Source organism: Amblyomma americanum, chromosome 1 (assembly GCF_052857255.1).
Source record: "Amblyomma americanum isolate KBUSLIRL-KWMA chromosome 1, ASM5285725v1, whole genome shotgun sequence".
NCBI lineage: Eukaryota > Metazoa > Arthropoda > Arachnida > Ixodida > Ixodidae > Amblyomma > Amblyomma americanum.
The window spans coordinates 537,484,629-537,556,717 of NC_135497.1; the positions used below are offsets into that span (position 1 = coordinate 537,484,629).

The 72,089-nt window shown below is 47.5% G+C and overlaps 1 pseudogene; it reads left to right on the top strand.

Annotated features, from left to right (window-relative positions):
- Window positions 1–6,787: 6,787 nt before the first annotated feature.
- Window positions 6,788–50,834, top strand: LOC144129263 (uncharacterized; annotated as a pseudogene).
- Window positions 50,835–72,089: the final 21,255 nt, after the last annotated feature.

A 72,089-nucleotide genomic window follows, 5' to 3' on the forward strand; every position in this document is an offset into this window, starting at 1 on the left:
TTGTAGTGCCGCCCACAGTCATAAGCGATTTAAATACAATACTATTAGATTGATGCGTCGCGCACTGTCATAAAACAAGGAACTCCAGTCGCGATGTGCAGCACAAACAGCCACGTTCTTAGTGTGGCCTTAACGCGCCGGTTCTGTGTAATTTCACAAGTTTCAACGCGCCGTAATGTTCGCTCGACTGTGAATTGCGGTATGCCGCATTTATCTCATTTTCGATGCACTCCGCGGAGAACGGTGGGAGAAGGCGCTTTCTACCTCCCTCCCCCCTCCCGCGCGAGCAGCGGGGAGGCTCAAGGAGCGCCGGTGGTACTGCTCCTCTCCCGAAAATTGCCACCGACGCGAACCGCAACGCGGCCGCGAAGCTTTGGCGCCAAAGAGCAAACGCTAACGAGCGCAAGACGCTGAGACAGGCGAAACCGGATGGCAAACGAGACGACTCACTGCAACGGCAGCGAGAGCAACTCTCCTTTCTTCTTGTCATCTCTCGCGGTCGACCACACGACCCGAGTAAAATGGCAGCTAAGAACTTGACCTGACCATAAGTTGAAGTTCGGAGGGAACTAAGAACATCTTTTACACTTTACTCTGAAAACGCCGTTGCTCGAAAAATCTTTCGAAAACATATATTTAGTGAAGACATTAAAAATAATTTGCTTACCTAGATATTCCAAAAATGGCCGATGAGCCCCTAAAGTTCGCGGAAAGCAGCGCCATTGTTGCACGTGAACTCTGGGCAGTCGTTCTCGGTTTTCTTGCACCTGCTGCGCGGCACACCAAGCAGGTCAACCGATGTCAACGTACTGACAACATTGTTGGTTTTCCGCCACTCTTCACCATCAGAAACAAGCCCGCCTCACAGCACACTCTTCAAACGCAGGCAGGCAAGACGCACAAAAGAGACTGCTATGGCCGGTGGCTCCAACGGCTCTGGCGGTCACACCACGTTTTCCCGCCAAAATCACTGAAGCCAGCGCCACCTTAAAGTGCCTCCGCATGAAAAAAAGAATAAATGGAAGGAAGCCACAACAGCACATCAGAAGCGAGCAACGGCCGCATCGCCTGCCTCCGTTGAGGATATGCATCAGGATGCGTGATGCGTGATCAGTAGAAGAGAAATCGGCCGCACCGGTTTTTTTTTTTTTTGGCGTGAGTTTTTCGGTCCTGACCCATAGAATCTTGCATCACGCGTCAAAAAAGCGAGTGGGGGTTTCCTGAACTCGCGTCACGCTTGTACGGACGGAAACAATGCTTATTTTCAGTCACGTGGTGCTCAAAACGAAGTTCATGCCGCCGAGGAGCGCGTTTCACGCTTAAAACCGGTCCGTGACAGGACTGTATGCGTGAAAATATTTAGAGTGTGGTACGAGTGTAGTCGGGAAAACTCTTGGCACATTGAGGTCAGCCATTAGGTGATATTTAAGACGAACGGAATGGATGGGATATTTTGAGATTGGGGCGTTCAGCTAGCTGTGTGCGTCTACGGATGCTCAATGGCGTCTCCCATTTTTCTTTCTAGCACTGCGATTTTCTCTACAATCTGCAAGTACAGACACAACATACACACGCCGACGGCTTTTGTCGTAATGGGGCTAGTAAGGCATTTGCCTAAACAAATCGGACACTGTGGAGATGTCTTGCGCATGATGGCCGACAAACGAAGTCGAATAACTGAATGAGTTTGAGCCATGTTACAGGAGCGGGCGTAACCACTGACTTGTAATCTCTGCCCTTTTTATCCCACCCGTTGCGGTATGATGCACGCGTCCCTCACACTACAATATTCATCCAGGGCTCATCCCCTGGCGCCCCGAATGTCACCGCTTTTCGCGCATTAACCAACTAGAAGAAACTAGGACTCAAAGTCCAAAAGCAGATACCCCATGCCAGCTTAATGAAAAGCCTTCGGCATAGCGCTCATGTAGCTGCAAAAAACGTAACAAGCGAACGGGACACCAAATCTGCAGCGTTCTGCAGAGTGTGTAAACACAGTGAGTTATCGTTTCATAGAAAGAACAACTTTAATTTCCGCCCCCGGTACGCAGGCCTAGGAGAGGGAGGTTGGGCGTCCGCGGGTAGTGGGTGGCTGGCAGTCTTTGACTATTAGCGGCCTCTTCCGCCAGATGGATGGTGTTGCGCTGCAGCTCATAAATCTCCTTTGTGATGGAATGGTCGCCACAGGACGATTGGGTGCATTGCGAATGTCCGCGAGTCGCGATCAAGTCGCGCCGACAGTACTATTTTCGCCGGTTCTGGTGGTACTATTTGATTTTCCTTGTATCGAATATCTCCTCCTAGGATTCCTAATGTGCAGATCTCCTGCCCAGCTTTTGTGCTTGTACTCGTCTTTGCTGTCGCAGCGTTGGCACGCATAAACAGCTGCGACCGCTCTTAACACAGTGCATTTCAAGTTCTAGCAATGCAAGCCATAACTAAATGCGTTTAGGGAACAATGTATACGACTGTCAGCTTTTTTCGCCGCATCTGTTCTTAACGAACAAGCGGCACCAGGCTCAATCTTAGACCTCGAGCATTACTGCAAGAAGGGGAAGTTGCGTGATCGTTCGCCCATACGGGCATTTCCCGGAATGCAAATTTATGCCCTTGAAGCATGAAACACGCGTGTTTCCCTAGCGTGGGCTGCGAGGGAGCGACGACAGGCCGACACTGCAATTGTAACAAAGGTGACTATTCCAAATAAGGTCCACCAAGGCCGCATGCCTCGAAGCCATGTCCACGCACAACAGTGGCGGGTTAGCAGAGGCGCGCACTGGAAAGTATGCGGTGTTCGCTTGCAAGCAGGTGCCATGTTGGCATTGAGGACCTCGTTCTAGAATTCATTTGCGTCCACATGAATCATCTGGAGCATTGATAGTTTTGTCTGCGATCAGATCGGTGACGACAATTGGCGAGGTGAGCTCCCGCCACTTCAATGTTTCTTATTATTATTATTATTCGTAGAAAAGTATACTTATTCGTAGTGAACAATGGTCTCTTGAATGAGACCAGATTTTGAAGATATTAAATGCCATTTATGCACCTTTAATCAGTCTTACACCCAGTTTACTCCTAGGTTATTTCACATATGTGGTACATCCTGAAATAAAAATCAAGTGACCTTTTGTTATGAGTGATTTTGCGGATAATCCGTACATTTCCATCTAATAGACCTTTGAGAATTGATACTGTATGCAGATATGTGATAGAAAATGAGATATGTCAAAGAAAACCATCCACACGTAGCATACGTGAGAAATCAAATGTGCATGTTTTCCTTGATACCTGCCAATCTACGCCATGCAGTGATTTTCAGCTGCACTACCAGCTCTGAACCACAAAACTGCTGTTAACTGGAGTTCGACTATACAAAGCTTCTCCGCAAGAAAGCCACCACATCCATATAACACATACGCGCGCACACAGACGCACGCACGCACGCATACAGACACACACCTACACACACACACACACACACACACACACACACACACACACACACACACACATATATATATATATATTTATATATATATATATATATATATATATATATATATATATATATATATATATATATATATATATATATATATATATATATATGACACAGATATAGCGCCATTTCCTTTCCCCAAATACCAATTATTATTATCATCAGTTTTTAGTGTTTTCCATGGCAAATGATTGAATGAGATCTTTTTGTGAAGAAGCTACTTTTAATGAAACCCTTGCCTCCTTAAAGCCTTAAAGTTCGCTTGTGTCCAGTGTGTGACAACATTACATGTCTGCATTAAGCACTCACTGAATAACCAGCGCTATCATCTGTCACTCTTCTAATGTCCCATTTTCGAGCAGTTGAATAAAATTTGAGAGGCATGTACTAATCAGCTGGCGGAAGCACTATTCTGTATGTGCCTCCTGTACCTTATCTCCTGTTTTGTGCTCTTTTCTGCAGAGAAGTTTTAACATTCATGCCCAGCCGCACTTGCTGTTGCAAACTGCTAAGCATTTAATAAGCCTCAAGTGCTCGGAAGTGAGTTCGCGGAGACGGCTGGTATGAATTCCTTTCAGTACATTTGCACGCAGTCTTAACAAGGCACTGATGTTTCAGAGTCCCCATAAGAAGATACTGCACATAATGATGCACCTACTACCGACATACTTCTCTCGGTATTAGTTCTTGCACTTTTCTCGCTCTTATAGCTTAGACCTCCTTGAGCCTTCGTGGGCAACAGCAGCAAGAGAGGCAACGTTCGAGTTGGGCAGAATAATAAAATGTTATGAGGAGGAAAAAACAGGACGTTGGAGCCGTGCGGCATAAGAGAGAGAGAGAGAGCAGCTTTATTTGCCACTTGAGGGTTGGAAGTTAGGGCAGGTGGGCTGAGTGTGGCCACCAGGTGGGGGCGAAGTCTTGGGCCCACGAGACGAGTACGAGTTGTGTCTTCTTGTCTCGTCTTGCAAGAAGTTGGGTCCAACTCTCCAAGGAGCGAACTGGCAGTAAAGTTTGTGGGGGCGGGTTACCCTCGCATCCCCAGAGGATGTGTGCCTGAGTGGCAAACACTCCGTGGTCGCAATTAGGACATACGGGGCCATATTCCCCGTCAGTCATGAGATATAGTCGAGAAGGACTGAGAATCGAATTGGTCTGCAGTCTGTGAAGCATGGTGGCTTGCGTTCGGTCGGGGTGGGGAGGCGGGTACACGCGTCTTGTGTCCTTGTAGAAGTTGGTGATTTCCGCATAAGATAGGGGGGGGGGGGTCTCGGCTAGAGTATCCGGGTTGGAGGGGTCGACTGCCCGGTTGAATAGGCCTCGGGCTAAACAGTCGATCCCCTCGTTACCAGAGTTCCCCGTGTGCGCAGGTACCTACACTAAGCTTACAGTGCGGTCGAGAGTGCAGCCGCGGATGATGTGTGCGGCAGGCAGACAAATTGAGTTTGTCGAGAAATTTTGAATTGCTTGTTTAGAGTCACTGAGAATCATGCGTGTGCGAGGATCTGCGATGGCCAGCGCGATCGCGAACTATTCGGCAGCGGTGGGGGACTGTGTGCGCACTGTGGCAGCGTTGATGAGGATGGTGATTGGCGTGGCCACGCAGGCCACGTATGTGTTGGAGTCGCATTTCGACGCGGCCACGTACATGGCGTGTTAGTCGGTGGAGTACGTGTCGTCCAGAGCCTGGGCCTTCAGTTGCCGGTGCGTATCGTGGCGACTGGGCAACATGTTCTTGGCCATGGGTTTGACGATCATCCGACTATAGACTCCAGTTGGAAGAGGAGAAGTGAGGTGGATATCACCTATAGGGTTGATGTTAAGACGGTCGAGAATGTAACGGCCGTGTTTGGTGCGAGAAAGGCGATGTATCTGGGCAGTCTTGTGTGCATCTATAAGCTCTGTGAAGCTGTTGTATACCCCGAGCTGGAGCAGACGCTGCGTGCTGCGAACTGTGGCAGTCCCTTTGCCGCCTTGTCCGCCGAGCGGATGACGCTGTTTACGGCCTCTTCATCTTTGCGGCGCAGGTGGTAATAGCGGAAAGAGTAGACAATCCTACTAAGACGGAAGGCTTGTGTGAAGCTGCAAAGGTCGGTCTCCCGCATGCCACTGCGGCGAGTGGCAATGCGGCGGATAAGGCCGTTGATCTGGTGGGCGGTGGTTCGGAGGCGTTGGATGGCTTCATGCGTGTTGTTCTGCACCAGCATACCTAACACGGGAGGTATGAGGTGGGTGTCGATGTGGAGTCTGATCGGCTCTTGAAGGTCGGGGATGGATCGGCGAACCCGCCTATCCTGGATTACTAACAGCTCGGATTTGGAGGGAGAGCAAACGAGACCGTTCGCCTGCACGAAAGCGTGGACGGTGTCGATTGCCTTTTGGAGTGAGACTTGTATCTCACCGTCCGAGCTGGAGTGTGTCGAAAGGGTGATATCGTCGGCGTATAGTAAGTGTTTGATATGGGTATGGTGTCCAGAAGGGAGGGGAGTCCTCCCATAGTGATGTTAAAGAGGAACGGGGACAAGACTGCTCCTTGTGGTGTCCCCCTGGTGCCCATGGTGATTTTGTCGCTGCAGAGATCTCCAATTTGGAGTTCTGCAGTGCGGTTGTGGAGAAAGTTGGCAATATAGTTGCAGGTGCGGCTGCCTACATTCAGCTGGGAGAGGTTGGTCAGTAAAGATGCGTGCGACATGTTGTCAAACGCCTTACTGACGTCGAGGCCAATAACGGTGCGCGTGGCCCGGATGGGACCCGAGTCGAGTATGTCGTGTTGTGTCTGCCACATGATGTCCTGGGTGGACAGTCCAGCCTGGAAGCCAGTCATGGTTGGGGGGAGGAGGTCCTCCTTTTCTACGTGGGTGTGATGCCTGTGTAGAAGTATGTGCTTCATAACCTTAAGAAGTACTTTGATTTGGGCTAGTTGGTTCATATCTTGAAAGAAGTTAGGACGGCGCTAAACGACAAAGACAAAAAGGCACGAACACAACAGGACGGGCGCCAACCATAACCTTCCCCGGGCAAGACGTTAGGGAGATGGGCCGGAGGTTGCCGACCTCGAGTCGTCTGCCTGGTTTGGGTATGAAGATTACCATGACATGCTTCCAGGAGTCTGGAAGGCGACCTTCATACCAGTAGTGTTTCAAAAGGTTTGCAAGTGCTTCGATTGAGTGGTCGTCAAGGTTGCGTAGCATTTTGTTGGTCATGCTGTCTTCGCCGGCGGCCGCGGTAGTCTTGATGTGGTTCAGGGCGGCGTTCATGTTTGGGTTCTTAGATCCCGTGTATTCCGAGGAGATGGGTATGTCTGTTGAGGTGTTGTATTTGTTTTTCAAGGTAACAAGGAGCTCCTCGTTAGTGCCTTGAAACGCGTGTGTGACTCGGTTGGGATTCTTTTGGGATGCAGACTTGGTGTGTGTCAGATCAAGCAAGTGTTTCAGCAGAAACCAAATGTTCTTACATCCCAACTGCCCGTTGAGGCGGTCGCAAGTCTGGTGCCATTGCTCCTGACTCGGCCTCGATCTCTCGTTCGAGGCGAGCGAGGCGAAGCTTGAGAGAACGGTTGTGTTTGCGTCTGAGCCAGCGAGCGTGGAGGCGGCGCTAGGCCTCCCACATGTGCATGAGCTTGGCGTCGGGGGTGGGGCCATCCTTCTCCTGGGTGGCCATGGAGGTGGCGTTAGCGGCGTCACGGATCAGTGTCTCTCTCCAGGTGTCGAAGGCGGTTATAGGGCTCTGCGGACGCTGAGCTCGCATGTATCTGAAAGCGTCCCAGTTGGTGGGCGCGACAGTGCGACGGGGGGGCCTTGCAGTGTGTGGCAGTAAAGGTAGTGCTGAGATTATAGTGATCGCTACCTATGTTCATACCGGGATTTTCCCAGAGCGCGTCTGGGATATTGCGGGCGAAAGAAAGTGAGGTCCGGACAGCTGTCTTGTGTCACGCTGTTGCCGAAACGGGTGGGACATTCGGGGGTCGAGGACTAGCGTTAGACCCAGTGTCCGGGCTGTCTCCCAAACCTTGACTCCTCTGCGACCACAGGCTTTGCGGGGGTAGCCCCACTCGGCGTGCGGTGCGTTAAAGTTGCCCACTATAAGTAGCATCTCGTTCCGCGCGGCTGCACAGGCTTTGCGGAGGAGAGTGGCTATCTTAGTGCTCTTGTCACTTGGGGGCTTTACACGATTAAGATGTAGAGCGGGGATTGGGCTCGGCTGTTGGGAAGGACCTGCACGAAAGTGTGCTGGACTTCGGCGTAGTCGAGATCGAGCTGATTGGCTGTGAGGTTGCGGTGCACGAGGATTGCGGTACTCGGGCGGAGATCCAGCGCCGCCGGTTGGTTGTAGGCGGCATAGCTGGTGAGTTTGGTGTCAGTGTACGTTTCTTGGAGCGCAATAATGTGAAGTGTGTATGGATGGGCGTGCAGGGTATGCTCCAAGGCTCTCCGCTTTTCCTTGAAGCTCATGTAGTTCCACTGCCACACCATTATGGGCGCGCTAGCCATCGAGTTTCGTGTAGGGTTCGGGGCGCTGCGGAAGTGCTATGGTGGTTTTGAGAATACCGCCAGCACACCCGCGCGCGGCTGCACTCTCGGGCGCGGGAGTCGGACAAGGCGACTGAGTACGCGGGGGGGGGGGGGGGGGGGTGCTGAGGTCGACCATTTGCTGGGGGCCCGTAGGCGGTCGAGATGGACAGTGAGTGTGTGGATATTGGTGGCTGCCATGGGGGAACAAGCCTTCAATGAGACGGTCAATAGTGGAGGTCAGCCATTGGAGGGCGTCGTCTATTTTAGAGATACGAGCGTCAAAGGCATCGAGTTTGGCAGCACTGTCGGAGGTGGAGGGTGGGGGAGCCTTGCGCTTAGTGCATTTGGGCTGGTCGGTGTCCATGTTGGAGTCATTGGCATGATCACCCCGCAGGGGGACGCCTGCAGCTTGCAGGCGTCGCGACGGTGAGTGGCGACACCGCTGGTTCCCGAGCATCCGCAGGGACATCCCCGTGAGGGGATGATGGTGAACAGTGCATCACCACGGACCCGAGCACCCGCGCCTCGACGTGCGTGGCATCGCCGTGTCCGGGGAAAAGGGGATCCTGGTGGTTGAGCCGATGCCGAGCGTTTGGACCTTTAAGGCCCCTTGGCGGAAGCAACACGCCACTTTGGCCCCAGCTTCCTGTAGACGGCACCTCCGGCCTGACCCAACCGGGGGAAGTCGGCAGTCGCCTTTTCCTGTCCTCCTCTACATCTTTTACTTTCCTGTCTTCTTTCTGACTACTGTCCTGTCTCCTCGTCGTTTCTTGGTTTTTCATTTCTTCATGGGCGGCTAGGGTTAACCTTGTGTGGCGAACTACCCTGGGTTTCATCATATTTGGTTATAGTTGAGGTGTACAGCTGGCGTGGGCAGGACTTGCATGCAAGTTTCTGTCCCGTCCCCTCGATGGGCTCCGTGGTGGGTGGCTGGCACCGTGGCTGAAAAACTAAATTTTTTCATGGCTCCCCTCCATTCCAAACCTGATCGCTCTCTAAAAAGAGGGCAGAGCAATGAAGGTTTTTTTCAAAAGAGAAAAGTGTCATTCCCAAAATTTCACGTCATTCACAGCAAAGCTGAAGAACAACCAGCAAGACTGATTTCCCCATTCTTGGTAGCCAAGTGCCTGACAAATACCTTGGGGTTTGGGTATAAGGTATCCAAAATGGCTAGTGGCGACTTACTGCTCGAAATACTTGACACGGTCCAGCACTCGAAACTTGCAAACATTGTATCGATAGGGGAGATTCCTGTCTCCATCACGACACACCGATCTTTGCACACAGTTCGAGGCGTCATATCAGAAATTGATTTTGTTCACCTCTCTGAAAAAGAAATGCTTGAAGGCCTTGCCGACCAAGATGTCATAAATGTTCAGCGGATAAAGATCCGGAAGGATAACAAGGAAATAGATTCGAAACACATGATCCTCACTTTCAACACCACCACACTACCTGAAAGCATTGAAGTCGGGTACCTGAAAATAAATGTAAGGCCATATATACCCAACCCACGCAGATGTTTCAATTGCCAGAGGTTCGGCCACGGCTCACAGAGTTGTCGCGGCCGCAAAACTTGCGCGAAATGCTCCTCGAAGGACCGCCAGTCAGATGAATGTGTTTCTGCCCCGCGGTGCACAAACTGTAAGGGAGACCATGCTGCATACTCCAGGGCTTGTCCGTCCTGGAAAAAAGAAAAAGAAATAATTACTCTGGAAACCACTGAAAACAAGGAAGCGAGAAGGCGATACGCCGAAACAAACCGATTCTCCTTCACTGCGAAAACAATCTTCGCCGATGTGGTGCGTGGGCGCGGCGCACCACACCAGGCTTCGGCACCTGTCCAGGCAGGGCCATCCGCGCCCCCTGGTGGAGTAGCTGATACTACTCCGCCAACCCCAAAGCAGGCTGCGCAGACCCCCGGGTCAGCGGGCTTCAAGACCTCTTCCCACAGGTCGAGGTCTAACTCAAAAGTCAGCGTGCTTCCTGCACGGTCGTCCAGCGCCTCTGCTGAGGCGATGGACACGACCCAGGGCAGCCCCGTGCCGTCCACATCGGACGGGCGGCGGAGGTCTTTGGATCGATCAAAAAAATGTGAGGCTCCGAGTCAAGGGGCCAAATCAAAGTTAATCTAATTTTATCTGCACACACGCACACAACATTAAGATGGCTTTCATAATACACTGGAACTGCATAGGTCTCGTAAATAACTATAACGACATAAAAGACATTTTAAACACAATTTCTCCTATTGGTTTGTGCAGGAAACCAATCTAGGCCCTCAGCACACAAAGGTGCTAAAGAAGTATACTGTCTTCCGCCGTGACCGAGAGGGGGCGAGCAGACTCTCGGGAGGCGTAGGAATCATTGTGCAACCTGGCGTAGCAGCTAGCGAGATCACACTCAAAACTAGGTTCGAAGCCGTAGCAGCCACCGTGGTTGGTTACAAAACCATTACAATTTGTAGCGTCTATCTTCAACCACATCTCGAAGTAAGACAGCATGAATTAAAGAGCCTTTTACAACAGTTACCGGAGCCATACTTGATAGTTGGCGATTTTAATGCCCACTCTTGTTTCTGGGGCAGTGAGAAAACCGATAGCAGAGGTCAGGTTATTGAGGATTTTATACTATCCAACAATATTTGTTCATTGAACACCGGTAAACCTACTTGTGGCTCCCCTAGTTCATGAAAAATGAGTGTTTTAGATTTATCTTTTAGCTCTCCTTCAGTTTTTAACGATTTTAAATGGGATGTCTTAGACAACCCGTACGGAAGCGATCATCTCCCTGTTAAAATCTGCCTGTCATCCCCACCATCAGTCACCCAGACAAAACCACGGTGTTGGAAGCTCAATTTAGCAGACTGGCAACTGTTTAGAACAGCAGCCACGTTAGAAAATATTACGTTAGAAAATCTTAATGTAAATGAAATAAATGAAAAGTTCACAAATTGCATTCTCTCTGCCGCACGCTTGGCTATTCCCCAATCTTCAGGAATAGTACAACGCAACCATAAAATGTGGACACGAGATTGCAAAGAAGGAAAAAAACAACAAAATAAACCTTGGGGTATATTTCGCCGATACCTCACTCAGGAGTACCTTATAAACTTTAAAAAAGCAATAGCAAAAGCGCGGTACATACGTCGAAATGCCGAAAAATCATCCTGGCAGAGTTTCATTTCCTCGATAAACAGCCAAGTCTGTTCGAAAAAAATGTGGGAGGCAGTACACAAAATGGATGGTCGCTACTCTCCATTGACAGTTCCTCTTCTGGCCGCCCCTGGTGTACAGACAAATATAAAAGAACAAGCACACATATTAGGCGAACATTTTTCCGCTGTATCTAGTTCCTCTAACTATACAGAATCATTTTTAAAATATAAAGACACAGCCGAAAAAGAAAGACTGCCGATAAAGGGCAGTGCTCACGAAGCATATAATAGCCCATTTACACTACAAGAAATTAACAGTGTACTTTCTTCGGGTAAACAAACTGCACCAGGACCAGATGAAGTCCATTACGAAATGCTTGCCCACTTGTCCGAACATGCTGTAGACTCGCTTCTGAAATTTTTTAACAAAATATGGTTATCAGGAGAGATTACAGAGGCATGAAAAAAAACCATAAGTGTACCGTTGTTGAAGCCGGGAAAAGTACCTACCTCCCCTGGCAATTACAGACCTATAGCCCTAACAAGCGTACTTGCCAAATCTTTCGAAAGCGTCCTTAACATTAGATTAATGTTTATATTACAATCTCGTGATCTTCTTGACATCCATCAGTGTGGCTTTAAAAAGGCGTGCTCTACAACCGACCATCTAGTCCGCCTAGAGAACACAGTCCGAGAAGCATTTATACACAAGCAACACTGCCTTGCGGTCTTTTTCGATTTAGAGAAAGCCTATGACACAACATGGAGGTTTGGCATACTGCGTGACCTTGGAGACCTCGGAATCCATGGTAGAATGCTAAAATGCTTGAGTGACTTTTTGACCAACCGTTCATTTCAAGTACGCCTGGGTGCCACTCTTTCTAAAACTTTCATTCAAGAGAACGGCGTGCATCAAGGGTGCATTTTAAGCACCACGCTTTTTATAGTAAAAATGAATTCCCTAGCAAAAATAATCCCAAAGTCTATCATGTATTCTGTCTACGTCGACGATCTCCAGATTGCTTGCACATCCTCTAGCATTTCATCATGTGAGAGGCAAATACAGATGACAGTAAATAAACTAACAACATGGGCAGACAGAAACGGTTTCAAGTTTTCCACGCAAAAGTCAGTAGCTGTTCTTTTTTCGCTTAGAAGAGGACTGCACACTGATCCCTCCTTGTATTTAAATGAAGTCCCACTGCCAATTAAAGATGAGCACAAATTTCTAGGAATGACTTATGATAAAAAGCTCACATTCCTACCACACATAAACATACTCAAAAAGAAAGCTTCTAAATCTCTGTATATACTAAAAGTACTTTCACGAAAACATTGGGGCTCTGATAGGACTTGTCTTTTACGGATTCATCGCTCTGTCGTACGTTCTACATTAGATTACGGATGCATAGTTTATGGGTCAGCGAGGCAATCGTACCTTAAACGGCTAGACCCAGTACACAATTTAGACTTGCGTCTTTCCACCAGTGCATACAGGAACACCAGAAAAAAAGACCCCCTGTCACACGTGGCGGTCCACTGCAAAAGGTGCAAATGCAAACACGAAAAAGAGTACGAAAAAAGAAAAACAGAAGGAGACCCTCTCACAAAAGGTGCATTCCGTTGCAAGAAATGCAAATGTACCCCCGACTATAAGAACACCAATATCGTGTTTCGCCATTGTGATAAGATGACGCGAGAAGTTTTTGAAGCTTTTCTTATACATGAGAAAGGCGCAACGTGCATTAGTTGCCCATCGGTCGCCCTTTCCGAAGGGGAGATTGGATATCTGGCGTCACATGTGGCATGAGTTGACTATGGTGGCGATTAATCTTTCCTAACTCTGTATATATTTTGTGTGTTTTTTTCAATAAACCCAGTTGTTAGTCAGCGCATGTTTGTCTTTACACCTCAGTTTCCACGTCCCGTCTTTGTTGCGCTGTTTCAAAATGGATACGTACCAACTTGCCCAAATTTCTGCTTTACGCATACAGGACGTCACCGATAAACAGTCTATATGTGGAAGCCAACAGGCCGTCGCTTACAGAGAGAAGAACCATGCTCACTTGCTCGTACGTTTTAAAAATCTGTTCACTACCTAAACATATCTGTCACACAATAGTCACAAAGTGCCCATCTAGAACACTATTTAACAACAAACCCACGCTTCGCCGTGCGTGGCATTGCCGTGTCCGGGGAAAAGGGGATCCTGGTGGTTGTGCCGATGCCGAGCGTTTGGACCTTTAAGGCCCCTCGGCGGAAACAACACACCACTTTGGCCCCAGCTTCACGTAGACGGCACCTCCAGCCTGACCCGACCGGGGGAAATCGGCAGTCGCCTTTTCTTATCCTCCCCTCTGTCTTTCACTTTCCTATCTCTTTCTCACAACTCTCCTATCTCCTACTCACTTCTTAGTTTTTTTCACTTTTCATAGGCGGCGAGGGTTAACCTTGTGTGGCCAACCACCCTGAGTTGTGTCGTATTTAGTTATAGTTGAGGTGTACAGCTGGCGTGGGCAGGACTTGCGTTCAAGTTCCTGTCCCGTCCCTTTGTTGTACTCCATGGTGGGTGGCTGGCACCATGACTGAAAAACTTCATTTTTTTATGGCTCCCCCCCTTTCAAAACCCGATCGCTCTCTCAAGAGAGGGCGGAACGAAGCAGCAGACTTTTTTTCAAAAAAGAAACCGACATTGACATTCACCAAGTTCTATGTTATCCACAGCGAAAGTAATGAAAAACAAGCAAGAATAATTTTTCCGTTCCTTGTGTCTAAATGCCTAACAGATACCCTGGGCCCTGGCTACAAGGTTTCTAAAATGGCCAGCGGAGACTTATTGTTAGAACTCCTTGACAACACCCAGAACTCTAAAATCGCAAACATTGCATCCATCGGAGAAACCCCAGTTTCCATAACAGCGCACCGATCCCTAAACTCAGTCCGTGGAGTCATCTCTGAAAACGGCTTCATACACCTAACCGAGAAAGAATTGCTGGAAGGTCTGTCTGACCAAAATGTCACAGATGTGTACAGAATCAAAATCCGGAAAGACAATAAAGAAATAGAGACAAAACACTTGGTCCTAACATTCAATACAAGTACATTACCAGAAACCATCGATGTAGGATACTTAAAAGTAAATGTCAGGCACTACATTCCAAACCCACGAAGATGCTTCAACTGTCAAAGGTTTGGCCACGGCTCACAGAGCTGCCGCGGCCGCAAAACGTGCGCAAAATGTGCTTCCAAGGGTCACGTTTCTGAGGAATGTGACGCAGCCCTGCGCTGCGCTAACTGCGAAGGAGAACATGCTGCATACTCCAGGGCCTGTCCGTCCTGGAAGAAGGAAAAAGAGATTATCATGATAAAAACCAAGGAAAACATTTCATTTAGAGAAGCAAGAAGGCGATTTGCCGTTACCAACCAGTTCTCCTTCACAGCAAAATGCAGCTTTGCTGATGTGGTGCGCAGGGGCGGTGCACCACACAGCACCCCGGTCGCTGCCGAGGCCACTTCCATCGAGCCAATGGCAGGACCATTCACGCCCCAGGCAGGGTCAGCGAAAGCTGCCCTGCCAGTGTCAAAGCAGGGAGCGCCGGTCCATGCGTCGGCATCCCGCAGGACTTCCCCCTACCGGGGGAGGACTGAACCCCACAAACCCGCGGATTCCCCGCGGTCCTCCAGCGCCTCTCGTGAGGCGATGGATATAACTGCCACTCCGCCTCCACTACAGAGGCGGAACAGCCCCCTTGAGCGGAAAAAAGACAGGCCCCTAATAACGGGCCCACTACTTAAGTAAATCCCCTTTCATTTCCTCTCAAAAACATAAACATGGATTTTTTAATCCATTAGAATTGTAGAGGACTTATGCGGAATTACAGTGACATAACACATATTTTAGGGTCAATGTTACCCACAGCTTTATGTCTTCTTCAGGAGACCAATCTTGGTCCACAACATGTACATGCCCTGAAACATTATAAAACTTATAGACGCGATCGAGAGCAGGCAAATCGGCTATCGGGAGGCGTCGCGATAGTCGTTCAAAGCGGTGTCCCTGCTCAAGAAATTAAACTCAACACAAAACTTGAGGCGGTTGCAGTCAGTATCGTAAGCTACAAAACACTAACAATCTGTTCCGTATACATTCCTCCACATTTTACGTTAACACTCCATGATCTACAGCAACTGATCAGAGAACTTCCGGAGCCATATCTGTTACTTGGGGATTTTAATGCTCACTCCTCTCTGTGGGGAAGCGAACGCTGTGACGCTAGAGGTCAAATAATCGAAGATTTTATCCTGACGAATAATGTATGCCTTTTAAATACGAAAAAGGCCACATACTGTTCCCCAACATCTGGGAAAATGAGCAGTTTAGACCCGTCTTTTTGTTCACCTTCTGTTTTTAGCGATTTTAAGTGGGACGTTTTAGACAACCCGTTTGGGAGTGAACACCTACCAGTTTTTATAAGCCTATCATCCTCACCTGCAGTCATCCCTACCAAACCACGGCGATGGAAGCTACATCTAGCTGATTGGACGTTGTTTAGAGAAAAGGCCAGATTAGAGAACATTTACTCAGAAACACTTAACATAGATGAAATCAATGAAATTCTCACAAAGTGTATCATCGATGCTGCACGGCTAGCTATTCCCCTGTCCACAGGCGTGGTGCGCCAGAACCACAAGGTATGGTGGACGCGAGAATGTTGGGAAGCCAAGAAACAACAAAATAAGGCCTGGGGTGTATTTCGTAGGTATCCTACTCACGAAAATCTAATAGCTTTCAAAAAGGCAAAAGCTAAAGCCCGATATATACGGCTGAACGCGGAAAAAATGTCTTGGCAAAATTATGTGTCTTCCATAAACAGCTCGGTAACATCAAAAAAACTGTGGGAGCAGGTCAGATAAGTAAATGGCAGCTATTCTCCATTCACCCTTCCTCTGCTGACGGATCCTGATATTCAGACAAGTATTAAAGAACAAGCAGACATTTTGGGGCAACATTTTTTTATAGTTTCTAGTTCTTCCCACTATACACAGTCATTCTTAAAATACAAAAACACAGTCGAAAAACAAAGACTCCCTACGGCAGGCAACACAAACGAGCCTTACAATAATTTGATTACACTTCAAGAAATATAGAGAGTACTGTCTATAGGTAAACAAACTGCACCAGGCCCCGACGAAATTCATTATGAAATGCTGTCCCATCTATCTGAGCAATCTGTAGAAGTTCTGTTAAAATTTTTTAACAAAATATGGGTCGTAGGGAAAATACCAGCTGCTAAGAAAAAAGCCATTATTGTTCCATTTCTAAAACCAGGAAAGCCACCAACCTCCCCTAACAGTTACAGGCCTATAACCCTTACAAGCTGTCTTGCCAAATCTTTTGAGAGTGTTATAAATATTAATGTTTATTCTAGAATCCCGAGAGCCTCTTGATGTCCACCAATGCGGTTTTAAAAAAACATTTTCCACAGTCGACCATTTAGTCCGCCTGGAAAACACAATCCGAGAGGCCTTTATACACAGACAACACTGCCTTTCAGTTTTTTTCGATATGGAGAAGGCATATGACACGACCTGGAGGTTCGGGATTCTTCGCGACCTGGCAGAGCTTGGTATCCGCGGGAGGATGCTGAAATATTTGAGCGACTTTTTATCCAACCGTTCTTTCCAAGTTCGTCTCGGCGCAACCCTCTCAAATAATTTTACTCAGGAAAACGGCGTTCCTCAGGGATGCATTTTAAGTACTACATTGTTCATAGTAAAAATGAATTATTTAACCAGTATAATTCCACAGTCCATTATGTACTCGGTCTACGTTGATGACCTTCAAATTGCGTGCACATCTTCTAGCCTGGCAACTTGTGAGAGACAACTACAACTCACAATAAACAAATTAGCACTTTGGGCAGACAGAAATGGATTTAGGTTTTCTCCACAGAAAACTGTTGCGGTTCTTTTCTCGCTGCAGAGAGGACTGCAGATTGATCCCACCCTCCACTTGAACGACACCACACTTCCAGTAAAACAAGAACACAAATTTTTAGGCTTAACTTTTGACAAAAAGCTAACGTTTCTACCACATATAAACACCCTAAAAAAGAAAGCCACCCAATCCCTGAATATACTCAAAGTACTCTCTCGGAAGCGTTGGGGATCCGATAGGAGGTGCCTATTGCACATCTATCGCTCTCTAGTACGCTCTTCGTTAGACTATGGATCCATAGTGTATGGGTCTGCAAGGCCATCATACCTTAAAAAGCTAGATCCAGTACAAAACCTCGGGTTGCGCCTTTCAACTGGTGCTTACAGAACATCACCCATAAATAGCCTTCACGTAGAAGCAAATGAACCGACCCTCACCAACAGGAGAACAATGCTTACCTGTGCATACGTACTGAAAATAAGGTCGCTACCAAAACATCTTTGTTACACCATAGTTACAAAATGCCCATCCAGAACACTGTTCACCAACAAACCTCAAGCTGTAAGACCATTGCTCCTCCGCTTTGAAGAAATATGCCAAGAAATAAACATACTAGATGCACTTCCTGATGTTGCCCAGAGACCCGATAGGTTGCCACATTGGTACTTGTTTCCTGGTGTATTCGATTTCGCACTGACACACATTCAAAAAAGACATACCCCACTGGAATATATACAGCAAGAGTTTCTTGGAGTAAGTGAAAAATACAAGAATTGCACAGATTTCTACACAGATGGCTCTAAGACAGCACTCTATGTAGGGAGCGCGATAGTGCAAGGGAAATGGGAAAAAGTAGTCAGGCTGCCTCAGTGCGCTTCAATCTTTACAGCAGAATGCTACGCCATTGCTCTAGCTGTAGAACAAGTATTGAAGAAAAACATACAGAACAGTGTTATCTACAGTGACTCTCTCTGCGTAATTACAGCAATAAACCCCACAAATGCAACTGAACCCTTAATAGGAAACATAATACATAATGTAATACGAGCTTATTCACAAGGACATACAATAAAGTTTTGCTGGATTCCCAGTCACGTGGGCATCAGCGGAAATGAGAGGGCTGTTGTAAGCGCCGCACTTGCCCTTAACGCAAAAATAAAACCAGTAAACATGCCGCATAAGGACTGCATCAAGTCAGTCCAGAATAAATTGAGAGAAAAATGGCAGGCCTCTTGGGACAACGAGGTTAACAACAAGCTGCACTTTGTAAAACCTGTCCTGGGTGAATGGAAGACCTGTAGGCACCAGAAACGATTTATTGAAGTAATTTTATGTCGTCTCCGCATTGGACATACACACATTACACATAATTTCTTACTAACGAAACAAGACAAACCTCGTTGTGAAAGATGTGGAGATGAACTAACAATAAACCATATTTTATTCTCTTGTGCAAAACTCGAAAAACTAAAAAATAAGCACTTTACGAAGTTTTATAATGAATACATTCCTTTACACCCAGCGCTGCTTTTAGGCGAAAATGCCATTGTTAACATATCTTCCGTTTTTAGCATTTTAAAAGAAGCAGATGTTCTTCAGAAACTGTAAACTTTGATCCACAGCTTTGCTTTAAAATAAGATGCATTTCAGCCATTTTCTCATTCCATGAGAAGAGGGCTGAGGTGGTTATTTGAATTGTTGGGAGCCTCAGGATCCTTGCCCAGCCAAGGATGGCTACTGAGGTTATCTGACCTTCTTGGAAGCGTTTATGTTTAGCCATTTAAAAAATTTCTTCTTTCTCTTATTACTACCAGAACTAAATAGCAATTTAAGTCCTCTACACAACCATGTTTCCTCCCACCTACAGAAAAGTGTTCATATACCTTGAGCCTGGCGCATGATAGCCTTAGCTGCTTATGTGCCATTAAACCCAACACAACACAACACACAAACCATTAGCAATAAGGCCACTTCTCCTGCGTTTTGAAGATGTGTGCAAAAACCTCGGCGTAATGGATGCCTTACCTGGCGTTGCTCGAAGACGTGGTTCACTGCCTCCATGGTTCAATTTTCCTGTAATCTGTGACCTCACTCTTGCACATTTCCGTAAAAAGCGAACTCCACAGCAACATATATTACAAGAATTTCGTGCCCTTGAAGAAAAATACAGTAGTTTTACAGAATTTTATACTGATGGATCAAAAACAGATAGTTGCGTAGGAAGCGCAGTGGTGCGAGGTAATTCGGAGCAAATAGTAAGACTACCACAGTGTCCTCCATCTTCACCGCGGAGTGCTACGCAGTATGGATGACCATAGAAAAAATACTAAGTGAGAGCCTCAAAAATGCTGTTATCTACACAGACTCCTTAAGTGTACTTAGAGCTCTCCATTCTAAAAATGCAAGCTCCCCTCTGCTCGGTGACATCATACACAACATAGTAACTGCCACAGCTCAAGGACAAAATATAAAACTGTGCTGGGTCCCGAGTCATGTGGGAATAAAAGGCACTGAGAGAGCAGATGTATGTGCTGGTAAAGCTTGTGGCAAGGAAATAATGAAAGTAAATATGCCGTTTAATGATTGCATGAAATTAGTAGCAAGCAAACTAAGAAAAAAATGGCAGTCGGATTGGAACAATGAGGTCAAAAATAAACTACACTTGGTAAAACCAGTTTTAGGTGAATTTAAGTCGTGTGTGCACCAAGAACGTTTCAAGGAAGTGATCTTATGCCGTCTCCGAATAGGCCACACGCACCTTACGCACAACTTCCTACTAACAAAACAAGACAAACCTGTTTGCCAACAATGTGGAGATGAACTTACGGTTAACCATATTTTATTGTCTTGTGCGGAACTGGAAGAAATAAGAAAAACGTATTTTACTGAATTTTATAATAAATGCATTCCTTTTCATCCCGCGCTGCTTTTAGGAGACGATGCAATTGTAAATATATTTTATGTTTTTAGCTTTCTTAACGAAACGGGATTTCTCAAGAGACTCTAAATTTTTACCCACTGGTTTGTTTGAATTTTAGTACACCTCAGCCAATTTCTCAGGCCTGAGAAGAAAGCTGAGGCTTTTATTTTGATTGGTTGGGAGCCTCGATGTCCTTCCGCAGCCAAGGAAGGCTACTGGGGTTACCCGGCCCTCTTTAAAGCTTTTACTTGTAGCCATTTATAAAATTTGTGTATGTGTTCACAGGGTAATATTAATGTTTGAGGGCCCCAAGAGCAAGGATTATTCCTGCATTTCTATAATATTCAACAAAAAAATTTTCCTATACCTTGTTCTTGGCGCATGATGGCCTCAGTTGCCTATGTGCCATAAAACACAACACAACACAACACTCATTGGCATGATCGGGGTTGGGAACGAGAGCCATCTGCTGCGGCTGCGGTTTTTGGTGTGCCTGTGCGGACTCCTGGCTGTGAATTTTAGCATTGGACTGTGTCAACTGGAGCTGTAGTTGTTTGACCATGTCTGCCAGCTCCCTTACCTGGGATTTGGCCAGTTGGCTTCTAGCTGGTGGAAGAGTTCCACCCGACTTACTTGGCGGGCTTGCTCTCCGGCCTGGTCTGAGAGTTAGCCCGGGAATCCCGAGAGCGTGATGAGGAGTGGCTACGGCTGTTGTGGCTGGAGCTGCTGCTTCGCAGTGGCGGTAAAGGGTCATCTCTTGGGGGTCGTTGTTGGTGGCCGCGGCCTCAAGAACGGGACTGGCGGCCATGTGACAAGGTTCTGGAGTCAGTGTCGGTATCCGTTGATGATCGGGATGAATTTGGGCTGGTTGGTGGACCCGAAACGGTATTTGCAGCTCCAGCTGCCGGTGGGATGTGGGCCTTTGCACACTGCGCACGTGGCTTGACAGGTGGATGATTGGCCGGCTGCTTGGGGCTGATTCGCCACGCCGCAGCGCCGGCAAGTGGGTTGGCGTGGTTGAGGGCACACGTCCGCTCTGTGGCCCAGCTTGCGACAGTTGAAGCACGCCTCCGGGAGCGCCTTCTAAGGGAACACCTCGAAGGTAAAGCCCAAGTACCGCATGTATCGGGGAAGCTTGGTGACAGCGAAAGTGACGACAGTGTCGTGTCTGGCCCATACGGCGCGCAGCAGCGATGGGGAGGTCGAAGTTGTGAGCCCGAAGCTCGGCGAGGATTTCAGAGTCGCTTTCATAGCTGTAGGTCCGGTACAGAATCCCCCGCACGGAATTGGCCAGGGTTGTGGCATAGGCGGCGACCGGTGCATCTGTGGTGTCGATCATGATGGTTTGGAGTTAGGCGTAAAAGACATTGCACGAGCGCGGTCAGGCGTGCTGACTGTGGCTGTGGTGTTAGTGGGGTGAATTCTGACCTGGTCGGCAGTGACTGTCAAGCGTTTGTCGACTTTGGCGGCTTCGTAGATGGCAACAGCCAGTCGTGCGGTCTTGAGGTCTTCCGAGGGCAAGCGAGGAAGCGGACGCTTCTTGGTTGGCGGTGGAGGGCAGCCGCGAGGTCGCGGTTTCTGGACAGCAGGTGTCGAGTCTGGAGTACGGGCTCCAGAGGGTTGTTGGTGAATCGGAGATGGTCTTCGGTACCGGCGTTGCATCTCGAACGCCATCCATGTGCCGTCGGATAACTCCGCGGCGGTAATGTCGGTACCTTTCACAGTGTACGGCTTAGTCGAGTCGTAGTTGGGGTCGGCGGGACGCGGCGCCGCCGACGCAGCTGCGTGCGAACGCTCCGAGGACGCGCGGCAGCTATTAGGCTTAGCTGCTGCAGATGCTGGCGTAACCCAATGAAATAGGTCAAAAATTTAGGAAATCTTGCCTGCCTGGGTCTCAAAAACACAGCACCGGGTCCGGAGTGGTAGTTGTTCGTCCAGCCAAAAAAAAAAGTGAGCGTAAGTGGCCGGCAGCACGGGATTTTGCCTGAGAGCGCATGTGAGGTGCGTTCGTTCGCTCCGAGTGCTCGCGGCGATGGTAATAATCCGAATCTCTTTTGCATAAATATATAATAGGAATATTTCTCTCTTTCGATGGGAATTATGCATATGCCGTAAATGAATATGGCAAAATATGCCTCTCAAATATCTTTAAAGCATCCTCGACCAAGCACGTACTGAAGTTCCTGATGTTTGGAATAATCTCTTCGTATATATGAGCCAGTACACGTAACCTCAATATAGCATGTGTCAAAATTTCGTCGTTTATATTATTCGACGGTACCGATGCGGTATAGCGCGTCAGAAAATTCGGGCATATATGACACAGGACGTGAAGAGTTAGCATAAAACTTGCGAATGTAGAATCTTCATTCTCTGCCCCTTGCCTTTACCACTTCCCATTCCGGCCTGGGCCACTGCTAGCAATTCGCCTACAATCAGTGCGTGCTATGAAGGATCAGCAGTGTAAAAAAATTGATCCAAACCTGTCTCTTCCATTGAAAGCGACCATAAGTGTACTGTACTCTTTCTAGTTTCGTGAAATTGGAGGGCGATTCCTCTCTTATGCCGCTTTTAATGCCAAAAATTTCAAAAAAAAATATCTAATTGTTCATAACGAAGTACAGCAACCCTCCGCCTTTTTTTCTTCTTTATTACGTTACGCCATCTCTCACGAACGTGCGCGCGAAGGCACGAATCCAGGCGCGCAGCACCCGACCCTGGAAGGGTTGCTGGAAGGGTTGCACGCTGGAAGTGTTGCACGTTCACACTTGGAAATTCGACGGCGAGAGCGAGCGGAATCTGCTGCCGCGGCAGATATTCCGCCGAAATATGCAGCGGAAAGCCCGATCGGCCCAGGACAGAATTATAGTGGCTAGAATGGGAAGGTGTGAAGACCGCGGCGCTTTCCGTCCGCCGCGCGTGGCCCCTCTGCGCGCCGATGCCGCCAGGTGGAATGTGGCGCTGCTAGTAGCGGCGCGGTAAGCTCAGCCGCGTCGGCCTTGCACACCCCGTAGCAGTTGTTAGTTCAGTCCGTTTCGTCGCCTTTGTAATTGCGATTCTTAGATTGGTAGGTCACACTGGTAAGGGGGGGGGGGGAACAAAACAATGGGAATGCGCAGCCCTATAACGGTCTCCTTAAGTAGGGACCTCCGCAACGGGGCTGAGCGAAGGAGAGGGATTTAAGAGATATGTGAGAGGAGGCGGGTAGGGAGTATAGGGGGTGGCATAAGGTGGCGGGAGATGCGCCTGTATTGGAGTGTCTATAGCAGCGTTTTCTCATCCGAGAGCGAGATGCCTTCAATAGCAAAAAAGAAGACGTAGCGTTGGTGCTTTGCGCGGGATACAGAAAAAACACGGGATGCAGGAAAACATAAAAACGTCTCTCTGCCCAGCCTGCAAGGAAATGTTTGCACAATGGTCTGGAGCGATCCCAAGTGCCGACAAGGCCGTCAGTATTATTGTATAATCTTGTCAACGTCGTTGAAAACGAACGTACACATCTGTTCAGCCGAACGCGCTTGCATGCTGAATGCTGCGGCAGAATGTCCTACAGTTAATTGATGATATGCCAGAAATTACCTGGAGGCCAATTCTCGACACGCATGGGCGCCGTTCGGCACCATATTGTCTCTCTGATTGGCTCATAGGGCGATCACGAGCAGGTCACGAGTTTCAAATTTGTGGCGCGAAACCGTCAGGTTTCGAAATCGCTTTCTGCTGTGACGTCAAAATGACGTGTCCTTGAAGACTGATTTTTAGCACAGTTATACTTGGTGCCAGGTTGGTAAATTTAAGTGTCTGTGGAGGGGAAACGAAGCTACAGCTGGTCGGAAAGAAGGAACTTGGCTCGTTTTAGCAATTTTGAGAAAAAAGTTCGTACTGTGAAGGGTTGCTTCCTAGAATGCGATTGGCTAGGGGAATGTCACGTGAATCGCGTGATACGCAAGCGTAATTCAGTGAAGTCAAAATGACGCTTCGTGACGCAAAGGAAATGCTGCCGTAGCTGAAAAATGCCCCATTTGGCCGCCGTAATTTGAGACGGCCGCAATATGGTCGAATTATGGTGGATATAGTCGAATTATGACCACACTGATTTATACGGCTGTTAGCTCACCGTAGTTTGGTAGGCGCTTATTTCAAGTAATAAACTGTTCAGAAACATGGTTGTTTTGAATGTAGAAGCATTGAAACGGCGTTATAAAGGTACCTCTTAATTAAGCAGCCTTTTAAAGCCGTAATTATCAGAGCGTAATTTTACACCCGCGTGAGGACTCTAGCTGCGCTCCCATTTCAAACGCTTCTCTCATGCTAAGAAATTATCGGTCCGCGCTGTCGCGCGGTCGCGGTTGCTACAGCGCGGATATGGCGGCGTCCGTAGCTGCCGTTCGTTGTCATGGGCTGCGAGAAGCGAGGCATTCATGAGTGCACCTCAGTGTTTTTGAAGGACTGCACGGTTCGTGAGTTTGACGGCCTGGCCAGTGTTATATGGTGTGGTGGCTGTGCAAGAAGCTTTGCGGCAAGAGGCAGCGCGTGAACACCTTGGTCCGCCTTAAACATGGGATTGTAGGTGCTCCGGCCGTTACTCTGATCCTGTGTTTCAAGGCGCGATCGGTAGCTGTGAACGTCTGGACACCAATTAGTTCAGTGTTTGCCTCTATTTACACGCTGTCGCTGACCTGATATTCAACTGCGTGAGCGATGAGAGGGTGGCACAAAAGGTTGTCTGCCGGCTGAGCAACATGCTTCCAGGATGTGTTCGGCTTGTCGGCGGGTCTGCTGATCAGTGCATCATCTGTGTGCACCAGTGTCTGTGTGCATAAGGGCAGTTTCTGGAGACAGCGGTGTCAGCAAGACAGCGTACATGTGCCGGGTACATCGTCTCGAGCATCGATGAGGTAAGGGAAACAGCAACGAAAAATTGCTGTTGACTTTCTTCAGATGGCTGCATGCAAGGTTATTCATATTGATGGCTGGTGGCTTTCTTCGGGTGTGTAATAACAAGTCCCTTATGTTCCTATCCTTTTTGGGTCACATGCAAACAGCTGTGAATCTCATGGCACATTTATTTGTAGCCTATTAAGCGAGGAAGCGTTGTGCAAATAAAAACAGCATTTCAAAATAGTCTTGTCTGTAAAGTAAAACACAGAACGAGTTTTCAGATTACGACAATATGCGTATGTGGGTGACTCGTAGGGCGTCTGCATGTCTATGGTTTTCTTTCGTTGCACACAAACACAATGGCTTGGCATCTGCATTTTGATAAATGCAGTTGCAAAAGCATTCGTGTAGTGAGATTTTAGTGCAGTTAAATATTCTGAGGTAAAGTTAACCTTGGACTTCCCCTACAATGTGCCTTGTAGCAGTTGCCTTCACTGCAACACAATAAAAATAAATATGTAATAATTATTTATACCCATCAGTCTGGCTGTAGTCAAGCTGTTTTCACAGTTCTGTTTTACTTCCTCCATCATTTTGATAGAGATTACCAATAAAATATAACTGTTACAAAAGCAGTTTATTTGAGGAGTAGTTACAGTCATACGTGAAACTTTAGTTTGATAATTACAGCTCTAGCTGTGATGTCTCTTATTTGAAAGTCTTTTTTCTTGTGTGTATGAAACTTGCATTGCACTCAAGCCCACGCACTAAAGACAGTGTTGATTGCCTTCCAGGTGACATGTGTATAATGTGCCTCTTCGATGCATCACTGCTATCCTAGGAAGTCATGTGCTGAGGAATGCTGCTGCAAGGTTCAACATCGCTCACCTCTCAGCTAGAGTGCTTCTCAAGCAAAGAATCATTCTTTGGAAGGGTTGCATTGGATGTCTTCACAGGTGTCAAGTGCTGTACATATGGAAAAGGATTCTTTTCAAAGGCGATCACAACTTGCACTGTGCGACACATTGCATGCATCCGCACTTAGCTGCAGGACTCACTGCCATAGTTTTCACCTGTAGTCATGCTATGATCAGTCTATATTAACATATTTTGTGCTTCAAGTTTCATTGCACACAGCAAGAAAGCTGTTCAAGTCTGTGATTTTTGTGCTGCTCTTTAAACAGGACCAAATTTTACTTTCAGTTTGTCACTAGAGTGTGCAATGACAGGTGCGTTTGATGTGTAGACTAGGCTTTTCTCTAGTGCTGCAGTTCTTCACGTGACAGGAAGCGTAGAAGAAACTTTTCTCCTACCATCTGCAAATTGGCCGGATGTGTGCTTAAACACATGCTTTAACGCTACTGAGCAGTCGCTAATTCTTAATGTACTGCATTGCTGTGTGCTCTCTTTATGCAGAATGTGCATGTTGGTGCTTTAGTGCAGCGAAACAGAGGGAGTCACCAAAATGTTTTTCTCCTGCCAGCAGAGCTTTGAATCAGTACTTCTCTTTGATTTCTGTTAAAAGTTTGTGCTCCATGACGTGATTACTGCTTCACTGAAATTTCTTGACATGCACAAAACATAGGGATGTGTATGCAGTCATTTATCACATCTTGCTCAGGGCGCAGTCTGATTTTGTAGGCAACTGTTCGTCCGATAGGAGGTCCCTAATGTGTCATCTGTGTGTGCTCACAGAGCAAAGCAAGCTTTGTCTCCTGACATTTCTTTGCCTCTGTGCCTGTTTTCTACTGTTTCTTTTAAATGCTATGTGTAATGATACAGCAATCCACTAGTTTTCCTCTGAGCAAAAAGTGAGGCAACTCTTTCATGTTTGCCATCTGCCAAGCTTGTATGAATGAAAGACAAGGCAGCTGTCTGCTAGTTCGACCAGTTTCGCTGTGTAAGGCCCTGCTTTTACCAACCTTGTTGCTGGCACTTTGCTTCTTGGCTGCTGCTAATGCTGTTAGGCGAATTTGACAAAAATTCCAGACAATCTGTTCAACCTATGTTTCTTTGGTAAAACTGGGGCATCAATGGACGCATTGCTATTTTTTTATTCAACTCAAGAATCTACTGGATTTGGCACTTCGTGAAATGGGCATTATCAATGCGCACATATACCGCATCACACTTCTTTCACACATCGCAACTTATCTTGTTACCGGAGAAATCTGCCTCTGTGACCCTGATGTGTGCGGGATTTTACCACTTTTGCTGTGTGGCAGCAGCAATCGGCTCATTACTGTCATTGCCATCACATGGCCTGCAGCAGTCATGAAATTTTCTTTTGTATCAAAAACAAATGTGTTTGTTGTGATACTTTGCAGAAGGAAAGCTTGTTCTACAGCTGACTTGCTCCAAAATTTTGCTTGAGCTTCAAACGAAAATTGTAAGCAAAGCACTTATTTTTTTAAAACAAGCTAATATTTCAGGGGGCTCAAATTTTGTGCAATATATCTTCCAGTGCACTCAATTTCCACTAACATATTGCAGTTTTCTCTGCCTTTGTATTACAGCTGATTTGTTTAGTCAATAAAATACACCAGTTCCACTTACTTCCATCCTGATCACCAGTTTATCGTCTACTTTACCCAGTACTCAGGCTTTTCATTGCGATTAACTGTGCCAGTGCCACCAATGTCTGATCCCACCTCTGTGTAAAATTATCTGTGCATGCGTGGCTGTGCTGATGTTCGGCAAAAAAAGATGCAAATGACTAAATGCATGAGAAAATTTCATTCAACCCTTTAGGGTAATTTGTACACAACTGCGCACATTGCGAACTCATTTTTCTCGGTGTTTGCTTCAGTTGTCACTGCTTTATTCATTTCAATCCCATTTAGCATCCATCGTCCTCTAAACAGGGTGCTTTTTATGGTTGCAGCACATATTTTTCTGGAAGAATACAACAGCATAGCAACTGCTCCAGTATGTATGTTTGTAAACAATACCTACATCAAAAATTGGAATGCTTGTTCTGCTTCGTATTTGGCATTTCTGTTTTGGTATTTAATGGTGCGCCAGCTGTCTTCAATTGTAATGAACTGCAGGGTTGTAGTCAAGTCTTCAGGCCACATGGTCTGCTTTTGATCCCCGAAGTGCAACACTCAGTGTTCTTAAAGCTTAAAGGGCCTTGAAAGGGTAAAACAAGGGTTTTCCTCACCTTGCAGAAGTTTACAGCATGATGGGTGCCTTGGATACTCCACTACACAGCTAAAAAGTGAACCCTGTGGTGTGAAGTCTTCACGTAGGGGTGTACATGCACCGTATCGTTGCAATTCCTACTGCTAACTTCTCCTTTTAACTGTGTATTGTATGGTGCTGTGAGGATAATTTATTTCGTGTTGAACAATCTCCTGTGGTTTATTAATTACCATGAATACATCGTACGTGGTGCACACATTAAAGAACCTACCGAAAGCCAGTGGCTACCGTCGCTGGCTAGATTGCTTTTTGTGCATCCTGGAGACTTTTATCTTCATAGTACCCTAACCAGAACACTACCGCTGTCTGTATTGGCGCCTCTCATATGTTGTCCTGTAAGCGACATCAACATTGAATGGCTTGCCTATTTTCTGTCTAATCTTATGCTTTTGTTTTTCCTGCCACGTTTCTGCCTCTATTGCTGCAATATCAGGCTGTATGAAATTCGAAAAAGCAGTTACCAATTTTATGTGTTCCCCCACATTTCTTCGTATGCCTCCGGGCCTTCAGAGTATGGAAATAAATTAATTTCCTCCTTGTCTGTAGTGCTCTTAAGTTTACTGTCATGTTTTTGTTCTCCTTCAGCTCTTCGGCTCATGGTGCCACTTAGTTGTCTCTTTAAATACTGCGTGCAAGATCAACGGGAATGCTTGGCCCCAAAACACATGTTCCGGCTTTGTGTGACGTGTACTAGGCAATGAGTGTGCATATATGAACATTTGCAGCATCCGCCAGGCAGTAGTCTTCAGCAGCAACCGAAGAAAGCAGCCAGCCGCCTCGATCCCATCCTCGTGGCCAGTGTAATGTTGTAGCGTGCGGCAGCCGAGCGGCCGCACCAAAGAACCAGCGAAGACCGGTGCAGGACAAGGAATCCGCGTTTATTTGTCTGACGCTTCTTTTATACGCAGCGGTTGCTTATCCGCTGCTGCTATCAGTGCGCGTCATGGCAAAGTGACGCGTCATGCACTTGACGCTATCACAACAATAAATTAAGTTTCTTGCATCTTACAAATAAAGCTACCGCGGTGGCTCAGTGGTTATGGTGGTTGGCTGCTGACCCGAAAGACGCAGGCTCAATCCCAGCCGCAGCGGTAGAGGCCCGTGTGCTGTGCGATGCCAGTTCACGGCAAAGAACCCGAGGGGGTCTAAATTATCGAGAGCTCTCTACTACAGCATCTCTCATAGCTTGAGTCGCTTTGGGATCATAAACCCTATAAAACAAAACAAATAAAGCAAGTATTTTGCACATTGCATGTGTCTTACTCTAATATGGTGTCCACCACCGATATTTACTCTCTACCTCCCCTACCCCTTTGTGGAATAACAGGTGAAGGAACTTTTCCTTATCCGACCTCTCCACCTTTTCTGGCATATATCTTTCTCTATTTCTTGGAAGCTTGCTGTACTGTACTTGATAAGCATCTAAAAGAGCTGCTTGATTTTATGGTAGGTGCATAACTGTTATTCTGCAACGAAGAAACTTCAAGACGCTGCCTGACTCGTGTTGCTTTTGTGGACAGCAAGGGAGGTGAGGCGGCCTGTAAGTGCTCAAGAAAATAATTTTGCCCCACCTCCCAGAATGTTGTGCTTACTTGCATCGCACATAGAGTGTAGCTGCTTCTGTGTTGTGGTCGTGAGTGTTACGCATTCACTTGAACAAGTAGAAAAGATTTATGCCTCTCTAGGAAGGGAAAAACAAGCAAAATTGCAGACAGCATTTGTAATTTTTATGAAGTAATATATGTGCCACTTACATCACAAAACTGCATGCGTGCAGGCTTACGGAGCAAAATATGAGTGCATCACTGAATTTTGTGAGGGTACGCTCTATTCAAATTATGTGTGTGTGTGTGGGGGGGGGGAGTTTTCGCTTTGTTCTTATGTTGTTTGTTATTAATGCCAGAAAAGAATCTTTTTTTTTCCCGGCTTTGCACATTTAAGTTGATAATAAGGGTTGCGCACTCCGTGCGTTCTCCTTGAAGAGATTTACTCCGATATTCCGCGCTTTGCAGTTTCGTTTCGTGCGCGGGTGCATGATAACATGACTAACAACAGAGTCCGGTGCAACGCGTTGCCTAAAATGTGCACATCGGCTTGACTTGCAAAGCATGCATTTCAGCACTAAACACATCTTGGAGGCCTTCCAAGCGCACACAGATACAACTCCGCCGCACCCCGCTCTCTGTTAAAGCCGATACGTAGCGATTAAAAGCTTTAGCACCCTTGCTGACCTGACGGTAGCTGACGCGGCGCCTAGGAAACAGTGGGTTTCCGTAGAGTTTACAACGCTAAGAAGTATGCGAGCGTTGTCCTCGGGCAGGGACTGCTGGCCTGCGCGGATTTAGGTGCCGCTTCGGGCGCCTTTTCAGCAGTGGCGGCACCACTCTAAAAATATAGCTCTCGTTGCTTCCTTTCCTGTCCCGGACGAGATGACTTTTCCCCCAGAAAACTGCCTTAGTTACTGCATTCAACTGTGGGTGGTAAGCGAATGTGCGAAGCTGTCGTCGATCGTTATGAGGAGCAATGCCACAAAAGCATCATGCCGGCCAAAGCTTTCACTTTCCGCTCCCATTCGGCACGTACGCCATTACGAATACCCTGGCCCCGTTCCTGATGTTCGCCAGCTTCTCTGCGCAAAAGTACGCACGCGTGTGACGCCGCTCGTGACTCGCGGGTACGCCATCAGTTCACCTCGACTGCAAAGTCGTCTAGGCTGCGCCCTCGCTCGCACCGCCGCATCGAACTCGATGAATCCTTTGACAATCGACGTGCGAGTCTTCGCACTGAGTAGCCCCAGTCGGTCTGCCCATAGCTGCTGCCGGACATCCGACATGATACGCAAGAGGCCGCAACATATTTCACTCCTTCGCACTGCCCCTCGACGCGTATGCACCGAAGATTGCAACGCAGAGGCTCAGCGCAAGCTCCCGGAGCGGCGTTCTGTTCCGTACTTGGCGCCAATAGTAGCAGACGACAGTATTTATTTATAGATTAGTTTTTACTTTTTATTCTCTGCACGTAATCAGATTCTTGGGTACGTAACCTGGCACCGCCTTGATGGTTACGTCACGCCTACGTCACAATTTGAACAAAATGGCGAATTGTCGAGAATAGGCCCCCTGTTCTGAGCATTCTGTTGCGCTGACGGCATCAGTTGTACGTTTTTAATGCCTCATAGGGATAAATTTTTTCCGCAAAGGTATAAATCAGGAGGATAATGAGAAAAAATAGAAAACACTGAAACCTTGTGTGTTTTCCACCAAATTCTGAAAAGGTTTCCCCCTCTCTTGTAAATAAGCGATTTTGTTGATAGATGTGTTGCTTCGCTGACTAGAATCGTCGGAGATTGCTTACATTAGCGTCAAGATGGCATATATGCTACAGGTTCGCAAGCGGCGACAAAAACTGTTTTGTGCGTTGGGGTGCCTCTAACCTACCCGCCGCGGGGACTCAGTGGTTAGCGCGCTCGGCTACTGATCCGGAGTTCCTGGGTTTGAACCTGACCGTGGCGGCAGCGTTTCGATGGAGTCGAAACGGAAAAGGCGCCTGTGTACTGTGCGATGTCAGTGCACGTTAAAGATTCACACGTGGTCGAAATTATTGCGAAGCCCTCCGCTGCGGCACCTCTTTCTTCTTTCACTCCTTCCTTTATCCCTTCCGTTATTTCAGGCGCTGTTCAGGTGTCCGCCGAGATGTGAGACAGATACTGAGCCATTTCCTTTCCCCCAAAACCAGTTTTCATTTTCGCCTTCAGCCAATGTGCGACTGCAGTTTTGAGGTCTTAAAGTACGCATTACAACCTGGCTGCTCTACTCGCCGTAGTGGCTGCGTTTCGATGGCGGCGCAACGCAATGTAAGTGCACATTAAAGAAACCCAGGTGGTTGAAATTACTCCGAAACCTTGCACTACGGCATTAACGGCGCCCCTCACATCCTCGGCAGCGTCTCGAAATGTGCACGCACAAAACCCGCTTCAGTCTAGCTATGCAATGCAAACTCGGAGTGTGAAGCAGCATATTTCACAGTAATAATGGTGTGAGTTGACGAAACATTATTTTATAGTAAAGAATCATTCTTTGACACCCAGAGAAAACGCGTGATAAGCCAGAAGGGCTCGTTTTCGCTTCCGTGATAAAAATTTTGCCTACGCGATGCGGCTGTTTAGGCTGCGTGCGCGCCTTACCGGTGTGTGTGTGTGTGTGTGTGTGTGTGTGTGTGTGTGTGTGTGTGTGTGTGTGTGTGTGTGTGTGTGTGTGTGTGTGTGTGTGTGTGTGTGTGTGTGTGTGTGTGTGTGTGTGTGTGTGTGTGTGTGTGTGTGTGTGTGTGTGTGTGTGTGTGTGTGTGTGTGTGTGTGTGTGTGTGTGTGTGTGTGTGTGTGTGTGTGTGTGTGTGTGTGTGTGTGTGTGTGTGTGTGTGTGTGTGTGTGTGTGTGTGTGTGTGTGTGTGTGTGTGTGTGTGTGTGTGTGTGTGTGTGTGTGTGTGTGTGTGTGTGTGTGTGTGTGTGTGTGTGTGTGTGTGTGTGTGTGTGTGTGTGTGTGTGTGTGTGTGTGTGTGTGTGTGTGTGTGTGTGTGTGTGTGTGTGTGTGTGTGTGGTTTTTTGGATTGATGGATGGATGGGCGGGTTGTTTTTGGATGGGTGGACGGACGGACGGATGGATGGATACAGCTTAACCCTTTAAATCGGGCGGTAGCTCAAGCGACCTAGCCACCTAGCTTCAACGTCTTTTTTGCTTCAGCGCCACCTGGAAATACATTCATAATCCGGAAACCGGTAACTTTCAGTTTTTAAACCTATTCACTGCGGACTGTGTACGGGAAATGACATCATGCATATATGCCAGCATTCAATCATGGGGCCAAAATCGTCAAAGGACGATTTCACGTAGCGCTGCAGTTACACAAGAACGAACGCTCGTTCGTTCTTCTGTCGTAGTGTGATGACGTCACGGAGGAGCTAAGAGGCCTTGCCTAGTTTAGAGGCTGTTGTGTGAGCACAGTGTAATGATAACATACTTGCACCGTGGCTGTGAGTCTCATTGTCGCACTGTGTGTAGGCGGTCAATGGCGACTTTTTTTCGTTTAGTTTCAGAGCGAAATCCCTGGCATATACTGGGGGCAGGTTTCTTTTTGTGCGGTTGATGTTGTTCGGGGTGATTTGGATGTGCCAGGATTCGAGATGGAGCCTTTAGTGGTAATTTTTTTAGGTTCCGAGGATGCTGGTTTCTTCGAAGTTGATTATATTGCCACCTAGTGTTGCCAGGTGGCGCAAGCTGTCCGCGAAGACGATGAGGTTGCGATCGTGCTATCGCGGATCGGCCGCCATTACCGTCTCCTCTTGCCGACTCCAGTTGTTGAAGCGTCTCTCCGTGAGAACTCCGTGACAATTTGGTGGAGCCTGCTGGGTACGAGTATCCCATGCAAGAAACCCCTCCAGGGAGCCGTGCCGCCAGCCCTGCGCTGATTGACACCCCGGTACACCGCTTCAGCCGGAGGCTGCAGGGACTTTCACCGGAGCTTGGACCACTCGCGACAGTCATGATACCAGCCACCGGTATTCTCACGCAAGCTGCCGGTGCTACACCTGCCCACTATACCTTGCAGACCCCGCGGGTTCCCAAGGCCTTCCACGGGGACCTTTTCGAAGACGTGGAGGACTGGTTCCTTCACTTCGAGCGTGTGGCTGCTTATAACCAGTGGGACGACGCCGCGAAACTAAGAAACGTCTACTTTAGCCTAGAGGATGGCGCCCGAACGTGGTTTGAGAACCGTGAGGAAGTTCTAACTTCCTGGCGAGAGTTTCGCCGTCGCCTGCTGGAGGCCTACACCAGCGCGGATCGCCGCGAAAGAGCGGAGCGGGCAATCCAGTCCCGCGTCCAGCTACCGAACGAAAGCGTACAAATGTACGTCGAGGACATGACGCGGCTCTTCAGGAGAGCTGATCCTGCCATGCCTGAAGAGAAGAAACTTCGGCACTTAATGAGAGGCGTCAAAGAGCAGCTGTTCGCAGGCCTCGTGCGCAGCCCACCATCTACAGTTGCTGCATTTCTTTCGGAAGCCACAACGATGGAGAAGGTCCTGCAACAGCGTTGCGCCAGTTACGACCGGCCCGTGCATGCTGCTGCAGTCACATCATCGTTTGCCACCATCGGACAGCATCCTGATGATTTGCGGGAACTTATTCGCACAATCGTGCGTGAGGAGCTTCACAAATTTTGTAGCCCGTCGCAGCCTGCGCTCGGTTCCATCTCCGCTCTTGTACGAGAGGAGGTGCAACAGGCGTTCCGGGGCCCTGTTCCTGTGGTCGACGTACCACCTCTGCCTGGGGACTACCGCCGTCCGACGTACGCCGAAGTTGCAAGGCGTCCGGCTCCCGCTTCGCCGCCACCAATTCACGCCACGCCTCAAGCCCCGCGGCCCTCTGTGCAACCGGTGCAGTACTTCGAGGATCGTCGAGCACCCCTCCGAAAGGCCGACGTTTGGCGTACACCTAACCGACGACCGCTCTGTTTTCACTGCGGAGAGCCAGGTCATCTTTATCGAAATTGTTATTACCGACGCATCGGCATCCAAGGCTTCCGCACCGACTCACCGAGACCCCGTCAAGGTGAACGACCCCCTGAAATTGAAGAATTCCTTGCGGACCAGCGCAATCCATTCCGAGCGCAGCGCCAGTCGCGCTCACCCTCACCGAGGCGCTCTTCCCCGACACCTCCCGGCTTCTCGCGAGCGGCACCGGGCCGATCGCCAAGTCCTCGTCGGGAAAACTGAAACCCGCGACCTTCGGGGGCGAGGTCGCTGGGGGGCGCTGTGCTGAAGACCTCCCGTCGTCGCCGCTACAATCCGACAAAAACCCGCCGACGCCATCACCAGAGTTAAAAAACCGCGTTTCTTTAGAAATACCCGTTCTTATCGATGGTCGCAGAGTAAGCGCATTAGTTGATACCGGGGCCGATTATTCGATCTTAAGTGGACAACTGGCGACCATTCTGAAAAAAGTGATTACCCCTTGGCCTGGCGCGCACCTTCGAACTGCCGGCGGTCATCTGGTTACGCCCAAGGGTATGTGCACTGCTCGCGTTCAGATCAGCAAGTCCACGTTCGTCGTCAGCTGCATCGTTCTGGGCGAGTGTTCTCGGGACCTAATCCTCGGCATCGACTTTCTGCGGGAGTATGGAGCAATTATCGATCTGCGCAACCGAATCGTCATGTTTTCCACAGAGCAAGCCGCCGAACTCGACAACTCCTGCCAACGCAGTGCCGCACTTCGCGTTTTCGCCGACAGCGTCACACTTCCGCCCCGTAGCAGTGTTTTGATTGTAGTCGCCTGTGCTGAGTTGCACGACGCTGAAGCAGTCGCCGAGGCTAATCATTCGCTCCTCCTGACTCAAGGCATCTGCGCCGCTCGAAGCTTACTAACAATTCGCGTTGGCCGGTCTGCGATTCTTGTTACAAATTTTTCTCCAGAGCACCGGCACCTTTTCTCTGGAACTGCGATCGCTACCGCTGAAGCGGTTGTGGATGTTCCGGTCTGCTTTGCGTTCGCGGCAGCGGCCCCTGACGACCAATCATCGCGCGCCACTGACGACCAATCTGTTCCGAATGTCGACATCAACTGCAACCTCCCCGAAGGAAAGCGCCTGGCCTTAGAGCACTTGCTATTGGAGTATAAACAGTGTTTCGCTTCTTCGTCGAAAGTTCGTCAAACGCCCCTAACGCAACACCGGATCATTACGTATGACGACGCTCGCCCTATCCGCCAGCAGCCTTATCGTGTTTCCGCCAAAGAACGGGAAGTAATCCAAAAGCAAGTTCAGGAGATGATTGACGACGGTGTAGTTCAACCTTCCCAAAGCCCGTGGTCTTCGCCTGTTGTCCTTGTTAAAAAGAAGGATGGAACACTTCGATTCTGCGTGGACTACCGTAAATTAAACAATGTGACTAAAAAGGACGTCTACCAGTTGCCCCGCATTGATGACTCCCTGGACAGATTACGGCGTGCTAAGTACTTTTCATCCATTGACCTGAAGAGCGGTTATTGGCAAATTGAAGTGGACGAACGGGACCGCGAAAAAACTGCCTTCGTTACACCAGATGGCCTCTATGAATTCAAAGTGCTGCCTTTTGGCTTGTGTTCTGCGCCAGCGACGTTTCAACGGATGATGGACACTGTCCTCACCGGCCTCAAGTGGCAAAGTTGTCTTGTATACCTGGACGACGTTGTCGTTTTTTCAGAAACTTTTGAACAGCATCTCGTGCGCCTGCGAACTGTCCTCAGAGCCCTCCATTCCGCTGACCTTACGCTGAAGCCCCAGAAGTTCGGTTACACAGAGCTCAGGTTCCTCGGTCACGTTGTGAGCGCCGACGGAGTTCGACCCGACCCCGACAAGACAGCCGCCGTCGCCAATTTTCCTACTCCGACTGACAAGAAAGCTGTCCAGCGTTTTCTGGGTCTCTGTGCATATTACCGACGGTTTATTGCGGACTTCGCAAAGATTGCAGAGCCGTTGACGCGCCTCACCAGGAGCAACACCTCCTTCGTTTGGACAATAGACCAAGAGACGGCTTTCTCTTCGCTCCGCCAACGCCTTCAGACATCTCCCGTTCTTGCACACTTCGACGAAGAGGCCGACACCGAGATCCACACCGACGCCAGCAATATCGGTCTTGGAGCTGTCCTTGTCCAACACCAAGAGGGCATTGAGAGAGTTATAGCCTATGCTAGCCGTACTCTCTCCCGCGCCGAACGCAATTACTCTACGTCAGAGAAGGAATGCCTTGCTGTCGTATGGGCCACCATGAAATTTCGCCCTTACCTTTACGGGCGCGCATTCAAAGTCGTAACCGACCACCACTGCCTATGCTGGCTGGCTAATTTGCGAGACCCGTCTGGACGATTGGCCCGCTGGAGTTTACGGCTCCAAGAATTCGACATTACCATCATATATAAGTCGGGCCGTAAACACGAAGACGCCGACACGCTGTCGCGTGCACCACTCGACTCTTCCGGTCCCGAAATCGACGACGACAGCGGTTTCCTCGGTATACCTAATGCATCGGACATAATAGTCCGGCAGCGGGCTGACACGGACCTCCGACCGCTGATTGACAACCTTGAAGGTCACGCCATGCCTCTACCACGACACTTCGCTCGACGTCTCGGCTCTTTCTGTTTGCGCGAAGGTATCTTATACAAGAAGAACTCGAGAGGCCAAGAAAGAGCTTACCTTCTGGTACTTCCGGCCGATCTTCGCGCCGACATTTTATTGGCATGCCACGACGAGCCCACTTCAGGCCATCTGGGTTTTTCCCGGACGCTCGCCAGGATACGCAACATGTACTACTGGCCCGGACTCTCGGACGATGTCCAAAGGTACGTAAAAAGCTGCCGTGAATGCCAGCGCCGGAAGACGCCACCGCTTAAGCCGGCGGGTTTTCTCAAGCCCGTTACTACACCCCGCTCTCCGTTCGATCAAATAGGAATGGACCTTCTCGGTCCTTTTCCGTTGTCACTCTCAGGAAACAAGTGGATCATAGTCGCTACTGACTATTTGACTCGCTACGCCGAGACCAAGGCGATACCCTGTGCCACAGCTTCAGAGGTCGCCGACTTTTTCATGCAAAACATCGTCTTGCGGCACGGAGCCCCTTCGTGCGTTATTACCGACAGAGGCACAGCGTTTACAGCGCAGCTAATCGACCATATATTTACGTTGAGCTGCACTAGCCATCGCAAGCCCACAGCTTATCATCCGCAGAGCAATGGGCTAACCGAACGCTTAAACAAGACCATTGGGGACATGCTGTCAATGTACGTAGACGCTCAGCACAAAACTTGGGATGAGGTGCTACCGTACGTCACATTTGCGTACAACACGGCCCTCCAGGAGACTACACGCTTTACTCCCTTTCGTCTTGTATATGGACGTGAAGTCCAGAGCATGCTTGACGCGATGCTACCATGCCTCGATGACGACCAACTCGCACCCGATGTTCATGAAATTGCCCAACGCGCTGAAGAAGCCCGTCAGCTTGCCCGCGTACACATCGGCTAGCAGAAGGGCACTGATGCGCGCCGTTACAACCTTCGACACCGACAGGTCGACTACAATCCCGGTGAACAAGTTTGGGTGTGGACACCTGTCCGCCGCCAGGGCTTGTCCGAGAAACTACTCTGCCGGTACTTTGGCCCCTATAAAGTGCTACGGCGTATCAGTGATGTTACCTATGAAGTGGTTCCCGACGGTGCCGCGCAACCGAGACGTCGACAGCCCAACAGCTCTGACATTGTGCACGTTGCGCGGCTTAAGCCGTACTATGCCCGATAACGGCTTAGCGGCCCTCCGTTGTGACTCTGTGTGTGCTCCGTTTTCCTCGCGTTCTTCTCTGTTTCCCTTCTGAACCTTAGCGCGCCTACGCTGCTGGCGGCCCCACTGCGATGCCCTTCTTTTTCGGAGGGGGGAATAATGCCACCTAGTGTTGCCAGGTGGCGCAAGCTGTCCGCGAAGACGATGAGGTTGCGATCGTGCTATCGCGGATCGGCCGCCATTACCGTCTCCTCTTGCCGACTCCAGTTGTTGAAGCGTCTCTACGTGAGAACTCCGTGACAATATTGTCTGTGTCCGCGGAATGTTCGGCTACAGGAATGCCCTCTCTTGCGAAGTTGCGGACGTCGTTTCTATGTAGCCGAATTCATTATTTGAGATTTTTGGTATCGCTGATGTAGCTTGTGTCGCAGTCGGCGCAAGTAACTTTGTACACAAAGCCTTGGGCTTTTTCTCTCCGCGACCGGTCTTTGAGAACAGGTAGTCAAAACGCAACAGTGTTAGTGGGCTTGTGTGCAACCTGGAGACCCCCTTTTTTCAAGATTCGGGCGATCGTTTCGCTGACGCCTCCGACATTAGGTAGAATGACGTAATTTGATGGTGGCGTTGGTCTTTGTGTGTTGATTTCTTGGCCCATGTTGTAGTGTTTTTGAAGTCGAATTGTTTTTTTCAATATAGTTTTTTGGGTAGCCGTTCATGATGATTTCTTTGAATATCGTGCGTTGTTTCTGCGCTATGTTTGTGCTCCCTACGGTGTGAAGCACGACGAAGTCGGCGCCTCTGCGAAAACGGTGCGAAAAGGTCATGGGCACACTCTTGTCTCCAGGTTGTCATTAAAAGAGCTTACAACCGCTAATGTGTCAGTCCCGGCAAAGGATCTCGCCACAAGCGGACAAAAATATCCCAAATTGACATCAGAGCTTCTGGAGAAGATCAGTTACATTCTTTAATGCCTTCCACCAACCTAAGCAATTCCACCAACACATGGCACAGGTAGCCAGTGGCACAAAAAGAAATTTCGGATGATTTAGCGTGGGTTCGCCAAATGCAGCTTGGAGCGCTAGCAAATCAGTTTTCAGTGCTGTTTTGCTGTTCGGTGCCGTTGCGCACGGATGCAGTTGAAGAAGACGACGATATCCAAAACACAGCGCAAGAGACTGGTAGTTAGGATGCTGAATGTTTGGCTGTGGCGGTGTTGCAGTTGTCTAATGCAGTAACCAGCAAAACTGATGTGTTCTCGCCGCCCCGGGTTCGAAACTCACTCGCGGCCGTAAAACATTTCCGATTATTTTATTTCAGGTCAGGTAAATTTCAGCCATACAGGCAGACCACGTCGAAATCTAAAATTGAAGCATCAGTACTAGTATAAAAAATGCGACCCCGTAAGCCCGCGGTTGTTCTACCAGCTGGTGGAGGCAGCGATTGGTACCAATGCGGCCGCTTGATGGAACTGCATCATCGAGTGGCCGTGGTTCTCATCTGCTCACTCATTGAAAAAGACGACACGCTGAAAGGCTTTTCCGTAGAGCATTTACTTCGTTCTTTCTCATGCAACGTGAGCGCACTGTGTTGTTATGGCCTGTTTACAGTACAAAATAAAACCAACCATTGTGAATGGGCGAGACCTTTCTGCGGCCACGTAATTGGTGAAAGTATCAAAAACCACATGTTTTCGACTTGGGTGGCAAAAAACGAGTCGAATGGAGCAAACTGTCAATTTCTGCAGAGATCATCTGGCGACGAAAATCGTCGAGCACGGTGCATCGAGTATCCAACGCCACTATATCAAAAACAAAAACACCGAAAAGTGGAAGACAAATATCACAAGGCTCGGTTACCACTGCAGAACGCCAGATATCTTATTATTTATTGCCATTTATCTTCGTATTGCGTTGAGTACGCATGGCGTCACTTTCTTTTACTCATGATGTCACTGTCCTCGTATACCTCTCAGCGGGGAAACGTGAGCGCGTGCACTGAAATGCGGACAACGCTTTCTGAAAGACAGCTGGTTCACATGGCCTTATCAGCCTCGCGTCACTGCACCCTAAGGCAACCAAACACAAAGAACTACCGACAGGGTGTCTCCTTCGAAGATGCCGGCTTTCCCAGTGGGTCTCTTGGCGGCGCTTGCCTAAAAACGACAAGCAGCATTCATTGTCTCAGAAGTGAATGAACAACTTACAGAATTGCAGACTTAGAGGAAGGTTTCTTCCAACCAGCAACCCACGTTCGCAAACGTTTTCACTTGCTGCTCTGCTGATTCAAAGGGTTAACATGAGGAGAGATGAGTCAGTCGGCCTCCACTGTATTCTTTTTCGAAAAGGTTAGGAGGCTGCCCCCTATTCGGTCATTCCAGCTCCTATACACCATTTTTCGAGGAACGGGCAGGAGAGAGAGAAATACTCTCAAACACTTGCGCTGCGCGACACCCCGCTGCTGCCATCCTCCCCTGGACTGATAATCCGGCGCGCGGAGCAACGTTCGGCTGTTTGGCCACCGGTGAAGCGGCGTGTGTTTGCGTCTGTACAACATAAGATGCGCTGTTGTACGGAAAGCCAACGTCCTCTAGACATCAATGTTTTATTTCCGGCTGTGACAATAGTCGGCGGAAGTAAAAAAAACGCCGCAAGTATGTACGCGCACCATGTTATGGGAAGGTCTCAGCGTGACTGCGATGTCTGTTTCTTCACCGCTTTCCCGCCGGCCCCGAGTTGCATTGGCAGTGGACGTAGTTGGAGGACAGAAAATACTTGCACCAACAACAAGCTTACGCATCAGCGCATTTTGTGAATCAAATTCAGACAGAAGCAAACCCTTTGCCCGTGCTTAATATCGGGCGCGGAACGAAGCACAGCGCCTGGTTTGCCAAACTATACCCGGTACATAATTTTAAGAGATCGATCTTTTGGATGGTCTAAACCTGTTTTAATTCAGCAGTACACGATGTAATGACTTCGTAAAAGTGGCCACAACTTCGTTTCGCCACCCCACATGTTTACGAACATCGGAAGCGTGTGGGCATCGCCACCTGAAAAAAAAATCTTGTGTTAGTACAAAAATACTAACTTCATTTGCACAACGGCATGAATGATAGCGGCGACACGAACATTTACCCAACTGCGAAGTGAGCATCCAAAAATGCACCCATGGCAACGTAAGAAGAAAGAACATACGGCATGCGCGGGAAATCACATCGAATGCACTGTAAGCAAATCCAGTATGCATGACCGTGCCAGAGATAAGACAAACGCAACGACTTGAGCAGTGCCCTACACGACTGAGATTGGAATTCTCAACGCAGGTGTGGCTATTCGGCTTGTCAATAAGCGGTAATAGCGTTTCATTAAAGTACCAACCTTTCAGTCTGTAATTACACATTTTCTGGCATTTGTGGGCCAATGAATCCAGGCGGAAGCAGAGTAGGCAACAATGCGTGCTGCTTTGAGTGAACTGGCTTGTAACGCTCGTAGCATGAACAACCCTACGCGAGCGGCAAGAGAGAGCGATAAATTTTCAATTTCATAGCGCGTATCGCCGCAAACACATCAATGATCAGACGTGGTTTCGTTTCGGTCAAAGAGCTCGCTGTTCTCTCCCGAATGTTCAGTTTGTGAACAGAGTACTCTGTCGTAAGCACTGCATCTAAATTGTCACACTCGCCATGTCCAAGCAGGCATAGCAAGGGTTGATAGAAACTGTGCTCCACGAAAAACGAGATATTCGATTGAAATATGCGATCTTGAGTTTCAACACATTTCGCTTTTCGTTTTTCCAACATGCAACACTGTGCAACGTTTGCCGTGCAGGCAACCGGCGACCAAAACTACACGCGTAAACTGCTAGCATGGCACTCACCGATGCTGATCTTTCGCTCTTTCGAAGCATGGTCGCTTGTTGCCGCTGGTTGTTGCAGGCGCTAATGGCACAGCACACACGAGGGGAACACCCACGCACCATTCTTTGACTTGGCAGGAATAAAACAGGTGGATGACACTGCCAGAAACCACACGCTGCTTCGTCTGCAGCCCGCAGACTGCAGATTATCAGCCCATGATGGCGTCAGCGGTAGGCGGCGCTTGGGTAAAACAAACATGACGGCGCCCAGGTATCGAAACTCAAATCGCGCATAGGTGGCGCGGCGGCAGCACCACATGGCGGACAAGGCGGTGATGGCGCCGATGCCATAGCGTGCGTCTCTGTTGAAGCAAAGCGGCTTCTTGAGGTTGTGGCAATTTTGGTGCGATTCTTATAGTCTAGATAAATAGCAGTATATGGTTACCGGTTATTAATAAAATCGTGCGCTTATGTTTGGGCGCATTACAGGCACAAATTGAATTTTTATTGAACTGAGCATGGAATCTCTAGTTCGCAAGTTCCGCAAGAACTCCGAAACTTGCGAATTCAGCATATTAAAGTGCACAAACACTTTGATCTGTAATTTTTTGCGCTTTCACATTCTTCTTTCGGCACTCACCCGAAAACGGATAGAAACTACTTTAAAGACCCAAACAGTCTGACGCTATATTTCGTGCCCACACGAGCACGGCCCTTACCCGCATAAATACGGTGCGTGCAAGTATTGCACGCTGATCTTACAAGGACACAACTGAAAACAAAAAAAAATCAGCATTTGGTAAACCTGGCCACGGTCCATGGCGTAATATAACTGCACTTACCAATTACAACAGTCAGCAAAATCACCTTTTTAATGTGGCTGTATCAATGAAGCCAGAGAGATCAAAACCCTTGAGCCTACAATATTTACTCGTGATCGGATGCTTGTTTAGGTAAACAGAAAAGTTTTACCAGCGGTCTCCAATTTCTCACGGAGGAATTCTGTTCGGTGGTGCTGAATGTGGGTGGAGCTTTACTGCAGATTTAATTGTATCCGACTATAGTCCACCTGCAGCGTACGTTGGTCACACATGTGGTAAAAAAGAGGCAGTCTAGCTGTTATTTGAAGCGGCAGCCAGGGGGTTGTTCGAGCTTTATAATACAGTCCAAATTAGCGCTGAAATTTTGTTTTTGACGAGCGGGGAAAAACGCTTTGATCGAGTGAGCAGACGACAGTTGCCATAAAGCATTTGCGGTTATTCATCCACTTTGCGCCTTGTGTCCGAGAACTGAAGGTAAAATATTGTGGAGCTTTTGCCATTCATATCGCCATTTAGTAGTTACGTTGTGGCCAGAAAGCCGCGTTTAATCCAGACTAGAATGGACTAAAGCGCCTTTGTTTTCTGCAAACGTGCGCCTTAAAACATAACCAATATACTCCATATCACATCAGTGTTTAAGTACTGCACTGTTTTCATGCAGCTGTAATATGCTACGCTGGTCGAATGAGCAAAACTCCGAACAGGAATGCTTTGACGACACGGTGTCGTGGCGTAACAGAGTAGGCCGCTAAGTAACAGACGAGAACTGGGCTCAAACACTTTATCAACCTGCAGAATGCACTTAACCACTGCTTTTTAAACTCTTTACGTGTTTTCAAAAACAACGTGTTTGCTGTTTGGATTGTTCGCACGTCGTAGGACAACAGAATGTGCTTATTTCTGAATCGTATCTTATGCTCCTAACCAATGCGATTGCACGCGTCGCGCAGAGCGATCACCGCCTCACCGCTTAAGAAAGATGCCGCATGGCCCCGCCACCGTCGATGGAACGACCAAATTCTGCTGGAACATGAAGCCCCGACGGTCACGACCAGCTGTAAAAAAAGTTGTCGAAAGGTTACAATGATGTATTCTCTTGACGAGTACCGGCATCCACCCGCTCCTCACATCTTTTCAATCAACTTCTTTCTCATACACATAAAGGAACATCTCCCCCCTCATTTTTCGAACAAGAGTGCGAGATTGCCGTCTGTAAACGAGAGTTTTCGGTTGGCAAACTGTAGAGGACGCTCGATATTCAGCAAGTGTGCTCCAATGGCCCTTTTTTGGTGCACGCGCCCAAAGTCGGCGCTTTTATCATACGCCAGAACCGGTCTACGCATGCGCACTGCAGGAGACGCCGCCGAACCTCGGCGGGGCGCCGATATCTGTCCGTGCTAAAAATCGGCGCCAGCTCACGGGCGCTCGCGCACGTTTTGGAAGCGGGGTCCGATTTACGACAATCTGAGTACAGCGGCGCTCTTGGTGACTTTTCTTCATGGCTTGAAGCTCTTCCAGGTTCCCAGAACTTTTATTCGCGGTTGATTAAATGGCCCTTTCAGGGCCCCCAACCTCTGTTCTTCACGGCTCGAAATTGTTTCCGTCCGCAGAAAGAAGCACCAGACTACAATGAAGTTTTTTCCTCCTTCTTCATCTGCTTGAGAGGAGGAGCCAGCCAGCACCAAGAGCATGGACTGCCAAACATGCCTCTGACGCCATTCTGGTTTGCTCAGTAATCGATCTACGTGGTCTCGGCCGGTCTTCACGGCATGTATTGGCGCCTGAGAGACTAGGCAAGGACTGAATTCGCTTTGAAGAAAAATGGCTGTTGGGCAAACTAAAGTCCCAACTCGATGTACACAACCTAGGCATACGGGCGGAGCGCCTACGCGCCCAGCGCCGCGCCGCGACGGGCGTCGAAAAAAGGCATCCACCTCCATGCTCCCTGTGCTGGCTCGTTCCCCCTCTCGAGCCGACCGAAAGAATTTCAAGCGTGAAGAAAGTGGATTTGGGGCGCGCTGAAAGGACAACTTAAACCCCGAAGAAAAGTTCCAGGAACCTGAGCTTCAAGCCATGAAGAAGAGTCCCCGAGAGCCCCGCTGTCCTCCTAGGAAGACGAAAACCTAGTGGGTGGATACGCGTCTGCTTCTAGCTCTGTGTTTTCGCTTTTCGCTGTCTTCTTGCGTGTGGCGTGGGTCGGACAGTACCCTTCGTGAGACCGAATGCTGACGACGCCCCTGCGGAGCAATTCCCGGCAAGGTGGGCGCATTCTCAAGTTAGAAAACCCAACCGGAATCCTCAGGGGGCAAGCTAGGCTTAGCTTGGCGCTGCCGAGCGAGGCCGCGCTACGCGTCTGCATGGATTCTGCGTTGTCGACGACAGCTACGCGCATGCCCGGTGTGTTCCCACCTGACGCAGCCTCCACGTCCACGCAATTGTCAGCGCCTCCGGGCCTCCAGCCTGCGCCGTCTTCCAATGCTACGACTTCGGCCTGTGACATGGACTGCTCCACCGCGTCCGTGCCCGTGAAACTCCCTCAAGAAACTGTGCTCGTCGCGCCGGTTCAGTATTCCCACCAAGGGCCGTCACCAGCGTCTGAGCCTCCTCCACAGATGCCTCCCGTGAGTCAAGGCTCTCTTCCGGCTGCTGCGAACTCGTTCCGCGTTACCATCAAGCGTACATTGCGCTTTGATATGACTGTCATCCCTGTCCGGAATGTTCAAGCCACAATTGACCACGCTCTTGTCTCTTCGAACTACTGCAGATTTGTCGTTTATCGCCCATCGAACACCATCACGGTAAAATTGACATCCTTGATGAACGCCCAGAAAATGTGCGCAGGTACGCGGATCCCCCTGGATTACAGCAAGCATGTCCCGGTGCAAATATATTTTGCATCTGGTCCTGACATCCTCGCTGCATGGTTTATCATGTCGAAAACACGAGCCCTCCCGAGGAGGTGCGCGCAAACATTCGCTGCTCAACTCACGTAGTACTGCAAGCACGGCTTATGGGGCACCGGGGCTCATACCTGCTCATCCTGCAAGGCCCGTTGACTCTCCCGAAGTACCTTACCTACTACGGTGTGATCGTCAAACCACAGCGCTTCCGACCTCGTCGTATTTTTGTTACCACTCCCACAAAGAAGGACATATGCAGAATACTTGCCCTAATCCAGCAGCTGTGGCCGACGTGAATTAACCAAAAATTCCTTGTTCCCTATGCAAATCGCCGGATCATGACATTCGCTCCCCCGCTTGTCCAAAGAAGAAGCAAAAGCGAAGAAGTTTCACAAGTCGCCTGCAAAAATGGATATTTCTACAAGTAATCGCTTTGCAGCTGTCGCATGTGACGACAATGACTTCCCTGAACTTCCTTTATCTGAGCGCGCTGCTCACCAAAAGTATCCTCACGAGCGTACATATGCACAAGCGGCTCACCTTCCCGGATCTAATGGTACGCCAAAACGTCCAGTGCATCCATCACATGTGGATACCTCAGATGAAGACACAGCTTTAGACAATGCAATCGCTGAGGCTCGCCGCCGAGTAGAGCTCACCCAGCGCCGGGAACAGCGTCGTTCTCAATCCTCTCGAAGAATTCTAATAACTCGGGAGCAATCATCAGAGGAATCACCTCGAGTAAGCACTGGGCCACAGTCAGGTGCCGACCACATGTGGATAAGATATTAGCGCTGATGAAGCAGGTGACATCCCTCATCGTGGAAGCTCTTCGGCCTCGTCATGGATAGCGCATCATCATCTATGGTGGTGCAGTGGAACTGTCGACGATTGGCTATTAAGGCCACTGAAGTGAACATCTGCCTTCACGACGGAAAGCAGAAGGCATAGGCGTTCCTACTGTAAGGGCATAATTCACTTCCATGCCTTTCAGGTTTCTGCGCATACCATTCACCCTCTGTCCCTGATCGCCGTTGCATCGCCTCCTCCCTCAGCCCAGGTAAATCTGCATTTTATATTCACAGTTCATTTCCGCTCACACCGCTCGACCTTTCACGGTGGTGCAAAAAACGTCAAGAGGTTGTCGCCCTTCTCGTAAAACCTGCACGCACACCCCTTATTCTAGTTTCTTTTTATAATTTGTCCTGGCTCCGCATCTCTCAATCTGGGATGGGTTCGTTTTCTACGTTCTACCAAGTCGGGTATCCCTATTTTAGTTGGTGGTGACTTCAACGGCGCGCACACTGCGTGGGGTTATCCATCGGAGTCCTCAAGGGAGCAGACATCCAAGGGAGCTTTTCGGATCATTCCTTTCAACTTTTAAACCACCCGAATTCTTCTACCCGCCAGCGAGGTGACCCCTTTTTCATCTGATTTAACTTTGTGGTTAGGCCCCGGTAACCCTCGTTGGACTGTTGAGTCTAAAACTTGGAGTAGCGATCACAGCCCTATTTTTATCTCTCTCACGCCTACGCGTCTGCGGAAAATACGCCGCACTGTACGAATAACATCATGGGACTCTGTACGCGCAGACAATCATTTATCTATATTCAAACCCTCTTCAGCACTGTCTCCTCTCTATGATGTTCTCGCTACTAACACTATTAATTACCACTACTGTAAATGAAGACGACCGAAACCTGGACATACATCTCTTGAATCTGTGGGCTCTTCGTCGCCAGGCGGATCTTTACGCTACTCGTCACCCCGATGACCCATCGGCTCTTCCTATTCTTCACCGCGCTACCGCACAAGCGCGGCGCTATGCAAAACGACTAGGCAGGCAACGCTGGGCTGCATGGTGTGCCCGCCTGTCCTCTACGCCGAGCAATCGACATTTTTGGAGAGTGTTTCACGCCATGGAGTGCCCTTCTCAGGTTGCAGATTACACAGAGCATTCGCCTCGCGCTAAATGTGGATGAGGACACATTTGCACCACAAGCGGCCCGTAATTTTTTTTCCAAACCATGAGGGCACCACTACGTCTCCGCCTGACTTATCGGTTACACAGCCCTCCAATGGGATTACTTCTGACCTCACCATGGCATAGCTGCTGGCCTCCATTGAACGTTTAAAAACTACTACTACTCCCGGGCATGACGGCATACCTAACTCCTTATTCGGTAACTGGAAGGGAGGGCTTTGCAAACACTACTTGATACTTTTAACGAAGTGTGGCTTTCTGGCGTCATGCCGGGAGACTGGAAGCATTCTATTGCGGATCCAATACCCAAGTCAGGTCAGCCTCCAGTACCTCTTCGTCCAATTTTCCTTACGCCTACCATCTGCAAGCATTATGAAAACATTCTAGCCGCACGCTTGTCGTGTTGGCTGGAATCCCATGATTGTCTCCCAGATTCCCAAATTTGTTTCCGCCCACAAATTAGAACGGAGAACGGCCTTGCTACTTTGGCTGCTGACGTGCTTGACCACTCTCCGCAGAGTCACCTTGTACGAATCGTAATCGCTGCAGACATAACAAAGGCATATGATAACGTCCTTCACTCTGCCATTCTTGCCTTCCTTCAAACTCTTGGTCTCCCTCACCGGTTCCTCCTTTTCATTCACGCCTTTTTAGCAAATCGAACCTTCAGCGTGCGTGTCCACGGAAAGCCCTTTGGCAACTTCACTTCCAATAGAGGAGTGCGGCAGGGCTCCGTTCTGCCCCCACAATATTTATTGTGGCTTTAATTACTCTTGTACGAGCCCTAGAGATCATCCCTTCTATCCGCGTGCTTGCGTATGCCGATGGTATAACCTTGTGGTGCTGTCATCCAGAAGCATCTATTCATCAGTCGGTCCTTCAGCACGTGCAGGATGTATTGACATCTCGCCTCCAACCTCTGGATGTAACACCCTCTCCTCCTAAATCATGTTTCATTCGCATTGGAAATCAAGCCGGCTTACAGAAAGCTCCCCCTTTAAATTTTATTGTACATAATTTTCCGATTCCTCAGGTAGAAACTGTTCGTATTCTTGGTCTTCTCCTCCATACATCTGGGACTGGCACCCCGTGGCTGACAGCCACCCATAAATCGGCTCACGCTACTCTAGGTCTGGTTCGTCGCATAGCTATGCGCTCTGGTGGCGCACGTGCTCATACAGCCCGCCAGCTTGTGCCCTCTATCCTTCAGCCACGGATAGTATATCAGGCACAATTTCAACGTCTCACCCGCAGACAGTGCGACTTCCTTGACGCTATCAATCGTGAGGCTATGCGCGTCATAGCATATCTGCCTCGTTTAACACCCATACCTGTGCTACAGGAGTTAGCCCAACTTAATACAATAAGTTAACTCATCGACCAACGGATGGCAAATAGAGCTCGATAACAGTCTCTCCAACTTCATCGTTTAAAGACATTTCCTCCGTGGTCATATTGCCAGCTCACTGACAATCGCCCCACTGTTTCCCCGCCGGTATCAGCAGCATATCTGCCTGAAGGGTGCATAATATACATGGATGCATCACATTTTGCAGAGAGGGAAGTTACTGCTGTGTATAGCCCATCTCATCCGCATCTCAACTCTCGCGCGAAGTATACTGCGGATACGTGCACTCCCCTCACGGTGACTGCACCACAGCGCAGCCACCTAATCCGCTTACCTTTGCGATGCAGACGACCGTCCTCGCATTTGCCAGCCTGCTGCTGCCGTCCCTGGCAGGCCTGTCTACGGGGGCGTCATCGGTGTGCGCACTGCCGTACAATGGGGATGACCCGGGCTCCTGCCATCTACCGCCCGACAGAGTGCTCGTCCCTACTGGATGTGCCGCCAGAGGAGCTGCACACACCGGAAATCACAGTACCATGGGTGGCCACATCGACATCAGCAACAATGCCAACATGTATAAAAGAGCTTCACCCGCTGACACCGCTTCGTGGGCTCGGTGACTGCACCACAGCGCAGCCACCTAATCCGCTTACCTTTGCGATGCAGGTCAGTACATCGTATGCCCTCTTCGCTAAAAAATCCAGTATTTATATTTTGGTGCAGTTTCCGAGCCCGCACTGCTGTGTTGCCATTGCCGTTGAGTGTGCTCACGTAATTCATTCCTTGCTCATGCTATCAGGTGACGTTGAGACTAACCCTGGTCCTGAGGGAAACGCTGCTGTACTCGCTGAACTACAGAAGCTAAACGCGGGACAGACCCTGTTGATTACGGAAATACAGGGCCTCAATATACAGCTGAACACAACAGATCAAACCATAGCAAGCCTAGACAAACGAATGGCCGATCTCGAAGCGCATTACCAAACACTTCTTCACCTCAGAAACGATATTGAAATAATGCAGTCAACCACAACCAACCAAGCTAAAAAGATTGAAGAACTAGAAACACGCCTGGATGACGCGGAAAACCAATCACGTCGGAATAACCTCATTTTCTATGGCATCCCTGACCCTGCTAGCGCTGAAACGTGGGCTGAGTCAGAAAAACTAGTCATTGATGTTTGCCGCAATAATCTTGATATAACCTTGGAACCTAACGACATTGAAAGAGCGCATCGCCTCGGAAATCATTCAGCCGACCGAACTCGTCCCGTAATCGTAAAATTCCTATCTCATAAAACCAAAGACGCACTGTTATCAAATGGCCGTAAATTAAAAGACACAAACTACAGTATTGGAGAGGACTTTTCCCGCACCGTTCGACACGCGCGTAAACAGTTACTAGTGCTTGCCAAAGCCAATTCTAACAAGTACTCCTTGCGCTTCAAAACCCTGCACATCGGCTCAAAACGCTATGTATTTGACGCATCATCCCAAACCGTTAAGGAAATAGCATAGCGATTGCCCCGTCACAAAACTTTAACAAATCGTCGACCTGCTCCACCGCACAATGTTCTCTCGTTTTCGATAATATTCACTAACATCCGTAGTATTCTTCCAAAGCGCGAACTCATATCAAACATCATGTCGTCATCCGGAAGCAACATACTAATACTAACAGAAACTTGGCTAAATAGTGACGTAACGGATGCGGAAATTTTGGCCGATTTACTCAACTTCTAAGTGTATCGAAACGATCGGAAAGGCAAACGGGGGGGGGCGGTGTTCTCGTTGTCATTCATCGAGGCATATCATGCTCTGTTGTTGACGTCGCATCCGACATTGAAGCCATATGGCTCATCTGTCGCGCTCCCCCCGTAACAGTTCTGCTTGGCGTTTGCTACAGGCCCCCCCCCCCAGACTAGTCCAGACTTCCCACGTCATCTGAACAACATCCTTCATAAACTTGTTTTCACATATCCAAATGCCCGTATTCTTCTTTTTGGTGATTTTAACTACCCGGATATTGATTGGCAGAACATAGCTAGTTCAACAATAACGTGTCATGCAGAGGCGAAGAACTTCATCGATGTCTGTTTAAATTTTAACCTCACTCAATTAATTTCCCAACCAACCCGTGTCTCACGAGAATCAGCAAACACACTCGACCTGATACTAACAAGCAGCCCCGAGAATGTATCATCCATCAGTTACCTTCCTGAAATTAGCGATCACAAAGTCATGCACGCTTTATTCTTATTTACCTCGACTCAAAAACAGACATCCGATAAAACGATACACCTCTACGATAAGGGTAACTATAATGCAATAACTGAAGAACTTAACACCTTTTTTCCTGAATACGTATCCGCATTTCACACTCGCTCAATTCATGAAAACTGGCTGATATTCAAGAACAAATTAAATCATCTCACTAATATGTTCGTACCAAGGATTACCTTTTATACTAATCGCAATAAACAATGGTTTACCCAGCACTTAAAACGACTCGAAAACAAAAAGAAACGATTGTTTCGTACCGCCAAACGAAACGACACGCCTGCCGCATGGGGAAAATACTTCGAGGCCGAAAAATCATACCTACTTTCTGTTCGTAACGCCAAGTACTCATTTTATCACAATGACTTACCAAACTTACTTATAAGAAACCCCAAGCAATTCTGGCAAGTTTTAAACCCAACACATCCTCCCGATATTAAACTGACGAATGATTCAGATGAAGCAGTGACTAACCATGATTGCGCAGAAATATTTAACCATGCATTCACATCTGTGTTCACTACCGAACCCAACGCACTTTCACAATTACCACCCTTTAACTTAGAAACCCCATGCCGGCAGTCACGTTCGTCGAAGAAGGCATTTCATCCATAATTCGTAATATGAAACTTTCATCATCAGCTGGTATGGACCTGATTAATTCAAAACTATTGAAAAACGTGGAATCAATTTGTGCATCATATTTATGTCTCATTTTCTCACAGTCACTCTCCTCAGGAATTTTGCCTCTTGATTGGAAAACGGGGAAGGTCGTTCCAGTCTACAAATCAGGTAACAGAGACTCGCCCTTGAATTACCGCCCCATTTCATTGACTAGTGTGCCTTGTAAAATCATGGAACATGTCATCTACTCACAAATCGTAAACTTCTTGGACCGAAACCATTTCTTTCACCCCTCACAACATGGGTTTCGTAAGGGCCTCTCTTGCGAAACCCAACTAGCGCTTTTCCTTCACGACTTGCACACTAATCTAGACCGTAATATGCAGACGGACACCCTCTTTCTTGATTTCGCCAAAGCTTTTGACAAGGTTCCCCACCGCCGGCTATTACTAAAACTCTCAAAGCTGAACCTACCCCCTAATACTCTCAAATGAATTGAAGAATTCCTAACTAACCGTTCTCAGTCAGTCTATCTTAACGGCCATCTGTCTACATCTCTCCCGGTTACTTCAGGGGTCCCACAAGGTTCTGTCCTTGGTCCCCTCCTATTCTTAATATATATTAACGACTTGCCCCTGCATGTTTCCTGTAGTATTCGAATTTTCGCAGATGATTGTGTTATTTACCGCACCATTAATAACAGTCACTATCAATACACTCTTCAGACAGAGCTTAACAACGTACTAAATTGGTGTGATAACTGGCTAATGTCCCTCAATCCTAATTAATGTAAACTCATGTCCTTCACTCGTCGTCACAATCCATATCTCTTTCATTATTCAATTTCTAACACACAGATTGAGCAAGTACAATCATATAAATATCTAGGAGTCACCCTTTCTTCTAATCTATCATGGCAGGTTCATATTGGTAACATCATTTCAGCATCAAACAAAACACTCGGTTTTCTAAAACGTCACCTTCGTCTTGCCCCACCAAATGTTAAATTGCTCGCGTAAAAATCACTTATAAGACCCAAATTAGAATATGCATCCCCCATCTGGAGCCCACAACAAGCATATCTAATCACCGCATTGGAAGCTGTGCAGAATCGTGCTGCCCGATTCATTCATTCCTCATACTCATATGACGTCAGTGTCTCATCCTTGAAAGCTACATCCGGACTGCCACCTCTCTCTTTTCGTCGTCGCATTGCTAGCCTCACCCTTTATCACAAATTCTTTTATTCTTCTCTCAATCAAGCACCGTATATCGCCGCCGCATCACGCATATCTCACCGCACCAGTCATCCCCTTCAAGTTGCCCGCCCACTATCACGCACTACTACGTTTTCAGCTTCGTTATTTCTTCGAGAAGCCACGGACTGGAACGGCCTACCCCATGACATCGTCGCCATCGCTTCAACATCTGCTTTTCAAGAAAGCGTAACAGATCACCTTCAATGTTAAATTACCATCGCTGTTTGTTTTCCTCACTACAAATGCAATCCCACCCCTTATGTAACACCCCCTGAAATGGGGGCCTTTAAGGAATAAAACTGAACTGACCTGAACTGAAATTGGAACTTCAAGCCATTTATAATGCCATTGCTTCCCTTCCGCTCATTCTAACATTCAACACAGTTCATATTTACCCCGACTCCCGCGCCGCCCTTAAAAAGCTTAAGGCTGTCCGACGGACATTCCATATTTCACCATCAATTCATGTGCTCTGTACAAAGTATCCATGTCCTGTGCGCATACACTAGATTCGCGGCAATGCTCAGGATCCACATAACATTCAAGCGGATGCTATGATTCATCTTCAGACATCAGACGATCCGCCACCTCCCCTCTTCCCCCAGATCCGTTCTTGTCCCATGTTTCCGATTCCGAAGTTCTGCGCCAACGAACAGGCGCTCTAATTTCTCCGTGTTCGTACCCTCTCCCCCGTAGTCTCACTCGGCACGAGGAGGTATCCGTGCGCCGGATTCTGGCAGTGGTGGCTCTGACACCATCTGTCCGTCATCGGTGGCGTGCCAAAGATCTGCCAGCACATGAGAGGTGCCCTCACTGTAGCGCTGCACCAGACATTTGTGATGTGCGGCACTTGCTGTGGACGTGCCCAGCGACGGCTGCTATAAGAAAACGGCTCCTCATGGAGATGGGCCTGTGGTGGAACTACGAAAGTGAATACGTGAAGTGGTTCTGAAGAACCGTTTCATCAGCATTCTCTGCGACTACCGCAGCGCAACGGGTCTTCACTCCTTTTAATTTTCAATGTTGTGCATTCCTTCCCTCCTTCCTTTTTTTCAACTTATGCCTCATGGCACACTTCTCGAATGAAAAAAAAAATGCCGCGTTTTTCGAGTCAGCTCTCGAGCACCATAACCACTGTGCTACCGCGGAGGCTCCAGGGTGATTTGAGTAATGGCATCAATAAACTTAAGTTTGTATGGCGAGGCTATGAAAACAACTCATTCGATAAAATTACGCTATTCAGTTTAAAATTTAACACGTCACTTTCAGATAATACCTACAAGACAAAGCTCACGGAATGCTGAGCTGCTATTATGGACTGAATCTAGAGAAAACATTTTAAAGTGGCGATATACATTCTACTGGCGGAGTGACGTCAAATGCGGGTACCTGAACAGCACGACAAAACACAAAAACATGCCTCTGAAAACAAAGAGAACAAACTTGTGGTTATAACGCGGGCAGAACCATTCCTTTGACGCTCCCTCGCGCCCCCTAACTCTAATCGACCACCTCCGCGCCTGCTACAAAAGTGAACAAACGAACCGCGCAACTAATATCCCCTATTTCTTTCTCCTTCATCTCCCAACTCCAATATCTATCACCGCCGGCATGCACTCCCTCTGGTCTCTCATCCATGCACTGACAGCTGCGCAATGTGCTGCCTGTTGTCATAGCCACAGAGGGATGAAACTATATGTTTCCAAAACCTCAGATATAAAGATAAACTTTATTTGAAAAGGTACTTGTTGCATAGCGAGGGCTATTTCTGGGAATCCTAGCATTGAAGGAGTGTCGACCAATGCAGTCAGACGTGGCTGTGCGCAGGCATGGCACATCACCCGGGTGGCTGCACTTCGCATGCGTCCTTACATATCACGTCACATGTCAGGTCGATCGAGACACGACATTTTGTACAGCATCAAGTCTAAGTGAGATTTTCGAGACAGACCACCACATTAACGGTGTCGTGTATATCGCCAGCCACTTCACGGATCCCTAAGCGATTCTTTTAAAGGAACTAAAGCAAACGCCATTTGGCCAGGTCAAGTAACAAGTAGTCACGTATGCCTTGCAAGCACGAAGTGCTATGTATAAGCTTTGGTTTAGGAAAAGTTAGATTGCTGTTTCTGTCTGAGGCAGGAGTGAATTATTGTAGCTTAGTTTGCTGTGAGAATGTGAATATAGAACACAGCATTAGAAACACTCGTGCTCGAAATAAAGAAGGATAACATAAAGCTGGCTCAGCATTGCACATAACGTCCGATGAACTAAATTCATCGAACAAATACAAGGGAGGTGAAGAAAGCCGCTCAAACGATTTCCTTAATATTTACATGAAGATGCTTGCAAAAGTCTTCAAAACGTAGCAAACGTTTGGAAACTATTTTATGTAAAGCGATAAGTCGAAACGCCTGGCGATTTCCAGGCTACTGCTGACAAGAAAAATCTGCACAGCTTGTTTACATTCCAATCATTGAGTAAACACGGATTTGTGCTACGTAGAAGGCGAAAATGAGCGGGCAGTGCCGCGGGACGGAGCGGATAGAAGTTGATGAAGCCGATGCTCTGCAATGTACAGAGAAAGAGTGCGGGGGAATTTAATACGAAGTATGTTTGGTGCGGCGATAACCTCTGTTGCAGTATAAGAGGCTACAACTTAGGACGTTTATGACAAAACAGACTTTCTGCAGGACTGGTTCCAGCTGTTGAGTCGGTGTCTATATTTGTCGCAGTTTTAGTTGTGTTGCCTTTTGTCAAGCTAGTGCTGTGCAGCCACTAGCTGAGTGCTTAGTAAATATCGCCCCTTTCTATACATACATAAGCTCGTGCAGTAAGTGCCATGTTGAGAAAAAAAGCGGTGATCTGTATCCAAGTAGTCTTGCGCAGCGGCCTTTGTTCGCGTGTTCGTGGGCTCGACTCCCATTCTTTGATATTTTTAATTTCCTATCTTCCCCTTTATTCCTTGCTCGGGACGGAGTGGGCACACATCGTCAAGAGACGATCTTTCCTGGCTCTGAACCTCCAGATTAGTGCTTTCGCACTTATACATGCCGATGGAATAATTTTAGACAGCCCAAAGGAGAGCTCAAAGTAAGCATTTGTAGAAATCCGCGTACCGGGCATGGCGACGACTTGATGTGAGAACTTATCCATAGCGTGAATGATTAGAAGCTACATTTTTAGGTCAAAGTAGAGGATTGGGCGAGTTGGTATGTACTCATTGTAAAAACAGCGCACACAAGACAGGGACGACGTAAGGAAACGACAACACGAGCGCTGTGTTGTCGTTTCCTTACGTCGTCCCTGTCTTGCGTGCGTTGTTTTTACAATGAGTACATTTTTAGAGTACGCTGCTAGTGGTGGTGAAAACGAAGATAAGAAGCGGATGGTTTGGGCGCCCATCACCCCTCGCGCTCTCCTAACAACGTACCTTAATTCCCTGCTCCTTATGGGCAATGCAGTTTTATATGCTGCATTCCTTGTTCATATAATCTAGTTTTAACGAGGCTGAAAACGAGGCAGCTGTGGTTCACTGCAAGCGAAGTTAATTCGTTTCTTTTCGAGTTGAGCGATTCGCGGATGAGTTGTCGTCACGTTTCAAATTTCAAATTTCAAATATTTATTCCAACATTACACCATACAGATATAATGTCGAGGATGGCAGGCAAAAAGCCTCCTGGAGGCTTGACCGGTCCTGCATCCTGGTGTACACTTGGCAGAGCAGCGGTGGCAGTCAGCTCATCAGAACACAAGAAGTGAATAAAGAAAGCCCAAAACAAAACATAGAAACATTCACAAATATGTATGAAGGAGAGACAGAAGTATTAAAGAAATAATAAAGACAAAAATATATTACATTTTATGCAGTATAGGAACGCATGAAGGCTTTAAAGTTTGACGGGTTCATGCTGAGAATGTCGATACCCATTTCAATTAGGGAATTCAACAACCATGGTAAATTATTCTCAAGCATCTGTTTGCTATAATTAGTTCTGATCTCGAAACATTCCCTATTTCTGTGTGGCGTGTAGTGTAGGCAGGTACATTCTGATGCAGGTTCGCGATTTTCACTAACGTAAAATTATGTTTCCTGCTGCTATAGTAAAAATCCCGCAGAAGTCTGTATGTGTAAATGTGAATCTTTCTTATATTATACTTCTCGAAGAGTGGTTCAGTGTGTTCCGTAAAGGATACATTGGCAATAATACGTAGAGCCCTTTTCTGCATGATTAATATATTATTAAGATTTGATTGTGTCGTTGTACCCCATACTAAATGACCATAATTAATGTGCGAGGCAAACAAGGCATTATACAAAAGTATTTTAACAAAAGTAGGAAAAATGTGTCGATTGCGACTTAGCATACCAACCGTACTGCTTAGCTTCTTGAGGACTGAATCTGCATGCTCGTCCCATTGTAGGCTGCTGGAGAAGGTTACACCAAGAATTTTAATTGAGTTAACAACCTCAATTTGCATAGACTCGAACAATATATTATGGTACTGTGGGATTTCTTTTCCTTGAGTTCGGAAAATTACTGCTTTTGTTTTACTGCAATTAACCTGTAGGCAATTTTTTTTCGACCAAATCGAAAGTCTCCCGAGAAGTTCATTTGCCATTCTTATTAAGTGTGTGTAATTGCAGGACGATAAAAAAATACTCGTGTCATCTGCGTACATTATAAATTTTGCTTCTTGATAAATCGATACTATATCATTAACATAAATGTTAAAAAGTAGCGGCCCGAGAATACTTCCCTGTGGTACACCTGAGATTATGCCCTTGGTTTGCGATTTGAATTCGCTTAATGAGACACATTGGTGCCTGTTTTTGAGGTAGGAAGATAATAAAGCGAGTGGTGTGCCCCTTACGCCGTACCATTCTAGTTTATTGAGGAGAATATTGTGGTTGATATGGTCAAACGCCTGAGTGTAATCAACAAATATACCGAGAGTTAAAAGCTTGTTTTCAAAGTTTCTTAATATGTGCTCTTTCTGATCTAAAAGCGCTAGTTCTGTGGACTTCTTTTTCTGAAATCCATACTGTGCTTCGGTTATAAGCTGATGTTTACTGCAAAATGAAGACAGCCTATTGAGGATAATTTTCTCAAAACCTTTAGAAAAAATGGGGAGAATCGATATTGGACGGTAATTTTTTATATTCTGTTTGTCGCCTTTTTTAAAAATAGGAATTACTCTTGCGGTTTTCATTCCGTCGGGAAAAACCCCGCAAGAGATACACATGTTATAAATGTACACCAGTATAGGGGCGAGTTCATGTATGGCATATTTAACAGGCCGTATCTGTAGGTCGTCTATGTCGCAGCTGCGTGACTTTTTAAGGTTGAGATAAATGGAGCACACCTCATCACGGTCAGTTGGCGCGAAAAAAATGGAATTATTGTTTCTAGGTGCAGTGAGGTCATTGCTAGGACGAGCATTCTGATCAATATCTTTTGTTACAAAGTACTGATTAAATGCATCAGCAAGCTCCCGGTCTCTCACTAAGCGTCCATTTAACGAAATCTCTTGTGGTTGTTCTCCCTTCTGTTTCCGTCCTGTAAGAGCATTTACCTTGTTCCACAGTTTATTCGTCTGTCCGGCACAGGATACAAATTCCTGAATATAATACGCGTCTCTTGCTATTCTTAACTCTTTAGTTAACTTATTTCTGAAGGTCTTAAACAATTTGAGATGTGAGGGTTCTCGAGTTTTTCGAAATTTCGCATACAACCTGTCTCGTTTTCTAATTTTCCTTAAAAGCTCATTGGTTACCCAAGGCTTCCGAATCTTTTTATTTACTTTTTGCTCTTTAGATACAAAGTGTTTCTTGTATACTGTCACAAAGTGACTTATGAAGGTATCATAAGCCTCCTGTGCTGTATGTTGTAAAAACACGGTATCCCAGCAAGTACCTTGTATGTTGATGCGGAAAGCCTCTAGAGAGTTTTCAGTGATGCTTTGCAAGTTTATACATGCTTTCTTCGTATACGGTGCTCTTTCGGGTGCTTTAACGGACATACATATTGGCATATGATCACCTATACAGCAGCTTAGTACGGCACTGGACACACATGACAGATCGTAGTTCGTGATAAAAAGGTCAAGTAAAGTAGCTGACGTGGAAGTTATCCTTGTTTCAGATTTTATAACATTCGCGTATCCATAGGATGCAAGTAGTCTTTCAAAGTCTATTGATTTGCGAGTAGCACCTTTGATATCAATGTTGAAATCGCCACCAATTATAACTCTCTGCCTATTCTGACTTGCAAAGACAAAAAATTTCTCAAGAAAATTGAAGAATGCACTATGGTCTCCATTAGGGGGCCGATAACATGTAGCAAAAAGTAAACAATTGGCTTCAACACAGAGCAATTCGTAGTCATCGGTCACGGAACAGAAATCAGATAACAAATCAGTTTTCATAGAGTCATCTATCAACATTGCAACACCTCCGCCACGTCTTGATGTCCTGTTCAAATAAAATGTGTTTTTATCGAAACGAACTGCTGACGTAGCGATAACATCTCTTTTTTCTTTTAAAGTTCTTTAATTTAGCTTCTAACGAGAGTAGTTCATTAAGAAGCGGCTGCGTCTGAGCCCTGACAACCTGAATGTGCTCAGCGGAAAAAGGCAAAACAAATTATTACAACTTTCAGTATATTTAAGTGTTTTGCAGGATTGCTCTGACTCAGAGAGTCAAGGAGAACTATTACCATGACGTGACTTCCATTTGATCAAGAGCCAACTAAAATAAATAGTTGCAGATGAAATGATTTCATCTGGAAATGTGAAGATTCGGTGCGGGTTAGGCCCCTGGGAAAGAACTACATTTCCAGTTAGCAGCAGCAAGCAAGCCATTCAAAAGTATCGAAATAATTCACAGCAACCGTTGTGCCGTTTTGAACACCGGTGGGTACTAGGAATGAAACCAGTAAGAGAAACCGGGATTCACTTCTTTCAGATTTAGTAGGAATTTAAGCGCGTACTAAACCGTAAGCACTCACCTGAAAGACATGTAACCAATAACGTTTTACTTTTCTCACGTTTTCCGCTTCGGTTCTATTTTATATATTATATGGGCGTGGTATATGTTATCTGTTCTGCCAGCGTAACTGCGCGTTTCTCCTAGTATTCTGGCACGGCTCTGCCTTGAGGCTTCTACTTTATCACCGCGCTTTTCTTTTCTTGACGCACCGGGCATCCTCCCAGGCGTTTGCTAGGAGCATGCCTCGGTTCCGTCGTTTATCGTTTGTAGCAAGTTCTCTTTGTATTCTTAATGTTGTATTTTCACGATTTAAATGCACTTGGCTATGGCGGTTAGGGGCCTTCTCATTAGCGCATAATTTTAACCGAGAGTTGGTGTTTATATTGGCTCGTATTTGCTGAGCTGTTGTTTTTCTGTAATCCTCCCTGACTCCTATGTGTTTTATTGAAACGTCTGAGGTCAATACGGCAGTCTTGTAATAAAGGAAGTTGGCGCTGCACGTGTGTTGTCTAGTCTTCGCTGAAGCATGTCTCTCTATGATGGCGCAGCTATGGGATGGGAAGATAAAAATCTTGCATGTGTTCCAGAACTCTTCGAGGATAGGTGGTAATCCAGGAAGAGTTCTGTTGGGATTCAAGCCACAGATTTAAAACTTGAACCTAAGTCTTACTTGCTTGTCTGTGTTAGTTTTACTGAACTCACCAAGAAAATTATTCGGTCATCCTAAACATCTTACGGAAAATCAGCGCCGAAGGCGCAGCAAGGGTGTCTGCATCGGTAGAAGGGGGAAATTTTCCCTTGTTTTTTCCATTCTTAGGAAAGAAGAGTGGTTGGCTGGAGCGCACAAACATGTGTATGGAACTATACTGAGAGAAGTGTTAACAAATTTTAAAACCACGCTATCGTGGCTGAGAGGTGAGACCCCTTGCTTTGTTCCCCTGCGCTGACTGCGTCCCGAGCAGACTTTTCGTGGAGTCAGGAAGCGTTCGTGCTGGCTGAACAAAAGCTCCCTCACTCCCGCGGATGGTTGGCGCCTCCCCCCCGCGTCATAGTTCCAACAATAATGACGCTGATTGTGACGGTTGAACAACGTGCCCTCGAGATTGCGGTAATTATTGCTCTGTGAATTCCGCATAGCGAAAGAAGAAAGGCTGCGACGCATAACGAGGCGCCTTTAAACGGGGGAACAGGGGTGGCGGAGGAGTGTTTCCTAACCGGCTCCGTGGAAAAAGCAAATTTGCACATTGAGTTTCAATCCCTTGACATTGCGTAGTTTAGACCAGGGGAAGGCCTTCCGGAAAGCACATGTGTTCTCGGAACCGCGCTGAGCAATGTGCGAACAAGGACATAGACTTGTAATCTTGTTAGGCGAAGATTTATGCTAGAAAATGAGGCATTTTCGAAAAGTTAAAGAAAGAGATTGGCCGGGTCCCGTGTGTGTACACGAGTTGACTCCTACTCACGTGCAGGTGTGTAACAGAGCGGCTTCCTGGCTAACAAAACTAGGAAGTGTATCGCCGTGCACGGAAACGTGACTTTCTTGAAGATAAACGATTCATTCAAGAATTAAATGTTTCTTTTATATGAGGACATGACCTAATGTCGGATATAAATGGTCGTGTTTCCTCAAGATGTCGGTGTCGGAGGAAACCAGCGCCCCTGGTGGCGTTTGCAGCTGAGCCGGCAACCAAAGTTAGGCCGGCTTCGTTCAGTCGAACGCGCAAATTCTTTTAGGTAACAATGCCAGCATCCTACAGTTAGTGCAATGGTGCCGAAATCAGTTTCTGCAGCTTTAGTAGAAGGGTCAGTGTCGCTGCTTTGGCAGGCTTTCTCGCTTAGCAGTAGTTGCCACTCGTTGATGACATTTAGCTTTAGCATTGAGCGATACCGCACGTCGCTTTTTTGCTCCATGTATCTCCAGCTGAGCGCCAACGCGCCGCGGCGCTTTCTGCCTCGCAAGTTTTGTCGAAAAAAAAACGTCCCAGTCTTTAAATCTACTTCAGGGTCCCGATATTTTAGTATCTCTTTAACAATGACCATAATGAGCTTCGGAATGCAGTTTTAGCTCTGAAATTCTTCTAGCTTCCACATTCAGCAGACTGAAGTGAAACCTTTCGAAATTCGTTTGACAGTACAAAAAAAAACTTTGCAACCAATAGCGCAGAGACGGATTGTAACCGACGCCACCACAAATTGGCATTCCGTACGCTTCATACCACTGAGCCACAGCCGTGGCATTCCGCGCTTTGATAAGTGCTTGCTGGTAGGAGTTACCTATATCGTCGTCATAGTCATCCTTCATCGCTTCGTTCTCGGGTTCGCAGGGGTCGTGCAGTGAAAGCGTACGAGTGATTAACGGTAAATTAAGACTCGTCTTTGTCACCCACAGCAGCTTTTATGTAGCCGTAAAAAAAAGGCGAGAGGCTGACTATTTTGTGTGATGTGCACTCTTTCAGTAGTTTTAAGTGTGTTAGCTCTTACTCATCACGTTTCTAGATTTATTGGCGTCTGCTACCACCTCCCTTCGGTGTGCAATCTTCTAAGTCCGAGAAATTCAAGATGGCAGCCTCCATAGTAAATCGATATTGCAACCCATTCGGTGATTGACTGGTAACGTCATGAGTATATCGAATTGGTGATTGATTGGTGACGTCACTTATATATGGAAGATGTCAAATTCGTATTTCCATTGCTGTACCTCACTTTCATCTAATTCATATCAATTGTAGTAAACTACACAGCTAACGCTCGTTACTTGAACGTCTTCCAGACGGTGGCGGCCGCTTTTCTGGCAGATGACCGCTCAACCTCGGACGAAGAAAGCGCGTGCACGCTACGTTAGCTGCGACCCGACTTTTTACCTTTTCTTGCACCCCAGGGGAGGAAGGGAGTAGGGCAGCAACATAGTCTGTCCCCCTTGAACAGGGTGGGTGAGAAAAAAAAACAGAAAGGCAAAGCCCCCCCTCGAGAAGCTGGGCGTGAGGGGAGGACGCACAAAGTGGACAATGCGCGAAGCTTATCGACGTCTCTCTCCCAAACCAGCGAGGAAGAATGTAAGAGAAGGAGAAGCTCAACTTCATGCGGCGCGTGGTGGCGGTTTTGTGAACTAGCGGCGCATGAACCAGAACCCTGGCCATGTTACACCGGATACTTACATCATTTGGCTCTTGCCGCAGGCGCCTGCATAACATATCAGTGGACACCAGCACACTGTGGAATTCTGGCCATTGAAACAGCAGATGGAGTGGCCCGTAAAGACCACCAACATCTGAGATACATTCGAACTTTCCTCACGAAATCGGGTGGGTCCCAAATAGCTAAAACTTTTGCTTCCGAAGAAACGTATCGGCTGTGAGCCTTACCGACACATCGCTACCACGCTTTTATTCACACAACGCAAAGACGAACACGGACAAGAGGGGAGACACCACAAAGCGCCGTGGTGTCACCGACTTCACCAACTTTGCATCAACGCTGCATTTACAAACGACTAGCGATAGTGCTTCGGTCTAACCAACAGTCCACTTTCTGATAACTGCGGCTCCATTGAAAGTGTCGGACATATCCTGCTTTAGTGCGCTGCAAATTATGAATAGAGAAACTCTTCCCAGTGTCTCAAACAATGGACAGTGTTTTAGGTCATTTAACCTGCCTTAGGCAACAGAGACATGCAATGAACTTTTTGTTTGCACATTTAAATGACACTGGGCACCTTGGAAATCTCTAGTTTCACCTTGCATGTTACCCTCATGCATTCTGCACGCAGTGAACTTCGTTAGCCCAGTTGCTGGACTATGCACTTTATCATTTCATATGTTACTTCATTACTCGCCGATGTACATTAGTACGCATTTAATTGGCCGTGTTTTAACCTCTCCCCTTTTTATTTCATTCCTTTTACCTTTGCTGCGCCGCTCTCTTACCGTTTATATCTCCTAAATATCCTTCCCCATGCAGACAAGCATGCCAGTGATGTTTAAACGCCGACTAAACTCTGTTTTTTTTTAATTAACGGTACCCTCTCTCTTTTCGCGGCGCTGCGTGTATACCACCAGAAATCCTCGAAACGAGACAATTTTGCCGCTCTGTACAGCATGTTTACAGCAGCCGAGAGCTAAACTGCATGTCACCATCTGCCCACGAACTACGTTGCCAGGTACAAACTCCGTCGTTTCCTCAGATTTGGCAAGCGTCTAAACAGCTGGCAACACATAAACAGTTTTGTCAACGTGCCGTTCTTGCGTTTCCCACTGACATGCATGGGCTTAATGCACAGTTTTTCTTCTAGAGGAGGAGAAGGAGAGACTTTAATAGAACAGGAGAGGTCTGATTGGTTGTCAGTATAGTAACTCTATGCCATTGGCACCGCCGCACAAGGTATAGCGCGCTAACAAGAGGGCATTGGCCAGTCCGTGCGTGCGGCCGCCGGTCCAGCGAGAACCGTGGTACAGCAGTCAACATTTTCATTGTCAGCTGCGAGTTCGTCAAATGATCAGAGTGTAGCGATTGTACATGTAGAAATTACACCTGGTAAGGCAGTTCAATTCCTGTGTTTTAAACCTCGTTTCTCGCAACGAAATCCGCTTTTAGCTCAGTGAGGTTCACAAGTACTGGCTTCAGCACAAAAAATGCTTCCACAAAATTTTCACTCTCAAATCAAACTAGGGAACAGTATGTTGGTGGCGTTTAGAGCAATTTTTTTCATTTACACTGTGAGTAGTTCGGTGCAGTCGTAGCTTCTTTGCATTTTCTAATTTCGCACGAATTGTGGTATAGGATAGTGGTGCCGTAAAGTCTGGAGGCAAAGCCAACCACTGCAGTCTCACCATGGAAATAAAGCAGCTTAACTGCCTTAGTCTAAATCATCACTGTCCCCACCTTTCATTGTACGAAGTGCTAAAAAACAAAAAGTTGCACTGCTCTCCAAATAACAGGAACACCTCTTGGTTTATTTCGGTCCCTGGTGAGAAATGTGACCATGTAATCTTGAAGGTTCGAGGGGGGGGGGCTTGATACTAAGAGTTTGGGTAATGCGTAGACATGGTAACAAAAAACGTGGCCGGTTTAGCTTGGCTTTAACCACTAATTATCAGGCGCCCTGGTTGTGCATAGTTTTCCTAGACTTCTTATGCCTTTGCTTGACCAGAACTGGCTTACTTTCGTTGATATATCATATGGTGTAAGTTTTCGTGATACTGCATTATTTTAGACTTGCACTGCAGTAGATTTCGGCATTCTCTACATTAACAGATCCCTAGGAGTCTTGATTCTGTCCCTGGCGCAATGGTGCAGCGCCACTGCCCCGCGACTGCAAATTGTCACTGGCGGGCTCGTGAGACACAAGTTATTCCTGAAGAACCTCTTACGACTAATCATTAATTGAACGCGGTGGGCAGTTTTCTCACAATCCACTCGGCAGGTTGTGATTACGTCCGAACATCACGTGATCAAGCTGGCCCACGTGCCAGAAGCAGGCTTCGGACGACTGACGATCGTTTTTCGGCAGAGTGCAAGCTCTAGCGATAGGGCTCTAAACTGGCGACCACAGGAATCGTTCACTCGTGACCCCGAGAGTTAGTGATTACTCCGCCCAAATGCTTCAATTCAGCGGTCCGTTTATTTTCATGTGACGTGAATACTGTTTTATTTTAAGCAACAGCCCAAGAGCTTCACTGCCGCGGAAAGCCGGCATTGCATCGAGACGACACAAAAGCAATAAAAAACATCATATCTAAGAGAGCGGGATTCGAACCCGCAGCAGCGCAAACAGATAAGTTCTGCTAGCCACTGCTTCAAACCACTGCGCTTTTCTTTCTTATTGCATAGAAATAGTGCCAAAAAGAAAAGTCTAAGCATGCACACGCCACAAAACACCAGCCACCTTACCCCCGCATGACCCCTTCTTCCAAAACATCAAAAGTCTGGGAGCCACACATGCATCCAGATAGGGGAGCCAGCTAGGAGGCTCTTGCGGGGCAGCATATGCTCCACCCACCAAAGCGCATTGTTCACGAAATAAAGACTTCGACGACCGTGGTAATTCGGCATAGCGGTCCATCATGCGGCTCTTCCAGAGACTAGATCGTCACAGCCACATAAAAAGATCATATGGCACAACACAGTTTTTCTCCACAGGCCAAAAACGAATACTATAGGATGTGATATTCATGTCCTTAATTGTTCGCTGTAATATATCCCAGAAGAACACAGCATCAATGCACAGAATCATACAATGGTCATTTGTCTCGGGTGTACTGCGCAGGCGGCAGCCCAACGACCACGGCGCAAATAACTCCTTAGAATGAAGCCATGCCTTCATAGGCAGCGTGGATGTGTGCAGTTTAAACAAGAATGTTTTTGCAGCCGAATAAATGCGCATTCGCCTAACATGGTTTAAAACACTGGCGTCAAGGAACTCCAGGAAAGGTTGCCGGTGCCGCGGTACAAGGAACAAATACTCTGCAAGTGCCTATAGAGGTAGTCTAAATAAAAGCGCATAGTGAGAAAATTGAAGGCGTCAGCAACTTCTTTAAACAATCCCCATAAAGGCCCCTCACGAGTGTGTGCAGATGGTGCGAATAGGAAAGGCAAATGAGCACTGAGGCTCCCAATAAACACACCTCTTAAAAAAGGGCGGTTTGATGATTTCAAAAAGAAAAAACGCGAAGCAAGCATATGCACGAATAAGTGGACAGAAATAGGTTATCGCGACTCATGGGTTCCCATCGGAAACGACATGCGAATGTTGCAAGTATTTTGTGCATCACCTGCACTTTCTTTCACCGTGCAGAACCTGGACAACATAGGCAACTTACGCAAATAAAAAAAAAATGTTTCAGACTTGAGCCCGACGAAACACTGACAGTTCCCTACCGATCGAAGCCTGGCTTCGTCGCCTCATGGAGGCTATGTGTGAATCCCAGAAGGCTCCACTGTTAAACATTTCGTGAAGAGGAACCCCTAAGTACTGAAGAGTCCCACAGTCCCAGCTTATGCCACCATAATGACTTGGCGTTGCACCCCAATGAACCAACGAAAGCCCCTTGGATTTATCTAAATTAAGAGTCGCACCTAATACCTCGCAACACTTCCCAGTCAAATGTAATGCCTCAAGCACACCCTTTTTGTCCGAGCAAAAGAAACCGCCATCATCTGCATAGGCTAAAATCATAATTTCACGCTGGGCCAGGGACAAACAACGGATAGTTCCGCAGTTATTAATGCTTAGGCGAAGGGGTTCAAGATATAGGAAAAACAACAAAGGCGATAATGTACAGCCTTGGGGAATAGATAATTTCAATAGAATAGGTTTGGTTAGCTCTTGGTTTACAATTAGCGTTGTATAGGACTCCTTATAGCACACTTTTATGCCCCTAAGTAAAACATCTCCAATATTTTCATGCTGTAAGACCGCAAACAATAAATCGTGACGAAATTTATCAAAGGCCTTGATAAGGTTATTCTGGATTAGAGCAACTTGTCTGGTGTCATCTGATGCTGTCTCCACTAGTGAACGTGCCATATGAATATGGGTTTGAATGCTGTGGCCTCTGATACCGCAGACCGGATGCGTGCTAACTATATGCAGATGATTGCAAAGAAGTTTTGCAAAAAGTTTGTAATCTATATTACAAAGAAAAAATGGACAACATCACTCAACTGCTTTCAACGTATTTGTATCTGTGCTTTTTGGAATAAATATAGTATGCCCAGATTAGAAAGTGAGGGGCGGGGCAAAAACCAACATAGATGCATGGAAAACCTCCGTCTAGACAGGCGCTAGGCAAGTGGAATAGTTTTTATAGAACTCGCAACTAATGCCATCTGGCCCAGGAGATTTCTGACCGACAGGTCAGAAACGGCAGATTTAATTTCATCCAAAGTGACAGGCCCCTCAACTACAGCAGACTGCTCATCGTCAACTCGGGGAAAGGTTTCGAATAAGCGACTGCAATCTGATCCCACATTTATGCCCGCACAACCCCCAAACAGCTTCCGATAATAGTCATAGAAACCTTCAATATTACCAGGAGAATCACTGTATGTGCAACCACCATACTGAATTTACAATATTTCTTTAGCCAGAACAATGTGCCTTTCATCGCTCAGGGCTTGACGAGATGGCTCCTCACCCAGAAGCCTACGGCTCCTAGATCTTATCAAGGCCTGTATATCTTTCGGTTTAAAAGTGTTGAAGCTCTGCTTTTACAGCAGTGATAACTTCTATGTGCACAGGCACCCGGGCTAATCCTCTCTAATTCATGTAGCTGTACCAAAGTACAGCCCACCTCTCGAAGCTGATGTCTCTTCAAAGACACGATTCTTGCTGAGGCTTAAATAGCAATGTTTTTGTTTCTTGTTTAAATACGTCCCATTTTTGCAAAACTGTTTAATCACCGCGTGACCATGTGTCCTTCAAGCAACTAGATACAGCACGTTTGAAAATTTCATATGAGAGCAGGCAGCTGTCCAGCTCCCACAACTCAAATCGAGGATGAAGTATGCGCCGATTGCACCTCCCTATCTGAAGCGACACCATGCAGTAATCACTGAAGAATACGGGCCGCACCCAGTAACCGAAAACGCAGGATAGCATGTCTGCTGAAACATAAATCCTCTCAAGCCGAGCGCTAGAGGAGCACTGAAAATGAGTGAAATCAATGCTGTCTCTAATCTTGCCCAACATCCACCAGGTTGTATTAGCATGCCAGATCAGTAAGTAAAGTAGCACTAGGGTCATAACGCTTACTTAAAACTGCTCGGTCTTCATCCCTACAAACACAATTTAAATCACCCAACAGCATAATTTGCGATTCCGGCTCAAATGTACGACTTGACAGGAAAAATAGCCTTCTATCACGCTGATTTACAGGAGCATAGACGCAGATGTTTTGTCACTGTACACCGGAAATTACGAGGTTACAGCAGATAAGTCTCCCGTCATCATCTCTGTGATAAGACTCGGCAGTAATCCCCGGTGTGGTGGCCAGGAATGGCATGCACCCTCGTGATAAGCTTCTCGAGCGACAAACGTTAACATTGAATTCTGACAAAAAGAGGCTCGACAGCAACTTCAGTCTCCTCATCAGAAGACAGCTTGGTTTCCTGGATGGCTGCCACACCCAGACCCCATTTGCTTAAAAGATGCCGTAACTGATGTTGCCTTCGACGGTTACGCAAACCCCCAATGTTAAGGGTAGCGAACTGAAATGCTGCGATGCCCTCTATTTTTGGTGCTCGTCTTATTGAAAGCCTTCCCTTGTACTAGGGTGGCCGACCTGCAAATCGACGTCCTGTAGGGCAGACATCGCCCTTCGTTTTGAGGTGACCCTTCCCAATGCCACCACACCAGGTGCCTTCTGCTCATTGCCATCGATACATACCTCATCATCTGCAGGACGCTTCGAAGGTGAGCTGTTGTCCGTCGCCTCCTCTGATAAAACCAAGGCTTCGGCCCATGAAGCCAAATGGACCACGTCACTCGCAAGCACGTTGATAGCCGACGGGGCACCCAACACACTAGAAGCTGACACTTCAGGCGACACACTGCTACACTCCGACGACGAAGGGGCACCACGGGCGCAGAAGGCATGTCGCACATTCAGTGGCTGTAGCGCCTCCACTGACTCTACAAAATGGGTGTTCTGCTCTCTTGATCGCTGAATGGCAGTTGGCTGCTGAGCAGCAAGCACAGAACACAAAGTAGCAGGCTTTGGGTATGGGGATGGAGATTCCTGTTTTTTCGTACTTGCAGGAGGACCCTTGCCGCTATTTTATTTGGTGCAGAAGCCTGTGGTCCATCTCCTGTTGGGAGCTCATGACTCAGTTTGCCCGACGCTTCGAAAACATCCCACTAATCCAAAATGTGCTCTGACACAATTTCATCCTCATGTGTCCAGTTGCCCTGGCGTAACCTGTAAGCATAACTCATAACACAGTTGTCTACTCTGCGCCGAAAGTCCAGACACTGGGTGCATCGAGGCGTATGACACTGACGCCATACATGGCCCACATGGCTACAACAAAGACACAGAAGAGTCCTGCCTGGGATCACAACTAAAGCATGTAGATCGAAAACGCTGACCGTGTGAAGAATTGAACTTGCTGACACTCCGTCCTTAAGCGTGAGCGAGATTTCGCGGTTCGCTATTTTCATGTGCTCCATTCTGGGGCACCGCCACTTCCCATGCTCGACAGTTTGTACAGTTCCAAAAGGCTCCAAAGCTTCCACAATTTTCTGGTGCTCAATGTAGCACGGGAGCGAAAGAAGCTTAAGCTTCACGTTTTTGATGTCCGAGTCAAAAACGATACATTTTAGACCTTTGACGTGGAACTCTGCTTTGTGCTTCTGTTGAAGAACTGCTCTCGCAGGTAACCATCCAAACGTGGCTCATTTGGTACTGACCAATACAGAGAATCTCACGGAGGTCCACGTCTGCGCGAACGCGTCTCGGAAGTCGGGAGCACGGTATGGGCGACCCTTGAGGTCAGCATGCAGAAATACGGTCTTGAGTACAACATTACAGGTGGGGAGTCGAGGGAGGAAAAATTTGTACGAGTTCGTGGAAACTTCAGGTGTCGGGAGACCTCGGCCAACGGCCGGTGTGCTGTTTCCCGCTAGAAGCATTAGTGTTGTTGTTGTTTGCCTCACAAAATGGCACATACCCACAAGCATTTCAACACACAGCTGTTCTTTATTCTCCTCTTTCACCTTAGGCATATACCCACGCTGCGGGATTGGCCAAGGTAGACTAGAGAATGGCAATGAGGTATTTGCGCGGAGAACAATAGACGTGAGAAGACTGAATCCAGATAAAAATGGGAAAATTCAAATGAATGAAAGAAATATGGATTACCAGGAATAGAATCACTTTGTACATGCGACAAATTTTTCTTCACAGCTAACGAGGTAATCGATCTGTTGTACTTATGTATTCATGAAGGTACCCGCAAACACTACTTAACGGGAATTCCTTTGCGCTCGCACCGAACGAGAGAAGAACTGGAAGAGACTGAGGGAGTCCTAACCTCGAAAGAGGGACCTCCAAATACTGCTTTCTCTGAACTGCGAACCGCCGGCAAGAGAGAGGAAAGTGATCTATTGTTTCAACTTCCCACGTGATACACAAAGGTATGTCGCAGCGAACCCACATCTGCATAAGTACAAATTTAAGTGAGAGATTCTGTATCGCAGAAGTTTCATTGACACCTCACAAAGCTTTCATTTACACCACCAGATATTCCATCGGTACTTTAAGTGGTGCAAATCCACATATTGAGCAATGTATCCCTCAAGCTGGCTGAAATATTTTGGAACTGCTGGAAACGAGAAGTTTCTAACAGAATGAGGTGAGGAACGGCATAGCTTAGAGGAGTGCTGAGAGCTGACCTTGTCAATGAATCAGCCACCTCATTAAAGTAGACGCCCGAAAACCAGGTACCCAGACAAAGCGGATTTCACGTACTGTGCGCGGAAAAAAATACCTAAGCGAACGATTCAATAAAGATTTTCCCGAATTTTAGAGAGAGACTAGAACTGAAAGGCAGTCTGCAAGAGTAAGAACCCGTGCTACAAGCCTAGTAAGTTGAAGAAGAGCCAAACCAATGGCCAGAAACTCT